We start from the raw sequence: 71,470 nt of genomic DNA on the forward strand, positions 1-71,470 counted from the left end.
TCTGGAGGGGCTGCACAGGTGAACGAGCCTGCAGCCGTCACCTCCTCAACTGTGTTAATCTGGCAGCGTAAGGAGGTTAGAGGGTGTGGCTCGGCTGATTAGCTCGTCTCCGATGGGAACGCTGGTGCCAACAGCAGGGCATTAGGGCAGATTAGGGTCGGCCAAGCACGTCTATTAAAGCACCCTGGCCTTTTCTGGAGCAGGCGTGACAAAGCACAACCAGGCCAACCAGCAGGACAGCTCGGACAGTCAAGACACGGCGACGGACGGCTCAGCAAGCCCCACGTGGCCGTTGCCTCCCAGCACTCTGGACAAACTCGTCTCTGTTGGGTGATTTGCTCCCAGTGCTCAGAAATTCACTGAATTCAGGCACAAAATATTAATTCCAAAGGCCCTTTGGTCGGCCCACAGGCAGGTTTCAGGTCTGGTGCGACTCTTCAGGCCTGAAAGTGCAAAGACGCTGTGAGATAGAATACAGAGCTGCATGAATTAATGTGAGTTGAAAAACCAAACCAGAGGGAAGCACTGATTTCACAGATGAGGACGTCTAGTGTTCGCTACACTTTCACATGGAGGTAGCACATTTTTCAAACCGGTGCAGAAACATGGTGGACTAACACGAAAGAAACTGCAGATTTTTTAGTTGCGTGTTTGGGGGATTTTGAGCGGCTTTGGATCTCTGCGCTGCTCCCTCACACCTGCCTCATGGAAGGATGAAATCATTGTCTCCATCCAGAATATTAAACTAAATGTTTTCAATATTGCCTCCCAAAAATGTTCCTTGGGACTGATAATCTGGCGTCTTCCTGAAGATATTATCCCCTCTGGATTATCTGGGCTGTTTTCTAACGCAGCCCATTGAAGAGGCGCTCCAACTGCCTCTGCGGTCAGAGTGTTGTCTAAAACGAAGGAAGCTGCATAATGATCAACTCTATGTGTTTGAAAGGCTCCCGGATCAAACCTGCACGGCCTCAGCCTGCAGACGTGATTAATTGAAAGAGCTCAGTGGCTCCGTGGACCGTGACCTGTATTTTACTACGACACAAAAACCTCATTGCAGCTACGACATGCAGGGGTCAAAGGAGGACCTTGCTCATTAAAACCCAAACTATATACACATGAAAAGACCTGAGGGCCCAAACAAATACACACACACACACACACACACACACACCAACACCAACACCAACACCAACACCCTCACACACTAACACCCTCCCCAAAGCAGCATAAGTAGAGATTATCCCTTCTTGGAGGGCTCTGATCTGATCTGGCACCTACCTCTCATCCCTGCTCACCCTATGGGTCAAACACACACACGCACACACACACAGTCTCTAGATCAGGGCAGTGTGTGTTTCTTGGCCAGCGAGGGGATCAATGACAGGTGGGGAAGGTGCTGGGGGTGGAGGAGGTGCAGCCCTCTGATCTGGGTGTGGCTCTGGCAAGACTCGGTGACCCTGCAGGCCTCCAGGCTGAGCAGGACATCAAGGCTGTCCGAGGGAGCGCTGACAGTAACTGGGCCACGTCGACTCTTTCAGGAGCAGTTCAAGAGAGAGCTTCATAGAATGTCTCTCTAACTGCTTCACAAACTTGTGACGTTCACCCCACATTTTAAAAAACAAAAGTAGACAGCAAAACTGCGATGCAGCTGAAGATGATCTTGCAGCTCTGGCCCAGGGGGAGCGGTGTCCCTCAGAGGCCTGGCGTGATGGACGATGAATCCAGCTCTCCTGTGACAAACGCCAATCACCTCCATCATTTTCTGTCCTCAGAATGAAGGTGTGCTTTTTACATTGGAAACATCATGGCTGAGACTTGTACTACTGGTTGTGCAGCACCTCCCCTCCTCCTCCCATCTGTTTATTCCAACTGGGCGAGTGTCTTACCACAAGAGGACCCTGGAAACTTACTGTTGCGATGGTGTGAGTCCCGCCCGAGTGAAGATGTCCCTCTCGGAGTCTTGATTTTCCAGCCTGGAACTTCAGCGACTTTTCAGAGTCTTTACCCAAGAAATCCATCACGATGTTTGTTGTCTTTTGTAATTTAAATCGCTTGGTTCTCCTGCAGCCAAGAGCTTCCATGCTGAGCCTCCCTGGGAGCAGCAAAGTGTAGCCGACCTGGACCCAGCAGATAAAAACCTCAGCAGCAGCCTCCTTCCCCAGTCCTGGATGGAGCTGCAGAACCCTTCCCCACCGGCCGAGGGGTGAAGACGACACGCGGAGGCTGATGGAGTGCAGCGTTACTGCTCTGAGCACTCAGCCCGCTAGCTCATGTGTAGCATGCTAACATGAGCTTGTTTATACGTGTCCCTGTCCAGGGTTTCCACCTGGGAATAAACAGACTTACAGGTCTCTTGGTGGGAAAGACCTGCTGGTCAGAGGTAAAAAGATGTTTCTGCAGAATTATGACTCATGATTATCATAGCGCTGGCAAAAAAAAGTGTTAATTGTCAATGATAATGATATAAATATGACCGTGGTATTGTTAAAATTTCTGAGAGGAGAAATAACTACTGCTCCACTGTAGGAGGAGGAGAAATCAACTAACAAAGAAATTATGGTGGCAGGCCTAAGAATTTATAATCATAACTAATTCTTCAAGCTCACGGTTACAAACACACAACACAAAAGAATACTAAAATAATACTTCCCTTTCAAGTATTTTTTGTCTTTCAAGTACTCACAAATAGATGTCTTGAGCTCACAAAGGCATTCTTTTCCCTCCTGTGCACTTTGGACCCTGACAGAGAACCAAATCAGTTTCCGACAAACTACTAAAGCCATGTTTTAATTTTATTTCATCCAATCAGAATTCTTCAGCATGGCAGCCCTGCCCCCTGTGGTCCTGGGCCTCAGGAAAGCAGCTCTGTACCCCCTTAATCTGGGGTCATCAGTGGCCTGGGAACTGAGCTCGAGTGGTCCAAGCTCACAGAGTTCAGTCTGAAAGATTCTGGTTCGTGGGGAAAGTTCCTGCAGTGGAAACACAGCTGATGACAACAGCACTGACATTGGAGCAGATAAGCTTCACTACCACAGGACAGCAGCAATGTAGCACGCTAACATTTGAAAAGTATAAGTAAACAAAGTTCAGCTACGCTTTTGTCCTTCAGGGGCTTCATAGTCTGGAGATTCCATGTATGGAAAATTGTATAAACCTGGGTCGTACAGCAGGTATTAAAATTCCGGGCAAACTGAGTTGTGAATGCCAAGCTAAGTTAAGCTAAGCTAGGCTTAGCTACCTTTTCCAAAAAAAACCCCAAAACAACACAAAACACTGCCTATTAAATATAAATAAACATAATATTAAATCTCTCTATATAAATTCACTTCAGCTTATCCAGCAGTTATTAAAATTGCTAAGCTAAGCTAAGGATAGCTAAATTAGCTAAATTAGCCAAAAAATCAAAATCCCACAAAACAAAAGGGAGGAAGCTGATTCTTCAAAACGATATTGAGTTGGTTCCCGATGATAAATTCTAATGTGTTTTTGTTGCTTCGGTCTCAAACACAGATTAGGAGCATTTCAAAGTAGGTCATGTCAAACTGAATTGATTTCATGAAAAATACCATGACACGTGGCGCCCAAGCCAAAACCGGTTTTAGAGGGTCAATTCCCCCAAATCACCAAAAATGTATTTCCTCTCTATCTTCTCATGGCTCGACGCCACCGAGGGATAAGCAGGGAAATATGTTTTCTCTGATTTGGTGCTTTGACCCTGCGGAGCACCACAAACCTCCCGTCACTCTGGCCTGTGGTGCTGATTGATGGAACGGGTGAGGAGGTCAGCGGTCAGCGAGTGCGGTTCATTAGTTTGCAACTGTGATTGGCTTGCACACGCGCCACCGTGTGACTTATGGTTGTAATTAAGTCTTGATTACGACCACCATTACTTTGAGTCTAATTGGAGTGTCACTCAGGGGAGGGATGAAGATGCAGGCTTGAACAAACATGACTTTACAGATCATGACGCAAGACAACAAAACGCACCTGAAATGGCGGCACCGTCCAGTCCCAACCTGACCACAGCTGAATCGCACAGCTGCCCCGAGAAGGGGGTCCACCCAGATGTGATCCCATTTAAGAAAAAAACGGAGCGCTTCCAGAACCTGAGAGGCAGAGGTGCATTAATCAGGTGGCTCTGTCGGTGTGTGGTATAATGAATCGCTGCCTGGGCTCCAGCCCTGACCCTGGGGTCACGCTTTTATAGACGACCACTTCATCACACAACAATCTGCTGGGCGGCTGCAGACAAAAGACACACGGCGTCACCTGATGACCTTGCTTCATGATCCATGGAGGGACGCTGACGACCAACACAAACAGGAAGTGAGAAGAAAGAGTTATCAGGTTAGTGCTGCTGCCAGCGCGGCGCGTGTGGCGGCCGCGTACGTGTTTACTTCAGGGGTGAAGAGCTTGGATGAAGTCTTACTGAATAAACGAGGCAGATTTGATGATTAATTCTCTCATCCAGGTCTTCCAGAACGATAAAGTGTCTGGGAACACAGCGGAACACATTCCCTTCATCCTGGCTCCTCCACGCATAAACAGAACAACATGGCCGAACATCTGTGACCTTCAGGGGGGAGGTCATGGTTCTGATGACGTTTGTCTTTTATTTTTTTTAAAACTGAATTATGCAAAAATTGCTGAACCTTTTTTTTTTTTTTTTTTTAAACCTAGGGGAGGCTGGTGCCTATGAGCCGGGGAGGAACCCTTCACTTGGGAGTGGATCGGAACGAAGAGGCGGGTCCAGGAGGTTTTTAATCTCCTCCTTTAAACATTTCAAAATAAAACAATTTAAGAAATACCATCCTGACACGGACTCAGAGTGACGTCCAGCTCACATCTGGAGGAATCACAGCTTTGGTTGATTGGAATGAGACGTTTCCATGAAGGAAGTGAAATCATGAACGGCTGTGGTTCGTCTGGATTACCAACGTTGAGGATCCGCTGACTCTATTTTGTGATTGATCCGGTTCTGATGACGTCATACCGTCTTGCTGGGGGAGGAACGCGTTCTCTGAGTTCTCCTCTCTAGTTCCTCCAGACCTACAGTGGGATACACATTTATTCCAAAACATTTGAATAAAAAACATTTTAATTTCGCAATTTATGAATATCACTTTATCAGGGCAAGAATGAATGAAATGGAAGGATAAATGACACCCATAGATGACGAATATGTTGCAGAAGTAAATAAATATTATTATTATTTCTCTTCAATCTAGAGACATTTGGTCAGCTTTAATAAGCTATACTTGGATTTATGTGTCATTATTTTTTCAGCAGCATCAGAAGCTCAATGGATCACGTTTTTCTATTTAATAAACCAAGAAATTTCTGGAAATTCATCCGAGTATTGCAGCAGAATGAGATATGATTCATCATATCGACAGCAACTTATTTTTGGACACTTTCGTATTCAGTTGCAACGTTGGAAAACCGCCCTTAGTGCAACAGTCGTTCCTGTAAATGTGAACCCATCGATCCACTCAGCAGCGTTAAAGAAGAACACAGAGTCTCCTGACTTCCTCCGGAGGAGTTGTTTACAACCGCTGGGGTCGACCAAAGAGCTCTAACGACATGCTAAACGATTACCTGCGTACACACAAACACACACACACAAACACACACTCACACACATACACTCACACACACTCACACAAGGGCAACTTCAGGCTTTGTAAGAGGTCAAGAAGTTCCAGAGCAGATCACAAAGTCAGGATAGTGAAATAAAACAAAGTTTCATCTTGTTGATGGCAGAGTTGTGTGCGCGTGTGCGTGTGTGTTTGTGTGTGTGTGCGTGCGTGTGGGTGGGTGAGGGGGCGTAGTCACTACAGGACAATGCAGTGGTTTTATAGCACGGGTCACATCTGCTGTGGGATAATGACAGGGGTAAGCCAAATGGAACATGAAGTATTTGTGTGTGTGTGTGAGTGTGTGTGTGTGTGAGTGTGTGTGTGTGTGTGTGTGTGTGTGTGTGTGTGTGTGTCTGTGTGTGTGTAGGTGGGGGTGGGGGTGGGGGTGGGGTTGTGCACGCGTCGTTGTTAGGGAGGGGGGACTAATGAGTCTCCTATGAGCTATTATTTGCAGCTCTGTACTCTGCAATAATAAAAGCCAACATTGCAGAGCTCCCTAACTATAACCCCCACCCCCCCCCCCCCACACACACACACACACACACACACCACCTCCGGCCCGCACCCCACCCCCACAACTTGTGATACTTTGAATCATGACTTTCATTCACATTCTTTGTCACGTGTCCCAGATCGCTCTCCTCCTGGAGGAATCCAGCTGACGCCTGGATGCGGGTTCGTCCTGCGGGTCGCGATCAGCCGCGCGCTGGCAGCTGCTCCGTCTACCGTCTGAGCCAATTATGTAATCAGTCTTAGAGCGCAGATCGAGGCAGATCCAAATAGCGCCAGTGACCCACATGTTCCCCTGCTGGTGGAGTCGTTGGTGCTGCCTGCACTGCTTCTGCCAGAAAGTTGCACCTGAGTCAGTGAGTCGCGCTGGATGAGCGTATCAATAAATACCGCTGGAATTAGACGCGTCTCGGAGCATCGTGACACTCCAATCAAAGGGAGAGAGAGAGAAAGAGAGAGAGAGAGAGAGAGAGAGAGAGAGAGAGAGAGAGAGAGAGAGAGAGAGAGAGAGAATCCCCTCGAGATAAGCCATGGCGCAGGACGCACAGTAATCCCGTGGAGTGGAAACAGACCCGCAGCTCGGCTTGGATGTGGAAGGTTTATCCCTCAGCCCGCCGGTGCCAGGGTGGGTGAGTAAGTGGGTTCATATCCTGGATGTCACGCAAAAAATTAAACCAAGTTGCTGTGATTTGGTTGGCTGTTTTTTTTTTTTTTTTTGAGGGGGGGGAATCAATGCGCACCAGACGCGCAACATGAGTGAGGACGAGGACAGCCGCGCGCACTGAGACTCCCGGAGTTAGTATGACGGGATGTGAGCTGAACTCGCGGTAGAATGGCCCCTTATCTCTCATGGACCTCTGAGGGATGGCAGCTTTTCACCACCACCACCACCACCACCACCACCACCACCAGCAGCAGCAGCAGCAGCCTCCGAGCGCGGACCTGCGGCGGCTCTTCCACCGGCTCACCCTCGCGTCCTCCCTCAGCATCCTCTGCTTCTCCTTAGTTTATCTCCTCACCGGGTGCTGCGAGTCGGTGCTGACGGACAACTCCGACATCAAGACTCCAACGCAGGAGGTCCTGGTGTCAGGATGGTCGCTGGAGAGGAACGGTACCCGGGTGGAGCCGGTTGGCGCGCTCAGCGCTCTCCCCGGGCTGGAGGCCAACAGCTCGGGGAAAGAATGGACAGCCACCCGGAGGTTACCCCAGGCTCTCATCATAGGGGTTAAAAAGGGAGGCACCAGGGCCCTGCTGGAGTTTCTCCGGCTCCACCCGGACATCCGGGCTCTGGGGTCCGAGCCGCACTTCTTTGACCGGCATTACGCGCGCGGGCTGGACTGGTACAGGTAGGAGCTTCATGAAATAACTTTCATTAACTTACACTGTGTGTATGTGTGTGTGTGTGTGTGTGTGTGTGTGTGTGTGTGTGTGTGTGTGTGTGTGTGTGTGTGTGTGTGTGTGTGTGTAGTTTTCTTTCATTCCCGTAGAGCCAATTAGGAGCCTCGAGCTTCCTCCTCCGCGTGTTGTTTGCATACCCAAACACGTCCGCAGCGATTCCGCCGTGGTTTAGGTGACACTCAAAGGCAGTCCGCCATCTGGCTCCGCCAATCTGTGTTATGTGTGCTTTGCTTGTTGTTATGCATGTGTGTCTGTGTGCGTGCGTGTGTGTACAGTGGGCCTCCCAGGATGAGTCCTCCCAGAGCTGCAGAGTAATCATCTCTGGAGCCGGAGCCAGATGTTACTGTTGTCATGTGGCTCTGTTCTCAGCCTGTTCCATAAAAACTTCAAATTCTCAGAAACATGTGAAGGAGATTCAGGGGTGGAGTCGCTCCACCTGGTTGGGGGCCAGGCTCTCCTCAGCTGAGAGGACTCATAGGTCTGTGCTGCTTCCTGCTTTATTTCTGCTTTGTGTTTTGTAAACTGATGCACCTACGGACCCACCAGCAGGCTCCTGATATGATGGATTAAAAATGCATCCAAATCTGGCCTACGCACCAGTTTACAGTCTATTACCAGGACTCAGAGGTGGCGCGGTGGGATGCTGGGTGCCTGTTTGGCATCACCGAAGCCTCTGACGGCGCTAACGTGCCATTGATAGGTACTGGGTGACGCTGATGTGACCACCAACCACAGCTCGGGGACGTAAACGGGGCCAGAAAATGATCTGGAGGCACTGACAAAGCCACTGCACCCTCTCCTGACAGGGTGTTAGTGTGTGAGGGTGTTGGTGTGTGTGTGTGTGTGTGTGTGTGTGTGTGTGTGTGTGCGTGTGTGTGTGTGTGTGTGTGCGTGCGTGTGCGTGTGCATGTGCGTGTGTGTGTGTGTGTGTCATACCAGGTGATGGGAGTGTGACACCAGATTGTCACGTCTCCCTCTCAGGCCAGATGGGGCTCCTGGCAAGTCGAGCTACTTGACATCACTGTCAGCTCTGTCAATTGACCTCTGACCCCAGGTCAGTTAACACGGGGAGTTAATGATGTGTTCACACCGCTTCATAGCAACCAGACGCACAAAGGAGAATCGCCCCCTTATTTACTGACTCATTGACAAAAGGAAGCAAAGTCTGCCGGTGTCACTGAGAGGATCTGCTGGTTCTCCCCTCAGATTAGGAAAATAAAGTTGCTCTTCTTGCTCCCACAGCTGAAAGTTGGAGCTTCACCGTGTCGTTGGTGGATGTGCAGCCTGAATGCTGTTGCCACGAGCGACGCACCATCACATCGGCGTACGCAGATATTTGTCCTTTTTTTAAACCTATCAGTTTCAGTCTGATATGAAGCAGAGAATCAGCATGGTTTTTGCTGATTGTGATTGTAATGGAACATTTGGTACAACATTGTTGTTCTGGTTTGAACTCTGCGGTTGAGTGCCCTTAAGTTGGAGACGCTGTTGGCGTCTGATGAACTTCTGGTGTTGGACTTCCTGCTTCTGCACCGAGGCAATAAGTTGCTATGTCTTCTGTTCAGAAGCGTTGGTGTCTGGCAGGTGTGAACGCTGGCGAGAGGTCACCTCCTGTTTCCTCTTATCCTATGACAGCAGACTCTGTTCTCATAACCTTAAAACGTCGGCGGATGTTAATCTGCCCGGCAACAAAGATAAAATCAAAGCTCAAGCGACTCTGTCCTCAGTGGACTTCCTCTGCACATGACCTGCTGCGTTCTGACCATCGTCCCTCCTCCCGAATGGAAGGAACGGCTCAGGCTCAGCAACGCTTGGTTCCAGTGGTTCTCTGGTCTCACCAGAACCCGGAGCCTCTGGGGACAAACCGACAGCGTCTGTCTTGACTCCTCCACCACATGATGAGGTTTCAATGAGCTTTTCTGAAGGTTTCAGAGATGAAGACAAATGTTTTCGACCCACTTTGTGTTCATGTGTGTTGCAGCAAGAGTGAAACGTAAATATCACGTCAGATAATATCAGAATATTGGATGTTGCTCCAGAGTTCAACAGACACAAACATGATGAGGAACCGTGAAGGTTTCAGGTCACAAACAGAAGAAATATTTGCATGTTCATTTATTCTGGAATTCTTCATGAGGGAGGCGGAGGCGCTCTCAAGCGTCTCAATGAGGAAGTTCGCTCTGAAAAGAAAGGAAGCAGGCGCCTCGTCATCTTTGTTGGCGTGCATTGGTGAGTTTGGTGGCATGTTGGTGCTACACGGTATTTTTAGTACATGGATGTTGGTGTGGCGCTGGTACTTATGAGGCCTGTTTTACTTCTGTCGTTATCTCTTCAATTTCATGTGCCCATAAAAAGAGGAGGAGGTCAGAGTGGACACACGTCAGTCTGGTTTTGTCATTATTATTATTATTATCATTATTATTATTAATGTCTTTAGGTATTTGAACATGTTCCATGTCAGCGTGACGACAGAGGACTGATGTTGCTGCTCCAACGTGGATTCACTGGTGACAGCATCGAGATCAAAAATTTAATTTGAAAATACAACTCAATCAGTAATGTGTGTCACCTTAGAGTCAGTGACTGTTGAAGGAAAAAGTGTGAGCGCTCAATCAGCTGTCCAGTATGTTTTACTGTGTTACCTTTGCACGAGACAGACGTAGTCGTGCTCAGGCAGAGACGTCGATGACGACAGAGGCGCATCACAAAGATGGCCGCCTCTCCCCTGTCCCTGGATGGATGTCGGAATCACCTCCGACCGCTCCTACGCTTTCATAACAGAAGGGCAAATGGAGGTCAGCCGTGGAGCCGACATCCCATTTCCTGTATAGGTGCTTCTTTCTGTCACGGAGAAGCAAATGGATGCTGAGATATCCTGTACCCCCCCCCCGGGTATGACAGTAAAATAACATTTAGCTTCAACAGGGCAATTGAGATCAGAGCCCCTGACAAAGATGCACTAATGGCGTTTGGAGAGGAGATTGGATCTGGAGTGGCGCTGCGATGAGCCCAGAGATGGACTGGAAGTTTCCTGCCCAGCGTGTTTTCAGGGATCAATACTTCTATCTCCTGGCTGTGACCTTGGGTTGACTCCAGCAGCAGAGTGGTTAGCGTTGGTCAGCCAGCTTCTGTTACAATTAGCAGGAAGCTTTATCCCACATTGGCATAATCTCTCCACCTCGGCACACTGGGGTCGAGTTACAGCTCTCTCGCTCTCTCTCTCTCTCTCTCTCTCGCTTACGCTTCGGAGGCGTCCGGTTAAATCGCTCCGCTGAAAATTCCCATCTTGCCCGTGATGCTCTCTGGCTGAAGGATGGTGGGACGTGAACGGTGAAAGAGAGGAAGGAGAGATAAATGGAGGGAGGAGCGATAAGGCTCGGCTGAGCTGGAGGTCAAAGGGTGAGCAGTGTTACTGCAACCTCGCACATCTCAGCTGACCTTTGCTTCACCCTGGGGAACGTCATCTGAGCTGGGCGTGCGTGTGCGTGCGTGTGTGTGTGTGTGAAGGCTGAGTTAAGATTCTGTCCGTCTGGAGACAGTTGTGTCCTCCAGACAGCGAGGCTGGATGTATTTTGTTCTCGAGGTACAATAAGATTTATCGATATGTTATTGACTGAGTTACTGGCAGAGCTCTCACTGCAGAGGTGAACACCTTCCTGTGTCTCAGCACACTTTTATTTTTTCTGGTTGTAACTTACCATACGGGTACATTACTGGTTGTTAGTTAATGCTGAGTTAACCGTTAGCTATGATTGGGTTTCTGCAGTGTTGAAAGATAGATGGAGAAATGGAGCCGAGCATTAACTAACTGTTGTTTCCGTCTCCTCCCTGTTTTTTTTTGGGGGGGGGGGGGGGATTGAAGATGGGAAACAGTTCCGTGTTCCTACCAGATTCTCTCTGAGCTCCTGATCCCTCGGCTAAACCCTGATTATTTTATCCAGATCATCTCAGCCCACTTGTCTGCGTTCCCACTGGAACTCATGAGGGAGGGTGGTTTGATATCCGTCAAGGGTCCCTTCTTTGGTTTTCGGTTCGTCAAACGAAGCGTGTGTAACGAGCCAAGGGAGAACCAGTTTTGAGATCAGTCAAAACGCCACCTGGTGGCAACAGGAAATTACATTCTTTTTGACCTCACTTTGAAGTCCTCCCCCTAGTGGGTCACCCAGGTCCATCTTAAATTTGGTCAGAACCCCCTTCAGAACTTGGCAACGGGTCACTGTGAAGACCGTGAGGTTTCATTAAACTAGGTTACTGTGGTGTGGCGGCCATGTTTGATACCTGACCAGAGAGGAGAAGGGTGTAGTAACATCACGTGGCCACGTCGCCGGCGAGAGTCCCTGTCGACATCCACAAGCTGAATTTTAGTCAAAGTCGTCACGCCAGCCAGCAGGAGGCGGAGCAGCAAAATGGCGGTGTGGTCATCGAGTGATGTACAGCGGCATCATAACATTACTGGGTTTTACCTCCTCCTCAATGTACAGAGCACACACACACACACACACACACACAGGAGCGTTGAAAGTCCGATGCTGCAGTTTGTCCCCAGCGACCAGAGCTCGTGTCCCTCTGAGGACGTCAGCGGCGAGATGGGAGGGAGGGAATGACTCCACCAGCAGCTGCAGTGGCGCAGGTTCATCTGCACCCGTCCTGAGCGCGTTAAGGGGGCCTTTATTCATACCCATACATCGGCGGCTTTGTCCCGCAGCCACGCAGCACATGGCACTGCTTGTGTTTGTGTGTTTGTGCAACGGTTTATAACTGCCATGCAAATAACAGAAGAATGGCTGCCAAAACATTTGATGCAGGGCAGGATTCAGTCGGAGGTAACGAGGGCGGAGTTACGGCGCATCAGATTTGTTGATCTGGGGGGGAGGGGGGGGGGGGGGTTGATTGATCAGGAGCATTTAAAATATGCTAGCAATTTTTAAAATGTTGCCAAAGTGTGTTTGCTGTGGTTGTGTTTGCGGCGTGGGGTTCAGGTGTCCCATCCCAGTACTGTACTGGAGGTGATCACCATACGGCCCAGACGGGTGGGGCCATCAGCCTCTCATTAAGGACGTCCCGTGGGACTTGAGAAGCTCAAACGGGGGAGTCCTGGGCACCTCCATGATGGATGTCTCCTGGAAGTGGACAGGGCACAACCATAATAGACCGACCCCTTAATGGTCCCCCATACAGAGGAAATGGATGAGCGGTCCCCCGATAACACACTTAAGCATGCAACCACACACACACACACACACACACACACACACACACACACACACACACACACACACACACACACACACACACACACACTCTCATCTTTGTATTTGACTCATAAATAAGCAGCCAGGTGTGTATAATGAACCCAGTCAATACCGGGCTCTTTGATGGTTTCTGTCTTGGATCAAACATCAAAGATAAACAGTCCAGATTTTACATATTTGATCCAGCACTCCTCAAATCCTCCTGATCCCTCGCTGCAGTTTTCCTGCTGTACATGTGATGAATGCTGCAATTGCTTCACATCACACTCTCTCTCTCTCTCTCACACACACACACACACACACAGACACACACACATGCTACATGACGCAGCATGCTACTGATGGGGCTCCAGAGGGTCCTGGCTCTCCCAGTCTCCACCTGCCACTCGTGGTTCCAGCTGAGGCCCAGTGCTGCTTCATTATTCTCCGGCCGTCCCCTCACATTCAGACCTGCTTGCATCACTCAGCTCAACCCGCCGCCGCTCCTCTGGACCATCCGGCCTGTGCACGGGTGCCCTGAGACCCCCACAGGATCAATAGCCAGTGGCCTGGGCCGGTCACCAGGGAGGCTGCATGAAATATTGGGAAATGGATGACAAAAGAGATGTTCCTCAAAGGCAAACAGAGGCTTATGATAATCTGCAGGATAATCCCGGTGTTCATCACGCTGGATGTTTGATCTCACTCTCAATGGCCAATGAGCAGCGTACGGATGTTGCTAAATCAGGACGTGTAAACTGCCAATTAATTCAGCTGTTTTTTTGTGAGGGCTTTCAGTGTCACCAGCTGGTTCTGCTGTGCCTCTGTCAGAGGTCAACGCTGCCGGGCCGCCACAGAGCCCCTCACTGGCCTCGTCCAGCCGTTCGTAGGAATTCACCTCAGGTGAGTCTCTGCTTTCAGAACTTCAGAAGAAAAGATGTCACAACCAGCCTGTTAGCATCGCTCGCTCCACTCACACCCGCGGGACTTGACCACGACGCAGCACTCCTGAGGCACCGCGACCCAGAAGACTGACAACCGTCACCAGCTGACTCATAGCAACCAAAACGAGGTGATGTCAGTTCCTGTACATCCCACAAGCCCCGAGCCACAGGAGGGAGTCGTTGGGACGATCGCAGACATTTTGTGTTGTTTTTTTTTTTTGTAAAATCTTACATTCCCAGTCTAGTTTCTGGTGACAAAATCAAGTGTTAGTTCCAAGACGTCGTGGCGTTCACGTGCAACTGTACTACCGGCAACAGAACCGGGTATTTTTAATGAAACATCTGCAGCCTTGTTCTTGGCCACAAATCTGGGTGCTTTCATCCAAATGTTGGCGCGTTCACAGCCGCGTTTCTGGCAACAAAACAAGGGTTTTTAATGATAAACTGTGAAATTTTCAGTAGCGGTTCTGGAGTTTGGAGACATTCATAGCTTCAGGCTAGGAAGGAGGGAATGGATTTTGAAAAAAGTAACATTTTTCTTTATTTCCCAAACTTTTCTAAAAGCTCACAAATCATATATGTCATGTGTTTTCCTGATGATGCGCACAGATGAAGCAACTGAGTGACTGAATGTGATTCATAAACGTCACGGCGGTGCAGGACGGGGCAGCACAGGAGCAGCTCAGCTGAACCTTTGGTATCAACCCAAAACAACCAAGCCACTGGGAACTAAACTTTGATGAGACTGAGGATTCTCAGGGGGAGGACAAGGAAGTTGAGGAGGAACAAAACACACTGGAAAAAAAGGAGGGAAGCAGAAAAAGGGGCTGAGGAGGGAGGTGAATTTAAGTCCATCACTCCAGGTCACAGCCTGCGTGGCGCAGGACTGATGGGTGGAGATGCGTCCTGCATCACGCATGCTCGTCACGCTAACATTGCTAAGCAGCCTGACACTGCGATTCACGGATTAAATGTCTTCATTTGAGTTTTTGCATTTCTCATTAGGTTTCCTGGATGAAAGTATCACGGGGGATTATTGAAACTCTACATCAAACCTGCAGTAGCTTCTTTTCTCTCTCCGAAGCTACAAATCTGCTCTCCAGTCAGCCGGTGATCAAGTGAAAGCCTGCCCCAGTATGACATCATGTTGCGAGCCACATGTGTTTAGTTATTAGAAAAGCATCGGTCCATTAGTGCGTCTGTGCAGATGTCACATGTTTAAAGGAGACCTTTCCTTTGACGAGGCTCTCAGGGGCTCTCGTTGGCTCTTTGTTCCAGGAGCTCTCGACTCTGGAGCTCCTCACGGACGGATCGCTAATGGAGGAGTGTTAGCATCCACTCCCATCACTCCTTCATCCGTCACCCAGGCTGGCAAATGCTCACACACACACACACACACACACACTCACACACACACACACACACAAAAGGAAAGTCTGCCACACCCAACTTTTATGGATGCAGAGAGGTGTTTTATGTGTCTTTTGGATTTCTTATAAAATGTGTGTGTGAGTGTGTGTGTGTGTGTGTGTGTGTGTGTGTGTGTGTTAGACTGGGAAAACATCTCCACTGGGAGGCCAGAGGCTTGATAGCAAAACGCTGGACTGACTGAATAATGAGTGTATGTTTGTGTTTTGCAGTGTGTGACTCTGTGGGTTTGTGTGTGTTTGTTGGTGTGCGAGTACTCCAGTGTGCATGCCTTGTGTGGAATATCTATATCTGTGTGTGTGTGTGTGTGTGTGTGTGTGTGTGTGTGTGTGTGTGTGTTACAGACTGTGTGGCTCCTCCTGCTCAGAGTATTGGAGTTACAAAGGAAGTCTGCAGGCTAAGTGGTGGTAAGCGCTGCCTCACACTGATCACATGGGAGAGGGTGTGTGTGTGTGTGTGTGTGTGTGTGTGTGTGTGTGAGATTCATAAAAGCGGACCGTTTTGGGGGGGTGGTGGTATTGACAGGATCTAGTGTTGCAAGTGCATCTGATACATCAGCCGATACGGAGGACAGACAGAGCGTCCCGTCCACTCCGTTCGTTTGGAACCTTTCTGATCGGCTCTTGCAGTTTTGCGATGAATTCATGAAAGAACAACAGAACCTCATTCATGATGGAACATCAGCACCGACAGAACCCACTGTGCTGAATGTGCTGGAGAGTTATGAACTGACCTTTTTGGGCAGTTGTGTTGTTGTGTTGCTGCAGCTTTTATTAGTGTTAGTACACATGGCTGCTCCTTCTGGAGTCACAAAGAACAAAGCAGGACTTGAACTCTCAACCTGCTCATCCAACGCCAAGTGTGTGTTTTTGCTTGTTCGCTGTCAGTCAACAGCATGACGGGACCCTGCAGACTTGCTGCTCAGTGGACGATTCGATGAATTCCAGCGGCGTCTCCTGCCTTCGCCTACAAGGTGAATGCAGCCAACGCAGCATTTAGTAAAAACGCTTCCCAGTTGGTTGTGGTTCAAACATGCGAGTTTATTAGTGTAACATCTCAAAGCTCCTACGACAAGGAGGGCTGATTCAGATTCAGTGGCTGTGCGTGCATGTGTGCGTTCTCGCTACACTGCGTGGAACAGAATACACATTTAACCAACAGAGTGAGGACATTTTGGTCAGGCCTCACATCGTCAAAGGGCTGTTTAAAGGTCAAGTCTTGGTTTCTGGGTTTGGTTTTAGGTTAGGGTTAAAAGGTGGTGCAGTGGATTTTCAACAGACCTTTTAAAGTGTGTGTGTGTGTGTTTGTTTGTGTGTGTGTTTGGTTGGTCAGTCAGGTGTGTGGCAGGTGTGTTGGCAGATGCCCCTGAGTCCCCAGCTGGTCCTGTGGGTCCTCTTAAGTCATTAATTTCTAAATGAGTCCCATCTGCCGGCCTCCTTGTGCAGAAGTAGAGGTAAGAAGAAAGACAGAGAGAGAGCGAGAGAGAAAGGAGAGCGCGTTCTGTTTATGTTGTCATCCATCTGTGTGTCTCTTGATAACGGCCAGCCTGTCAGAAACGGGTGCCAACATATCAGGAGAAACGGCTCTAGCAGGTCGACAAGTATGTTTACTCTCTCTGTTATTCGTCTGTTAAAGACAGAAGTGAAATGGCGTGAGCGTCTCCTCCACCTCACCATGTGTGATCTGTTCTTCCAGAAGTATGATGCCCAAAGCCCTGGACGGCCAGATCGTCATGGAGAAGACGCCTCGTTACTTCGTCACCGTAGAAACGCCAGCGCGGGTCCACGCTATGTCCCAGGACGTAAAGCTGATCGTGGTTGTCCGTGACCCGGTGACCCGAGCCATCTCTGACTACACACAGATCATCTCGAAGGCGCCCGACATCCCCCCCTTTGAGCGCCTCGCCTTCAAGAACCACACCTCAGGTACACGCCTGGGTTCCACACATGGAACAATAGGTTCTAAATGCTGAAGCTCTGGTTTCCTCATCTCTAAGATGAAATGCGACGTTAAAATCCTGCACCATTGCTGCAGTGTGCTAATAACCCAACGTTAGCTTCGGCTGCTAGCAGCTACGTTTACACTTCAGTGCCATTAAAGTGCTGCAGAACTTGTAGCTTTGAGTTGCCGCAGATCAAAATACAACATGACAATGCCACCTACTTTTGATGATGACCTGCAGAAATCCATCATCCTGAAGAACTCCATGATGCCTCATTAACCACACACACACACACACACACACACACACACACACTTTACCCTGTTTCCAGCCTTCGTCTCAGCTTATTCTTCGTCTCAGCGCCGGTAATCTACTGAAATAGTCACAGTTCTTGCAGTCTTCTTCTTGCAGAATGAATCCACATGGGGGAGCAGGGACAGAGGGGTTCTTAAACCTGGTCCAGGACCTGCTCCAAGCAGGAAGGAGGGCCTATATGAAGGCCTATGATCTGTTAGTCCCTAGGAAACAGGACTAGCTATCCCAGTGACCATGCTAACACTGAACACTGTACCCGTTCTTCATCTCCAGGTCAGATCGACTCTCTGTGGAGCCCACTGTGGATCGGCCTGTACGCCCAGCACCTGGAGCGCTGGCTGGCCTGGTTCCCAAGGAGTCAAGTCCACCTTGTGAGTGGGGAGAGGCTCATCTCCGACCCGGCAGGAGAACTGGGGAAAGTCCAGGACTTTCTGGGCCTCCAGAGGATTGTCACAGACAAGCACTTCTATTTCAATAAAACAAAAGGCTTCCCGTGCCTGAAGAAGCCGGAGGGCAGCAGTAAACCTCACTGCCTGGGGAAGACGAAAGGCAGGACGCACGCCTCGATCGACCCGCACGTGATGCAGAAACTGAGGGAATTCTACAAGCCCCACAACCAGCGCTTCTATCAGATGGCGGGCCAGGACTTTGGATGGCAGTGAGGACCGGGGAGCCTGCTAGCAACGTGTGGCTTCTGTTAGCAGCTTCAGGGCGCAAAAACTCATCAGACTGAGTCATCAGAGTTGATGATTCAACCCAGTGTTCACCTGTCAATCGTGATCGTGTTTGTGGCAGCAGCAAAGGTGCTGACAGTGTAATACAGCTCTCTTCTCTCTGATGGGGTGGGCGACATTCTCCCACCACAGGCGGTTGGTCACCAAGACGTGGTTGCCATCGGTTACACCTGTGAAAGTGGCGCTGTGACAGTGTAGCTTCTAGTGTCTCTGGTCTGCAGTTTAATCCTGACGCTGTAGTTGATAGGCTGTAGTGGCACCACGTACGCAGCACAGGTGCATTTTTACATTCCTCACTTTCCATAACCTCCATTTTTGTTTGTTCTTCACTCTCAGTGGTTAATAAATGCAGGGCATCAATGCACATCGTCCTCCACGTGCTGTCCCCGCCAAGCCTGGATGAATCTTTCCTGCTGAGCGAGAGACTCTTCATGTCAGCTCAGTTGTGACTGAGTGGTTTTGTATTCGTGAATAATGAATGTGGACGGACGGATGGAAGTGTGCGTCGCTTGCCTCTTCACCTACAGGCACATGCTGTATCTTTGCTAGGCTTGGGTTAGCATCCCACTGAGAAACGCCTCTACGCCGTGCAGTGAACGGAGCGACCAGGAAGAAGCGGTGAGCTCATCCTTGGGCGTTTGTGGGTGTTCCTTTGGATGAGACGCGGGCAGCGTCCCGGCGTTGGAACAGTGAGGCCTGCTTACAGCGTGGGCTGTTTTCAGTTTGCATGTATTTGCACTGGTTTGAAAGCATAAAAAATAAAACTATTTTCAAGCAAAGAAACGAAGCAGTTCATCGAGTGCTCCTCGCTCATCTTAGGGGTGTTGCTGGCTGCCATCAGGGACACGTCCCTCCTGAAAATGTTAGCATGCACTGTTTCAACAGGTACATTCAGGTGTGTTTCCTCCCATCCAATCACCATGTACTCAACTCAGGTCATCTATGAATGTGTTGTGTGCTGGAAATGAAGGTTTTACACAATGGGTCTGCCACAAGTATTTGAAAATAAGAATCACTTCGACCTACATTTATTTAAAGTGATAATTCACCCAAGAAGGCTTTTTGTCCTCCAAGTATCTGCAAATCTGTCTTTGGGTCACGTGTTTGTTTCCCCTCCTGCGTTACAACTGAGTCTAGGCTGCAGAAAGAGCCGGCCTCGTACAAGAGGGGCTGATGAGAAAGTCTGGATTTTACTAAATGACCTTGAGAGTTTCTAGACCGACATGCTGGGCTGTTGCTCTGGCGCAGTCGTTGTTGCTAGCTGTCAGTCGCTATTAGCTTCACCCTTCATATTCATGGATGGCTCACTCTGCATTCTGGAGAGACAAAGAAATATCTGTAAGCCAAATAAACCTTTTTTGGGTGAAGTGCCACATTAAAATTCATTCTCAGCTGTTGAGAATTGCAGTCACATGACCAAGTCTTCAACGCCACAGCTTCTCCGTAAACTTTCTGCTGCGTTTCGCCCGAGCTGAACGCAGCCCAGTGCCCGCTGAGCCTGTAAAGTTTGGATTCATGGATGTGAGTACAAACCACATTAGTGCAATTGAATAGCAAACGTAAATCTGTTGACATCAGAGATGCAAAGGCAGTAAACAGGGCTTAAGGGCCGACTCCCACTAATGCCAAAGGCAAATGGACGTTTTTTGAATCCGGCTCTTCTCTTGGATTTAATTTAAAAAGTTTAAAATGGTTGTAGAGCTATAGTTACTTATCGTGAGCCCTCCTGTCTGTCTGTGCTGTGTGAATGTGGACCGGAGCTCTCACTGCCAGTGACGCAACACCGCCATCTAGTGGACATTGCTGTCCTGTGGAAACATTCCAGCTGGAGCGCGGTAAAAAGAAGTTGCTTCTTTATTATGACGTGCCCCCTTCATTTACCTTTACATCGTCATAGAAATGTTGGATTCATATCAATACATCAGACTGATCCACAAAAACGTAACTAAAGGACGTCACTCTAACGATGTCTGACGCACACACGCACGCACGTAAAGACACAACGATCCATGCTTCACCCGACCCGGGCCGATGAGAGAATTCAGAACCGAACCAGAACAAATCAGAAAGTTCTCTACATTACATGTCACTTTGAACCGAACAAATCAATTACGTACACAAATATACATTTCTCAAGTGCTCTCCCAACAGTCCTGCTTTGTTCCTCTGTCTTCCGTGTCAACAACGCCACAGCCGGACACATGCACCTCATTTTCAAGTAAATGCTACATCTACAGCTTCACGAGAGGCGTTCTCCTCTCGCCTTTGGCAGTTCGCACCGACAGCTAAAAGTCTCCTCCACAGCAGTCGAAGAAACAGCGTTTCCCCGTCTAAACGTTGTGAGCACAGACGTGCTGTTTGAGGAGAGGCCTGCTGCTGCGAGTAAAGGCACTCAGCATGGCCTGAAGGCCTCCTCCATCCGTGTAGCCCTCGTCCCTCACACTTGGCTCCCTCGGGGGGGGGGGGGGTCAAGCGGCGATCCACAGGCCCACCCTCATCCTGGCCCTCAACTTCTGCTGAACAAGGCTCGTGTTTAGGGCTGTGGTTTGTTTGCTCCCATCCAAAACTGAGTTGGTAAATGTCTCGTGTTCCACTTCGGTTCGTTTTCTTGTCGGTCAGAAATCCAAGCTTTCCTAAACACTTTACTAAAAGCCAGGAACGTTCACGCAGTAATCGGTCAGATGAGATGGATGGAGCCAGAATACGTACAGGAAGAAGTTGCACCTTGATCCCTGCAAGCACACCTGACTGAGGTCAAAGCAAAACCTGAACGGCTGTTTGACGGAGCCGGACTGCAAAACCCAGGGGACCCTGCTGGAGAGAGCCAGCGGATCCCTCACTAAGGCTGAGGAGACAAGTTGCCTTCAGTTCTCCAGTCAGACGGAGGTAGAGACCCTCCGCTGCTCTGGCGCATCACGGTGCTCCACGCCTCCACTGCTACTTAGCTTTGCTGCCATGGATGCTAGCAGCAGGGCATGTTTCCTGATGAACAGTCCCAGCCTGCAGATGCCGGTCTGTCCAGCGTTGGTCCTCCTCACGCTCTCAGTCAGTCAGCCATGATTCGCAGCAGCAGACGCTCTGCTGGATGTCAACCAGCGTTTTGTTTTGTTAGCTGGCGTTTTGAGGCGCTGCGTCAAATCACTGTCAAGAAAGTCGCTCCAGGTACGAGTCGGACTCCGACACTGGTGAATAGCTGGAGCTGGTCACAGTTCTAGTTCTGATCCTGCAGGTGAAGACGGCACATTGCATCTGAGACGTCTTCCTCTACTGTCCCACTGCTCGTGTTCACTGCAGCTAAGCTAACGTCAGAGAGGACAGAGGGGTCTCTACCCGCTGGTCTGCTTCGTACTAAACGGTGGAATGTTCCTTTATGAGAGAGGCACAGACCAGCGTCACATTCAACTGGATGAAACTTCCCAGGTAAGAGAGAAAACCTCCAGCTCCTAGATGGCGTCTGAGCGTGTGTCGCTCCTCCGGAATGTACTCTCCTTGATCGGCGTGGGTGCTGCTGCTCCTGCTCACCACTGGACCTTCAGCACAGCTCAGCGACTTTGTACATTTTATTCAATAGCTGAGTCTGTGTGCTGGTATTGGACGGAGGAGTGTTGGATGCGAGTCGACCAGATGGCTTAGGGAAGGCCTCTGGCTCGGGGTCCGGCGAGGACCTGCTGCGTCCTCAGGTGTGCCTCGAACGCCTCGCTGGCTTCCCAGCAGTAGTGCTTGGACCGAGGTATCTGTGAACACCTACTACAGGAGCGAATGTAGCATTTGAACATGAAGACATCACCAGCACATCAATCTTCAGACACTGGTAAGCCTTTAGTTACTGTAAAAAACAAGAACACTGCTGAGGCATCGTCTTACTGAGACGCTACGGATGATTTAATCAAAGAAAGCACGCCCTGCCTGGTTGAGGGGCCTCGGCCCTTTGCTACAAGAAAGCTACAATTGTGACCTACGGAAGCCGAGAATCATGGTTTTTATCCTTTTAACGCCATAAACTGTTGTGTCATGTCCAGATAACGAAGCTGGTTTTCTCAAAATAAGAAGATATTGAAGTGTTGTCATGACAGCTCATCTTGGAACTACTCGAGAAAGCGGGCTTTTTAAATCTCAGGGTTAATTCATCTGATATCGCAAGAAAACGGGTGTTGTTTTTGGAACTTTTTGTTACCTCGCTTCTGCATGAGCTGACATGCGCCACACTGTGCAAAGAAGCTGAACTCCATTTTATTTCTGTCCATTAGAATCTGCAGCTTCCACGCCAGCGCCAACAGCAATGCTCACCGTGTGTGTGTTACTCCGGCTACTAGCTAGCTAACATGCATTAGTCACCAAGTTCAAAGAGGAACCTTTGTGTCAGTACACCCAAAGGCAAATTACACTCTTTGGGTGAAGTATTGCTTCAAAAGAGAAAAATACAAACTTCAGAAATAATTTTGTGTCAGCAATCGCTAGTAGTTTTGTGGCTGTGGCGTTTGTTTGCTAACATATTAGCTAAGTAAGAATTGTGTCTGTTTGCAGTCAAAACAAAGCTAAACTAATGTTCAGCGGCTCTCAACCTCGGTCTCATTTGGTTTACAGTAATGACCCCATCGTGAACCACAGTGGCGTGCTGATGTTTCACAATGCTACATGTCGCTCCTCTAGCAGTACTCCTCCCCCTGGGGGTCGGGTAAGTCGTTGAGGTCCAGGAAGATGGACGTGTTGGAGAGTTTCCGGCCGTTGGACGAGAGGTCCAGCAGCTCCTCGGCGGTGCTGGGCACCGAGCTGATGTACATGTCCCACACCTGCTCCGGAGAGTCCAGCTCCAACAGTTTCTGCTTGATCTTGAGGTTCTTCTCGATGTTCCGTCGCTTGTGCTTGAACTCCAGTATGGTTTTGGTGTAGCGGTTGATGGTGGTGACAGACGACGCCATGCAGGCCGTGAAGGAGCTCCACGCTAAACTAGAGGGACAGAAACAGGTGGGTGTCAAATCTAATTCAACAGAATCCTCCTCCACATGGGCCGGATGTCAGGTAATCTACAGTAATCTGAACCGCAGAAAAGACACTAACCAACAATTTTACTTGATTTAGTGTAAAGGTTAAGTTCAAAGAGTAACATTGGAAAAGAGAGAAATGAGTCCTTCTGCATAAAGACATCACGCCCATCCATGCTAATAACCTAAATAAGTGATATCCTATCAAAAGACCAGAGTAACGCTGTCCTGTACTGCTGTATTTGATGAGACTTCTCTTCCATGGATCATTCTAAATGACCACTTAAATCACAAACATATCCGTTATCAAAGGTTGCAGGCACTCTGAAGGAGCCAGCAGAGAGCCTGGAGGCATCCAGGTAGCAGCATGAACTTTGGGACCTCAAAGAACAATCACTTTGGGTGTAATTATCTGTGCTTGTCTGAGGTCAGACTCGGGTCCGGGAGCGTCTCGGCACCATCCCACTCCAGTAGGCGTCTTCACGAGTTAAAAAAAACTTTTGGCTGAACAAAACCAGGAACCAAACCAGTTCTGGCGGGTAGTTAGGAGCTGGGCCTGTGGAGACTGTTGACTTTTGGAGGATTAGTTGTTTAGGCTAGCTTGTTCAGGTGCGTACAGGTAACATCTCAGACTACACATCACAGGTAAAGTTGAGCACTTCCTGGATCGGGGCTCACATGTAGGACCAGCTGTAGTCCCACGTCTGAGGCTTCCAGTCCTCCGGGCCCAGGCTGACGGTCAGCTGGAAGGCTGTGGTGAACATCATGTGGGCCACCATCCCCAACAGACCTGCCACACAGAGACATGAAACCAGTGACTGCACTTCTCCTCTATCACCACCAGGCGGCAGTACTGCACAACATGAGTCACCCAGCAGCTCCTCTCTGGGATTCTGTACCAGGGTGAATGCAAATCTAGAAGAGGAGAATCAACAGATCATGCAGTCGTGCTCCAGCCTGCAGGAGGACGCTCAGAATACATTTCTGTACACGATGAGGATAACAAGAATAATTATAACAATAATTACAACACGCAGGTGATGCTGAGGCTCCAGGGGGAGTCGTACCTGTAGTTCTGGGCCCTCACGCAGCATCAGTCCTTCTGTGCATGCAGCAACAGAGTTTACATGTTATCATTTCTGCGTGTTCTCGCTCATCACATAAAGATCAAATCCTGCCCACTCATGTCCAGGACCGCCTGCTCGTCGTCTTCCTCCCCGTTGGACCGCTGCTCATTCGTTCACTGTTGTGATGGACTGACTGGCAGTTTAGCTGCAATGAGATTTTAAAGCCACCCGGAGAGTATTGTTTTTTTCCTGATGACGAGCACACCTGCCCTGCTCCTCACACCGGACTTCTCATCACTCGTAAACCAGAGCAGGAATGAAGAACAGCATGTGTAGCCCACCAATCGGATTACGACATAAGCTCCCCAAATGCCTGGATGGAACAAGAGCGCACCGGATTTAGCAGCAAACACCCAAATTCCCATCTCATCCCTATAAATGCTCATGTTTATTCCTAAAGATATCCCGCCCGCCGTATTATCCTGCTGCGGTGCTGATCAGAGAGGCGGTGGTGAGTCGGGGCGAGCAGAACAAATCGGAGGGTCTTAGAATGTTCTGCCATGCGGAAATTACGCTTGTTCTGCTCACACAAGGTCGAGTTCTGGTGTCCCGGCAGGTTGTTTATTTTTAGTCCCTTAACAAGGACACGCAGCTTCATGAATGAGACACACCTGATTACCAAGAACCGGGTCAGAACCATCCATGAGATCACGCCGCAGCGGCCGCGAGGGGGCAACGGCATGAATGAACGAGCAGGCTCCTGAATGAAAGCTCCGTTTTTTTACTGTTTCTAAGTTTGCTTGCCGCCACGTCGCTCGTTATCGTTGTGGGACAATGAAAAGACACAATGAGTGCACAGGAGACGGCTGACGACATGCAAGCAACGTCCTCACGACCAAACACAACCTTCAAGCTCTGTTCTCGCTCGCAGAAACGTCATTGACCGCTAATACATGCAAAACAAATCATTTATTAACCTTTCAAGTTATCGTTCTTGTTTCCATCCAGTAAGAGCAAAAACTGTCCTGTGTAGTTAAGAGCGAATGACTCAATAATATAATGAATACGCAAAACACATTCACCCTTGTGAATTATCTAACAGCCTGACGAAGGTTAAACTATTGTTTTAATTTGTCTTACAATCTAAAAATTAAATGTTTATGACATATTAACATTCATAAGGGCATTCTTGCCTATTGATGAATTCCTGTTAGGTCATATTGAGGTTTTCCTTTCACCAAATGCTCATTTCTCATTCCATCTCCAGGCACTGAAGAAGAAATAAATCCAGTGGACCAGTTGGGACCAGTGCAGCCAGTGACAGTCACAGGGTCACTGTGTGGTGAGGCTCTGGCAACTCCGGACCAGAATCATCACCCACAGAATGTCTTGATCTGATGGGGAACGTCACCTGTCACCTGTCACGATGGTTAAGAACCTGGCAGACACTTTGGTTTCACAAGTGAAAGTAGAAGATGACAAGGCTTCATACTCAGACGTGAGTCATGTGATCGCAGCTGTCCATCTATTTATAAACACACCCAATTCAAAATGTCTCGCAGATCCTGTCATCACATCAGCTGACGAGTCATCACATCAGCTGGCGAGTCATCACATCAGATGACGAGTCATCACATCAGCTGACGACGAGTCATCACATCAGCTGACGACGAGTCATCACATCAGCTGACGAGTCATCACATCAGTCATCACATCAGCTGACGAGTCATCACATCAGATCATCACATCAGCTGGCGAGTCATCACATCTAACAAGTCATCACATCAGCTAGCGTCATGTCAGCAAGCATCACATCAGCTGACGAGTCATCACATCAGATCATCACATCTGACCAGGCATCACATCAGATCATCACATCAGCTGACGAGTCATCTCATCAGATCATCACATCAGCTGACGAGTCATCACATCAGCTGGCGAGTCATCACATCAGCTGACGAGTCATCACATCAGCTGGCGAGTCATCACATCAGCTGACGAGTCATCACATCAGCTGGCGAGTCATCACATCAGCTAGCGTCACGTCAGCAAGCATCACATCAACTGGCAAGTCATCACATCAGCTGGCGAGTCATCACATCAGCTGGCGAGTCATCACATCTGACGGGCCATCACATCTGGCGAGTCATCACATCAGCTGACGAGTCATCACATCAACTGGCGAGTCATCACATCAGCTGGCGAGTCATCACATCAGCTGGCGAGACATCACATCTGACGGGCCATCACATCTGGCGAGTCATCACATCAGCTGACGAGTCATCACATCAGCTGACGAGTCATCACATCAACTGGCGAGTCATCACATCAGCTGGCGAGTCATCACATCAGCTGACCAGTCATCACATCAGCTGACGAGTCATCACATCAACTGGCGAGTCATCACATCAGCTGGCGAGTCATCACATCAGCTGGCGAGTCATCACATCTGACGGGCCATCACATCTGGCAAGTCATCACATCAGATGACGAGTCATCACATCTGACGGGCCATCACATCTGGCGAGTCATCACATCAGCTGGCGAGTCACCTGCAGGTATATTGACCATCACCTGGGTCTTTAATGCTTGTTGAGTTTTCTTCCAAGTTAGGAATCATAACTGGTTTCCCACTGTGACTCAGCAGGGTTCAGATTTCAAACTAGCGACCCAGACAAACTCCTCAGCGAGGCGGCGTTCCTTACCAGCATCTTCTTACTGAACTAAAACTGCTCCGTCCAAGCCAACAGTTTCCATGAGAAGTCAAAAATTCAGGTTTTGAGATGACACTTTTGCACACGTCCACCCACATCAGGAACACTGAAGATTTATGAAGTCTGAACTTGCAGTGGTAGTTTGTACTGAATCGTTTTGATGGCTGTAATTTTTGATGAGTCAAACATTCTTCCGGACCGTTTGTGGAGTTTGAAACTGAAGCCGAACAATTTCAGCTCAAACTGTGGGACAGCAGAAACCATGAGGGAGGGAAGTCATGATTCCTGCCAGTTTGAAGCGTCGCAACAACCGGTTTGTGCCTGTACTTTGATGGACGATGAATGAATTGTTGGTTTTCACAGGAACGTTCGCTGCCCCTGCTGATAGCATTCGTTAGCAAACGCTAATTCGCATCTGTTGACCCAAACACAGCAAAACAAAGCCACAGCATCAAGAAGAGTTCCCTGACATTCCACCTTTTCAGGTATGAAACTCCAGATCGTTGCTGTAGTTCCACCATCAGGATGATTGGCCCTCAGTCCCTGTTGGGGGTATTTGCCACTGGACTGAACCACCTGCCATGTTGCCATGGTTACTAAAGATCTTTCCATTGTGGCCTAATCAATAAGTCAGATGATAACATCTATTTTCTGATTACTAGCCAATCCACAAGTCCCAGCCAACTGTGGCGTGATGCTAACACGTGTAGCGCCATTCCTGGGAAGCTCCCCTGTCGCCTCCAACCTGCACAAGCACATTAGATTAATCCTTCCATATAATCCTTCATGGTCGGACACGGCTGCGCTGCTGTAAAGACTCAATACCACAACAAATCTCCACATGAAAACACTCAAAAACACACTCATGTCCTCTGTCTGCGTGTGGAACAAGATGATTGCATTTAACAGCCCTATTAAAGAAAGTCATTTATTGAACCCTTTCGATCTATCCGCTTTTTGTACCTTCATGCGTGCGGTACACTGCTCCATGAAAGTACGAATACTGTATTACTGTAAGTAGTATTTACATCTGAGATAGGCGGTTTGGTATAGGGCTGCAGCTCTTGGTAACTCATCTATTGATCCTGTGTTTTCCTTATTTTTGGAAAATCTAATTGATATTAAGTCAAATCTAAAACCCTCTTGTGCATTTGAGTAGCAACACTGTTGTTGCTCTACACGGGGAGCGGTGGAATGTGCTCCTCTGCCTATGCTACTCGGTTCATTTGACCCATGTAGGTAGAAGTGTTACACCAGCTCACTGCAGTCTGATGGACTGATGAATGAGCTGCACCTCAGCCTCTCCGTATGTTCAGCCGCTATCATGTACATTCAGAGGCAGGAAATACAGTGAGCCCCCCTTGGTGTCTGAGCCAGGGTGGGTTAGCGACATAGCTCTGCTAGCAAAACGCGGGAGCTTAGCTTGAGGAGTTCAAGATTGAATTCGCCAACAAATGTGCTATGAACTCACACATGTATCTGTTAAATTGTAAGTTGTTTCTGACCACAACGGAAAGCACCAGTATGCTTGAGCCTAGGCTAAAGTTACCATTAGCCTGCTAGCCAGAAGCTGAATAGCTTCACCACCAACAAGCTAGTTTTGATTCAGAAAACAGTGACGCTACAATACTGAAACATGTGATGTCATGGCTGATTTTACGCACACGTGGCCTCTCAAACACACACACGCACTCACAAAATGACTGTTGAACAGTGAGTCTGCTGCTTGTATGACACATTAAAGTGGGTCTCTTTGCTTTGTGCGGCTCTGTTTCCCGTCTTTCTCCATGTTGCATTCACTGACAGCAGGGATAGGACAGTCAACACCACTAAACAGCAAGAAGAGTTTTAAACCCAGTTACATAAGGAAGTGTAGCACCGAACAAATCCAATCTAAACTTTTCCCGTCACTGAAGCTGAAACACTGACATTTCTCTTTGGAACGAGCGAGGAAAGTCTGGTCCCTCTTCATAACCACAAGTCTGCAGTCGGTGTTATGTAACGAGTCCCTTGAAAATCGAGAGTGAAAGCAGCGCTACATTTAATGAAAAGACAGACTTGATTCCCTCAGTGGACCTGCTGGAGGTTGATAACCAGCTTGACCCCTCAGCTCCACGGGCAGCTCACTCGTAGAGGGAACCTGTTCACCTCCAGCGGTTGGTGTGTTGACAGTAAAAAGCTCCGTCACGTTTGGTTCCTAGTGCAACAGGTATGACCTGCACCGCGGCGGCGACACGCACCCCCCACCCAGCTGCCTGGGAGGCGACTGATTTGGGTCCACATGGAAGAGCGGAGCCCTCCCTCGTGGTAGTGAGTTGGCGCTGGCCGCCTTGCTTTGGTAGTTGAGGTGAAGTGCTCCATTCTTGCATGTCAGCGGGGGGCTTTCAGCTGGAAGGACCGTCTCAAAGGAAAACGTTGAAACTAGCATTCAGCGAAAGTGTTTGTTCTGAGCTGGAAACGCCAGGCCCAACCTGAAAGCGCCCAGCTGGGAGCGTTGGAGAGCTCTCTGGAGGCTTCAGCTGCGGTTGCTATGATACGGAACGTGAGAGGTATTAACATGTAGCGTGGAGCACTTCCTCTGGTGCCCACTGTGGGTGGAAGGCATGAGGAGGACAGGAGATGGACCTGCTGGTCTGGAGTGACGAGGCCAGTGTCATCGTCTGGTTCACGTGTACACTGAGGACGTTGCCCCGCCCCTCCTCCACTGTGATTGGATGGATGGGTTAAAAAAAAAAACCCGCCTTGACCAAATAGATTCTCTGTGAGCTGCTACGCGTGCTAATGCTAGCCGTCTCTGCTGCTCCTCTAAGGTAGCAGGACATCACGTGTTTTTTCTGGAGGAAGATTCTTGGAGCCTGACTCAAAGTTATTATTTGGCGTTTGTGGTGTCGCTTCATATCCCCGTGCCGGGTGCCTGATTCCACAGGTACGACGTGCCATGATATGAGATGGTTATTTCACAGCAAAGGCTATTCACAGGCCCAGTCCTGTCAGCCTGTTTGGGAGAAAAGTGAATTGATGACTTCCGACAGAGGCATGCTACCACTTCCCATCCGCTACCATTCGTGATGCTAAGCTAACTAGCCGTCAGGGGGTCCCTGCAGGTCTTAGCTCCCTCTAGCAGCCCAGAGGATGGAAGGGTCTCCATCTTGTCTGTTTCGGGGGATGATGGACAGTTGGCACACCTACCATTCAGCTGCTGTGTTCCTTTAAAGAGCAAATAAATGCTCCGAGACCACAAGTTCAATCCCCAGCAGCAAAGGAAGCATCTCTACCTGCTCTACTGTTGTGTCAGCCTGCGTCTCTTCCCTCTCCCCACTCTTGTCTCAGCCCGGATGATTGATGGCCTCTAAAAAGTGCGCTGCTCTCCTCTCTTGTTCCTCCAGAGCTGATTACCATTATAACCACCCTCCGTCTATTCACCTCATTACAGATGGAAACAACTTTGTCCTCAATTCCAACATTCTACGAGCTGACTAAACCTTTTGTGATAAGCTGGGGAAGTTACGAAGCCAGCACGCTGGAGATGGTGCTATTAAACAAATGGCTTCATTTAAGTTTTCTTTGAAGGTATGGAGCCTCAGCCTCAGTGTGAACCTCGTACGCTTCACCTTCCCATTTATAAATAAAACATGACACATGCAGGCTGGGTTGAGAAGTTCAGCTGCTGTTCCAGCGAGCTGCACCAGTTTGATAGGCAGCTGGAGGCCATGCTGGGGTCACCCCCCCGACCAGGCGACACAGCTTCACTGGGCTGGGATCTCCTGGATTTGTAGCCTGCATGAAGGCCCTGCTTCCTCCTCCACACGTGTAGACATGTTGCTGCTGCAGTACTAAAGCTCGGCTCTCAGGTGGTCACCTGCTCTCGGGTGGAGGTCACCTGCTCTCGGGTGGAGGTCACCTGCTCTCGGGTGGAGGTCACCTGCTCTCGGGTGGCGGTCACCTGCTCTCGGGTGGAGGTCACCTGCTCTCAGGTGCCTGTTGCAACAGTCTCTCTCACAGCTGAACCTGCTCAGTGGCTTTGAATCATCACAGGACATCTATCATCTATCTATCTATCTATCTATCTATCTATCTATCTATCATCTATCTATCTATCATCTATCTATCTATCTATCCATCTATCTATCTATCTATCTATCATCTATCTATCTATCTATCTATCTATCTATCTATCATCTATCTATCTATCATCTATCTATCTATCATCTATCTATCTATCTATCTCTCTATCATCTATCTATCTATCTATCTATCTATCTATCATCTATCTATCTATCTATCTATTATCTATCTATCTATCTATCTATCTATCTATCATCTATCTATCTATCATCTATCTATCTATCTATCATCTATCTATCTATCTATCTATCATCTATCTATCTATCTATCTATCATCTATCTATCTATCTATCTATCTATCATCTATCTATCTATCATCTATCTATCTATCTATCTATCTATCTATCTATCATCTATCTATCTATCTCTCTATCATCTATCTATCTATCTATCATCTATCTATCTATCTATCATCTATCTATCTATCATCTATCTATCTATCTATCTATCTATCTATCTATCTATCATCTATCTATCTATCTATCTATCATCTATCTATCTATCTATCTATCATCTATCTATCTATCTATCATCTATCTATCTATCTATCTATCATCTATCTATCTATCATCTATCATCTATCTATCTATCTATCATCTATCCATCCATCCGTCCATCCGTCTATCCGTCTATCTATCTATCTATCATCTATCTATCTATCTATCTATCATCTATCTATCTATCTATCATCTATCTATCTATCTATCTATCATCTATCTATCTATCATCTATCATCTATCTATCTATCTATCATCTATCCATCCATCCGTCCATCCGTCTATCTATCTATCTATCTATCTATCTATCTATCTATCTATCCATCTATCTAACCTGATGGCATGGGCATGATCTTTCCAGGTATTCGTCAGACCCTCCGGTTTACAGTTACATACAGAGTTACATTCTCGAAAAAATGTCAGATTTTAATAATAATAATAATAATAATAATAATAATAATAACGGGGCGGCGTGGCTCAGAGGTAGAGAGGTCGTCTAGCAACTGAAAGGTCGCTGGTTCGATCCCCACTTCCCCCGGTGACCATGTCCAAGTGTCCTTGACCAAGATACTGAACCTCTAATTGCTCCTGTGATGGACTGGTGACCCGTCCAGGGTGAACCCCGCCTCTCACCCAATGTCAGCTGGGATAGGCTCCACCCCCACCACCCTGCCAGTGACCCTTAATGGATAAGTGGCAGAAAATGGATGGGTAATCATAATAATCGTAATAATCATAAATGTTGGTGTTAAAACAAATGATAATATAAATTAATGGTCCTGTTGTTTTCCCTCCAGTAAGTGACCATGACAGCAGCAGCATAAAAGTCCTCTAGCCGTCCGTTAACGAGGCAGTGAAAGGAGGAGGTCACCTGAGCGAGACCCCGGGGAGGTCAGCTGTGGAAGCCAGCGGTGTGCCAGGGACCCGTGACCGATCCCAACTAGTTTCCTTTTTATCTCACACTATTTTATATTCTTTACTATATCTTTTAATTCATTTCTCCCCCCCCCCCCCCCCCAAAATAAAAAACTGAACCCCAATAATGAGAAAGTGGAAGGAAAACTTGACCACCGGCCATGAGGACGACTTGACTCGTCAGAGCTGACCATGTCGGTCTGGGACGCGCCTGGATTCAGGTTTGAATGATCATAAGCCTGCTTTTATTCATGAGCTAGATTCAGCCTGATGCCTCATACAACAACGACGGAACACATGAATCAGCGCCTGCAATGATGGGGGTCGCTAACATTGACAAACACACAAAAAATGATCCCAACTTGCAGCGTCCTGCAGGGTTTCAGCCTTGCTCAGCTCCTCGTGTCAGTTTTACGACCTGCAACTTTACTGCTCTCATCACCTCGTTTTCCAGACGCAGCAGGCAGCTGTTTTCCTCGGCACCGGCCGTGAGAGGACATTTAATGGAGCTTCTCACTCTCAAGTCAAAGGAGCTCAAATGAAGGTCAGTTTTTACTTCTGTTCAGCAGCACGTGACCACAAACTCCAGATGACTGCAGGACGTGAGAGGATCTGTTTGCCAATCAACACTTTTTAATATGATACTAAAGCACTTATGCTGCAAAAGCAGCTTGTGGTACTGCCCCCAAGTGGCCATAAAATGTAGAAATACAAGTTTAGGATCCATCAAACCACCGTGAAGCGACCAAAAGGCAAATCGGGTGAATGACACCTATCCTCACTGACGCTGAATTGAGGAGTGTGGATGATGACAGTGAACGATTTCGGAATGGGAACACGCGGCTCTCTCACAATGAGCTGCTAAATGACACATGGTAAATAGTTCTCTACAGAACATTAAGAGAGGAACACTGGCGCCTCACAACAGCCCGCCGCGCATTGCCACCCGTTATCGGCACACATCGAGTGTGTGGGCGAGCAGGTGCCTAATAAACCTGCAGGAGGGCTGCAGGTGAAGAGGCTGTTGTCTCCCATTTAGCAGCATTTCCTTTTCTGACTCGGTTCAGCCACGGCCGCCGAACAACTGCTCCATGATACGATCTTTGTACTTAACTCAATCAACTTGGGTGGAACGGCTTCATTTGTGAGGCTTCTGTGTCGTATTAGCGAGGACGGGCGTAACAAACAGAGGCTCTGAAGTCACCCCAGTTGCTATTCAGATACTAGCAGGCGTCTTCAGCTCACACATAGCGCCGTCTCCCTCCTGCACCACTACTTTGTAACTCCAGCATGCAGAGAGTCAGTCACATGTCTTTAGCTTGAAGCTGATGCCAGCTGATGGCAAACGACAGCGACAGCAACCACGGTTAAACTGTCAGAATAGTCAGTTAAAGGTCATCGTCATCATCATCATCATCATCATCGTCTAGTTCATCCAGTCATAAGCTCAGAAGTCCACAAACACTTTGAAGTATCACATTCTCCAACAAGCCAGCAGCATAAATGTGACGACCCCATAGAGAATAATGTCGTTTCTGCTGATCCCTCCATCCACCATCTTGGTCCAGGGGGTTCCTGCAGCGGATGCTGTTTCATGCGATGTGGAGAATAAAAGTCTTCAGGTGTGGTTTTCAATGTACTGGTGAGCCACGGACGTTTGTTTAACAGTCCACCATCAGGTAAAAGCCACGCCCACACGCTGGTCACAGCAACCTTGATATCTGATATCAAATCAGCTCAGTTCATCCTCGAGTCCCAGGGGACATTTGAGACAAAGTGGACGAAATTCCCTGGAGAGTGAGGAGTGAGAGTCCCAGGCGGACATCGATCTGATCAGTTGAACTTAGTCGATTCTTTAATGCTGTTCACCTCTGTTGTAGTCAGTCAGGTCAAAGGCAGCACTGACACCAAGCAGGATGAAGCGTCGTCCAGGTCGCTGTGTCGGGTAAACTGTGATGACATAAAGACACCCGGTACCTCAGGCCCCCGGTACCTCAGGCCCCCGGTACCTCCAGCTTATCACAAGATCATAGTTTTCTGCAGATGAAAACTATTTTTTCATGTCAATTTTACAAAGGACAACCAAGAACCCAGATCAGACTCAAGTAACAGTCCATCCACCCATCCATCCATCCATCAATCATCCATCCACCCATCCATCAATCATCCATCCGTCCACCCATCCATCCATCAATCATCCATCATCCACCCACCCATCCATCCATCCATCAATCATCCATCCACCCATCCATCAATCATCCATCCGTCCACCCATCCATCCATCAATCATCCACCCACCCATCCATCCATCCATCCACCCACCCATCATCCATTGATCATCCACCCACCCATCCATCCATCATCCATCCATCAATCATCCATCCATCCACCCATCCATCCATCAATCATCCATCCATCCATCCACCCACCCATCAATCATCCATCTATCATCAATCATTCATCCATTGATCATCCATCAATCATCCATCCATCCATCCATCCACCCACCCATCAATCATCCATCCATTCATCCACCCACCCATCAATCATCCATTCATCCACCCACCCACCCATCCATCAAATTCATCCATTCATCCACCCACCCATCAATCATCCATTCATCCACCCACCCATCAATCATCCATCTATCATCAATCATTCATCCATTGATCATCCATCAATCATCCATCCATCCATCCATCCACCCACCCATCAATCATCCATCCATTCATCCACCCACCCATCAATCATCCATTCATCCACCCACCCACCCATCCATCAAATTCATCCATTCATCCACCCACCCATCAATCATCCATTCATCCACCCACCCATCAATCATCCAATCATCCACCCACCCACCCACCCACCCATCAATCATCCATGCGTCCTCCATCCATCCATTCATCCATCACAACATAAACTGGAGGGCTGCCTCATCCTCAGAGGCTCCCCTCCTCAGAGAATCTTGTCTGAAAGCCTGACAGAAGAATGTTGGGCTGGTGATGCTTTGCACCCTGGCGTGGCGGCAGGAGGGAACTGGAGCCCCCGCTGAAACCCACACCAAAGGTGAGAAGATGCAGACTCTGTGCCGGACGGACCAGTTCACGCTGAAGCTGCTTCTTTTAGCTCTGCAATGACCCTCCTGGAGAAGCTCTTCAGCGTGTTCCCGGCCAGCTGCCAATCAGAGAACGTTGTGGGACTCAAACACCCAGTGAGAACTTTCCCTCCTCAAAAAAACACCTGGACGCCGACAATGACACGTTGTTACTTGTTAGTTCCTCGGCCTTGTCACAACTGCGACATCTCTCCTGGACACTCGTGTCATCCGAGTATCCGGCTCAAGCCGTTACGAGTGACACGTGAGATGTGACGCTGCTGGCGTCACTTAACTCTCAAGTCCTGGCTGTTCAGAGGAGTTTCAGCACTCAGCTACCAACTGTGTGTCACAACCATGCATGAGCAGCCCCGCGCTGAGCACAGGTGTCACTTGGGTTCCACAGAAGTTTTATTCCAGTCCAAACTGGAAGATTCCTCTGTGCACATGTTAATAGCCCCATCACACACACACACAGTCTCTCTTAACACACCGGCTAATGCTGCTGTGGTGAAACCGCGGCTGTCTGGATTCGTGTTTAATCTCCAGAGATCTGCAGGCTGTTGCTGCACCCACCACTGTCTCTCTGTCGCTCATGTCCCATATCTCAAGCACCTCACAATTATCACGACCCTTTCAGAGTTCAGGCATCGACGCGGTGCCGCCGCAGCAGTTCCTGTGACATCCCGTCCAGCAGCAGGAATGAGAAACCGTGTAATTGACATTTCAACAAATGTCTCTCTTTCTAATGACTTTAAAAACAGTTCAGATGGAGCCTGGTGGCCCAGGGGAAGAGGTTGTATCGAGACACGTTAATTGCAAAGTGGATTAATTATTGACGGTTGTACATTTTCATAGGACATGTTGACTATGAGACAAATACATGGTTCCTGAGGTTGCTGTGTAACACTCTGTAGTGTGTTACCATGGCAATCCCTGATATCAAAGACGAAGCAAGATGTTTCCTTGTTATCTGAACATCACGTAGCGACTGAAACAGAATAGAAAGTTTGAAGGATATTCATCCAGCGCTGAGCCTCTTCATTCCTTCACATGCCAACAAGATCAGAGAGGACTTAGTAGACTCTGTGCTCAGCCTAAAATCAAAGCCTGGGACTAGAATCCTCTATCTCTCTCCCAGCTCATCAGCATGCCAGCCTTGGGCTCATGGGGTATAAACACTGTTACCCAGGAGGAACTCTGCAGACCTTTGTTAATGAGGTGCTGCACACAAGATTACCGGTATTATGTGGCTGTTGTCGTGGTCACAGTGCAACCAATATGACAATGGCCCAAGAGAAAAGAGACTTAAAGTACGGTTAAAAAAACTTCCAATACAGAGCTGGACCCGCAGCGCAATCAGCCTAGCATAGCATCAAGACTTAGAACAAGAAAGAGCAAGCCTGGTCCTGTCCGTCAGCAAAGACAAAACCACATTTTTCTCACAAATACTTTTTTTTCTCTCCGATACGACTTCTTAGTGACCCCAGGATGCAGAAAGAGCCAGCCACGTATATTTAGCTTGAAGCTAATGGCACCAGCTAACAGCTACAGCAACGTAACAACAACCAAACATCCGCCTATGAACTCTCAAGCATGTCTGGTGTAATCTGCGTCTTCCTCATCCAGCCGTTGGCTCAGTGAGTCAAGAACAAACACTTGCAGCTCATCACAACCCCGAGGAAGCAGGGAGGAGCTGCTCCTGCACCCACAGGGTTATAGTTTGGTTCTGGCTACATGGGACAATGTTGCCTAACAAATCACAGTAAAATCCCATAACTCCTCCTAAAAGCATTGGTAATTCAACGAGAAAGACAAACTCATAATGTTAATGAAGGAGTTTTATTTTACTTTGACCTTTAAAGATAGATGGGCTAGCCAGGGTCTCCCTATGACTGGACGGACCAAACAGGTTTATTACGCAAAATATGTCAAAAATATGTTTGAGCTCAGCGTTTTGATTGGATGTTGTATCTGCCTGGGAGCCTGAAACCACCCACCAGCTGGTGGACAGTCTCACTTCTCCCTCACACGCTCGTTCTGCTATCGGCGAGACGCAGTCGGGACACGGATACTCACCCTGGCACTATTTTCTCCTCCCCTTTTTCAAACAATGTGCCCCAGTTGCCAGTTCATTTGACCCTTTTTACAGCGGCCATTTTCACTTGCTGTTGCAGGGTAAGCACAGGTGTAATTTACAACATTAATGATGGTGGGGCTCCATTTAGGGGGGCCAGGCATCTCCTAATGTGCAGCCTCTCTCACTGGAAGGCATCATTCATTTTATCCCTGCTTAGCATGCAATGACATGTCAAAAAAGGGTCTATTGTTTACTGGTGACTGGCCTGCAGGCTACCATTAAACCCAAAGTAAAGGCCGACAGCACACTCTGTACCGAGAGAGAGAGACCTGGTTGTGAGAAGATGTGTGGATATTTACAACAGCAGTACATTGATTTTTTTCATCCCCTCGATGCCCTGCTGCTCCCACCTGGCAGCTGAAACACTGCTAGCTGTTAACTCCCTTTATGCTACGCTAGGCTAATTTACTCTTGGCTTAAGCCCACGCAAACAAAACTTTAAGAAAGCAAGAGGTTTATAGTAAATCTCTCGGTAATAAACTGTTTCCTTCACGGTGACTCAGCGCAAGCTAACACCCAGGTGAAGACAATTCAGCACATAATAATGAGGCCTCTAACACCTGGCTAATTTATGCTAACGTATCAGCTTGAAATGTGTCTTTGATTTAGCGTATAAGTGTCGATTGTTTCACGGTCAACGACTGCTCTGTTCAGCCTAATCTGACCTTTAACTTAATTGCTCAGGACATAACCAAGAACCAATCAGGCAGCTTGGCAGGGATATCCATAAAAGGGACACGTCCCTCAACAGTGTATTTTGCCTCTCAAGTACTCACACAGCCACTTTTACCCTCCTGCCTTACTTCTTTGTGATGCTAGAATGCAGGAAGAGCCAGCCACACATTTGTTAGCTTGAAGCTAACAACAGCTACAGTAACAAAAATGAGTCAAAATGTGTCAGAGATGATAATTTCCTGTTGTGTATTTAATTGTATTTTCCTAATCCTGAAGCCACGACTCACAAAACTCAGCACAAGGGATTTCAATGCTTAAAATGAAGTAAAGATTTATGATAAAATTTGGGAAAAATGAAACTGCTCCTCTCCTCCTTTCTTTCTCCACAGTCTTTTGCATCTCTTTGACTTTTTCCTGTCCCTCCCTCTGAAAGCTCGTTCCAGAGCTGTAGTTAACTACAAAAACAAAAATCAATCAGTCGAATGCTAAGAGCTTTTCCTCTCAAAAACACTAAAAACAAAAAGGCAAATTAATTTTAAAAGAGCATTCATGAAACTAATGAGCTGACGGAGAGAACAGTTTAGACTCCCGTTGTCTGAGAGGAGCAAGCAGCTGGTCTGGGTGGATCCAGAACTCGCTCACACTTTCTGAAAGGCGTTGGATGGTGGCGGATGCAGTTTTCATTTTCGTGTGTTTATTAGGACACAACACATCACTGTTAGCGCAACAATCACACTGTGGTTGTGCAACCATGTCGGGAGACGGCGGGTGGAGAAGGTAGAAATACAGTGTTTCTGCGCGCGTTTGATGAACTGGTGGTTGGATACTGAAATGCTTTTGGTCAACTCACCATGGCTCTGATCTGTGTGTGTGTGTGTGTGTGTGTGTGTGTGTGTGTGTGTGTAGACACTCGCCCTGCCCTCAGAGAAACAGCAGAGACGCTGCAGTGCAACCTGATGAGACGACTCCTTAGTACTGAAAGTTTGCACTGAACATTTTATCAGATTTTGGTGCTCAGCAGTGCCAACACGTCTCCACTGGTAACCTATTTTCAGTACCAAGCCCTGTTGTTCTGTCCCCACCCCCGACAGAAATAATGGATTCATCCGTGACGACTGTTGATGTCGCACTGTAACACGGTGACGGTTCAATCAATGAAGTTTTGCCCAACTGAGTGCAAAATGACCAAATGGACTACAGCCCTACGACCGTTACTGATAAACATCTTTTATTGGCCAAATAAACAGGATGTCTCAGCTAATCAGTGCTTAACGCTAGCTAGGACCAACGATAGCACATCCAGTTTGCTTCGCTGACTGAGCGATGAACCGGAGAGGTTACAGTTAGCCGGCTTAATCTCAGATGTAAGTGTTGGTGGATTACTGAGCGTACCGCTGGATTAAGACGTGGATTATATCAGATGATGTGCTTGAGTTTGTTGGGACAGTTTAGCTGCTGTTAGTCGTCATTAGCTTCAAGCTAATTTACACGCGTGGTTCTGTCTGCATTCTGGAGTCATGACAAAGTGACTGCAGGACGGAAACAACATCGTTGTGAGGTCAAGACACCGATTCGTGAGCACTTGATAGGGAAAACACACTTTTTTCAGGGGGGGGGGGGGGGCGAAGTGACGCTTAAATGTGTAAGATTTAGCACACCTGATAAAAGTGATGCTGACCTTGGCGGAGTCTCCTCTCTCCAAACATCCTTCCCGTGAGTTGTAAAGCTGGAACAGACACTGAGATTCATTCCCAGCAACTCACTGAAACAAGTCCCTCAAGAGTTCAGGCTATTCTGGGGTGAAATGCAGCCTTCATGGCACAGGGAAGTTAATTCTCCTCAAACAGAGCCCCTGCATGTGCAGACTTCAAAGAAGAGGAAGAGAGCCGGACCGGGCCGTCTTTAAGTCATTTCCTCAATCTGAACAGGGAAGTCACTAAAATGCTGCAAGTCATGGCTACTGAGCCGAGTGTCTCGCTCCGCTGATTATCTGGTGGTCCAGATCATTTTCTCGGAGTGCATTAGAGGTCAATGTTAATTCCTCCGCTGAGATGGAGGCGAACAGCGAGCTGGCTGGCAATCTTCTCAGTGGCTGCAACTGGCCTGAATAGAACACTAATTCCAGCTTGGAAACAGAGGGAGACACCGGGGTCTGGGAGTCAAGCTGCATCCTGGTGTTTTGACTGGCTCTCACACGGCTGTGGCCTGAGGGGAGAAGGTGACAACACAAGACAGCGGCGAGGCTCTGACACGAAGCTCACGTTTAAGAGCCTGACCAGCTGCAACCACCCGCTCACACATTTCAATTGGATTTACGTTACAGATTCTCAGTCTGATACTGGCGACAGTGATGCAACTCACCTGAGAGAACAGTGAATATGGCAGCGAAGGCATTGAGCTTGAGGCCGTCGATGACGTTGCCGAAGTGACACACCTCTATGGACATGAGGAGGCCTCCGGTGGCCAGCAGGAGGATGTACAGGCACTCGGCGACGATGCACAGCCACAGCACTCCTACGCAGGGATCACACGGGACGGAAATAGAAGTCATACTCATGTGGAGGGGCGAGGGTTGACAAGGGTGAGTGAATGATGGCGGAGTTGAAGGAAGTGAGGTGGGGGTGAGAAAGATGGCTACACAAGGGTGAGAGGAGGCCAGGGATGACAGAGGAGGGAGGGAGTCGAGGAGAGGGAATAATAGCTAAACACGCACCAGTGAGCCTGTCACTCTCGTGATTAACCTTCCCAGTCAGAGAGGATATATGATCCGCCAGAGATGTTCAACATCCTGACCTCAGGGCGCCGGGCAGGGCGGCCGATGCTGGGCCTGAAACACTCTGGAGACGTGGGAGTGAGTTCCCTTAGCACTCTCGGAGCGTCGCTGTCTCACGTCACTCTGCTATGGACATGCAGTCCACGTGTGGGAGGGTCTCAGCCGCTTCTACGTAGATTCTTCATTTGAAATGGCTGAAGGACTGAGATGCAGCCTGGCAGCCGCAGAACTGGAGGCATTTGTTCCAGGTGTGGCTTTCGCTGCGTTTCACCAGTGAGCTGAGGGCCAGAATCTTCACAGCGTCACACACGTGACCGGCCTCACTGCGAGAGTCCGATTTCATTTGTTCGTTCGAGGAGTGGGTGTGGTCTCAACTCAGGTTTTGGAGGTCACTGTGCAGTTTTACTGCTCTGTTTTCTTTGTCACTTCATTGATAAATAATCCGATCTCAACTTCCAGGTCAACAATTTTGCCAGAGACGAGGAAGGTCGAAATAAGATTTTCACATAGATAAAGGAGTGAAGAGGAAAAGAGGAAGGAGCGAGTCTGGTGACCAGGTGACAGGTGGAAGCAGAGGAGGTGGAGGAGGGAGCTGATGAGGGGGCGAGGGGGCAGAGCTGGTTGCTTTTTGAGGAGAACACGTTCCCCTGCTGATCCACCGGTCTAGACTAAAAGTACGTAACGTAGATATAAGATTTTTGCGTAACTTCATCACACTCTTGTTGAGAGGAAGACGTGTATGAAAAGCTGAATACGCGCAGAGGCCAGTAGACCCATCAACTGTCTGACTGGTATAGGAAAACCAGTGGGCTGGAGACCTTTGCTATGGTATCAGTGGCGTCCCTGGAGGACGGCTGTACTCTATTAGGTAGATTACTCAAGGAGAAAGTGTCCTCTCCTTTCTGTTTCAATTACTTTTAAGCTACAGTATTGACAGAAACATACACACCCTGAATCATCCGCATCCACCCTCTACAGCGCCGTCATCACAGCGAGAGAAGAATTTAATTTTCTCTTCCAAAATGTCCAATTCAGTCAAAGTGGTCCCTGCAGAGCGACAGATTTCGGGCCTGGTGATAAGAATCGTGGGAGCAGGGTTTGTGTCTCTCTGCTGTGTCTCTGTCTCCGACTGGTAAAGCATGGAAGCAGCACAGTCACTCTTTGTCACTGAGACGTCGGCCGCGGCTCCTCCATGTCCTGCCAACCTTCACGTTTCACCTGCAGAACAGGCGATTCAGTCGTCCTTGGACGTTGCTTTTCCGTCTCCCTGCAGTTCAGCTTGCGGCTGAGCAGCATCCTGACGTCACGCGGCTGAACATTTGAACTCTTCCTGCAAATTCTAAGGATAAATAGCTCTGGTAGCTGATGTCACGCAATCCCAGCATGCAACAGTCCATATCAAAACACCACCATACTCGCAGGAAGGCGTGTTGTTCAAATACCCGGAGGCACACGATCCCAGCAGCTAACTCGTCTCATCACCTGCTGCACTCACAGAAGCGGAGTATGACGGATGGCTGCTGCACCCTGACACCCCGGAGGAGGCGGACATGCATCTCGACAGATTCCTGAAAGACGACGGAACTGGATTACTGCCATGAAACCTGCTGCGAGTGAGCGGATAAGACGGAGCCCACAGGAGCTCCATGTCAGGCGGAGAACTGAAGGCTTCCTAACCGCCATGTCTTACATGGCGCCGCCGTCATGCTAACGTTGCACGTGCCCTTCCAGTGACGACCTTGCTCTTATTAGACGCCAAGGTGAATTATAACCACAAAGCCAGAAGGCGTCCACTTCTGCCCCTCCAAGCTTTGAAGGGTCAGTGACACACAACAGCTGATGACAAAGGGAGGAACACACACAAGCAGGTTCTCCATTCTGTCTGCTACGTTTAAAATATCATTCATGGCCATGCTCATAAACACAAGTTCATCCATCTTGAAGAACCTTCAATGCGGAACGTGTGGGGATGATGAATATTTGAATGCATGAGGGATGCCAAGTAAAAAGAGAAATGAAGCCAAAAAGACTTGACAAATCCATGGAGACGACACGCTGTCCCTCCTCCCACACCCTTGACCAACTGCGTGGTACTAGTTAGGCTAGTTAAGCTGCAGCTGATGACGGCCGAGCCAGCAGCTCTCTCAAGTAACGCTGATGAAAAAGTGAAGCCAGAGCCCGTCGGTCGTGGCTGAAAGACGCCAGCGAGAAGGAAAGCGAGAGGCTGATGACAAGGATGCAGCTCTCCAAGGACAGGGTGGGAGTCCTGAAACACCGACTCAGATCCACCACCAGAGGACCGGACTCAAGGTTTTTCTGTCCGCAGTGAAAATACATCAGAAAAGCTGACATCCCAAATTGAATGCAAAAAACAAAACAAAAAAAAAACAGAAGCTGGGAGCTTCAGCGGTGTGACGTCTGTAGATGTGCCTGACCCATTTCCACCCTCCATGACCGACACCAGCCAGTTTAGAGGCGCGCTGGAGACCTTGAGCCAACAGGCGCCCCCCCCCCCCCCCCCCCCCCCCGCTGACGGCTGGACACGTCGCTGAATCCTCACAGTTTCACAACATTTAGTAGACATTCACACATTTACAGAATGAAGTAGGAAGTGCCAGCTGTCCAGGTTACCGTGGAGCGTTGATCAAACATGGGTTTGTGGGTCAACACTGCGCACCTTGAATGGCCCACGTGAGCCTCTGGCTTCAAAACATCCGGCAGCACGTCTGTGTGGCGGCTAGCGAACCTGGGGTGATGACATCATCCGTCCATTCTACCACTGTCAACTTCCCTCCTCCCACCTGAATGGTGGGATTTTCCTGTTAGCCACCAAAGTTTAGCATGTTTACAGCCAGACTCATGACGGTGTTTCATCAATGAACTTCACGTTTCAGCCTTTGGTGAAGCCTACTTGATCACCTGATGTCCAGCCCGCCATCTAAAGGCTCGCACAAGATTAGCTCGAGTCCTCAGCTAGTGGCCGACCCTGCTGTGGGACCTTTACCGCACTACGCCACCGCGACGATGACCTCTGCTTGCCAGTGACAGTTTAGCAACACACACACACACACACACACACACACACACACACACACGCGCTTACCTCGTTCATTTGAAGGTGCAACATAAATGAAATTTCTGCAGTTTTCACCTGCAAAAGATGAGACAAGAAGAAATCAGTCAGTGACAGGAGAGCCGTGAGTGTGCGTGTGCAGGCCAGGTGGTGTGTGCGTGCGTGTGTGTGTGCGTGCGTGTGTGTGTGTGCGTGTGTGGAGAATGTGCCCCTCTTGTTCCTGAGCTCCCACAGTGTTCCAGTCACTGGACTGTATTTGTTCTCTCAGCACCTCAGAGCGCTGCCCCACTGGGAGGCCCTACCCTCAGGGGAGCCGCCTCCCAAGGAGCCACGCCACTCTTCAGGATCGGCTGAGCTCCGGGACATCTCCAGGGGTCACTAGGTGGTGACCCTAGTTCCGAGCCCCGGCGCCCCAAAACTGTGATTTAGAACGACTTCATCTGGTAAGAAGGGGCCCCTGCTTCGCTGGATGTCTTCCTACCTGATGACCAGGCTCACAGGCTCCACCCACACTACGCTCCTGGGAGTTCACGTTGGACCGTCTTGATTTCCTACATTCGCTTGGATTTGCTGAGTTTCTTTGCTGTCCTTGTTTGTGTTGGTGTGCCCTGCCACGCCTCCCTGCTCGTGCCATCTAATTTGAGGGTTTTCATTGCTTTCACAACATGGAATTGTTTGGTGCTTTGGAGGCTCCCAGATCCACCGTCCAGGGACCCTGCAGCTCCCAGGCGGCTGATCTGGAACGGACTGGTGAATCCATCCAAGCAGCCTCCACACGCAACGTGTGTGATGGAGGTAGAGCGGAACACGGGTTTTAACCTGGATACAATAATCCCTTAATCCTGCTTCTTCCCTGTTACTTGCAGACTATGAAACAGAGCTGAAGCATGACTCAATCTGTCAGAACACAAAACGAACCGTTTAGTTAGCAGTTCCATATACTGGTACCAGTAACCTCTGGATATGGGCCGTTTCGCTCCGACAGAAAAGGAGATTTGAAAATTGGAGTTTGTGACTTGTGACTGAAACCATTTGAGGCGTTCAATGAGCCAAAATGATTCGTCGTGAGCCGTCAGATGCTGGATCAGTGACGAATGAGGGTGACATTTCGGCTGGTAAATATGAAGTTACACAGGAACGGAAACTGGGATGTTGGTGTTCGCTGTTTCTGTTCAACAGGAGCAGCAACCGATGGCTCTCTAACTTTCAGGTGGAACGTCCTGACTCTCCGTGCTGGGTATCCGGTGCTGGTACCGGATTGAATCACTACCTACAGGCTGAACTCGGCTCCGTCCGCCCGTCCGCGCGCGCGCGCCGCTCCCGTCCCAAACTTACCGGTCATGTTGATGTTCTGCTCGCAGGAGAACCAGATGCCGGTGTGGAACTTCCTCATCACGTACTTGTCCTCCCCGGTCTCCCAGATGTACTGCACCAGCCGCGTGTCGTTGATGTTGGAGCTGTTGAACCTGATGCAGAACGACTGCTTGCCGGTCACCGGGCCGGTGCACAGCGGCTTCACCACTTTCCTGGTGCCCTCGCACCAGTAGCTGGTGGTGAGCGCCGACACGGCCAGGAACAAGGCGACCAAGTTCAAGGTGAGAGCCAGCGACGCTCTCCGCCGCCGGTCTATCCCCATAACGGCGACCGGACGAGTGACGGCGCGGAACTTTAATCCGTCGCCTTGTATGACACCGGATTTTAGCGATTTCTCCTCCTCAAATCCTCATAATCCGGTTATTCACGTTAATATATCCGCGGCTAATTACGCTGTGGCCCCGACTGAGCGCGACTCTCATCTGCTCCTCCAGCGCAGCTCACTCTCATTTTGTAGCTGCGCTCCCGTCACCCCCCCCCCCCCCCAACACACGCACACACGCACGCACACACACACGTCCGCGCGCCTTCTCTCAGCGAGGGGAGCAGCGGTGGGCCGGGATCGATCCTTGTTCTCACACCGCACAGCAAACCTGTTTATTGGCTGATGACACCGAGCCTGTGACCGACCCCCCTCCCGGCGGACCCCAGCCTCTAAATCACACACGCACACACACACACACTGACCCGCCCCACTCCACCCCCCCTTCCCGGCGGACCCCAGCCTCTAAATCATACACACACACGTCACCCCCCCCCCCCCCCCGCCCCACGGACCCCAGCCTCTCAATCACACACACACACACACACACACACACACACACACACACACACACACTGACCCACCCCAGCCTCTAAATCAGATTAATTCCAATGCAGGTATCAGTTTTTATTAGAAGCTTTTATCAGAACCCCCCCCCCAAAAAAAAAACCGTTTGAATTTCGGTGTGATTTGTGATTCTCAACTATTTATTTAAATGAAATGCAAAACTGAATAAATTGAACCCCATTTCTGATATTTGATAAAGAGGAAACTTCAGCAACATGGGGGCTTTATTCCTCCCAGATGTCTGTCAGGAGTTGACCTTGACCTTTGACCACCAACATTTTGAAAGTTCATTCTGAAGTCCCAGTGGAGGTTTAGGGCAAATTTTGAGAAATTCCCACTAAAGGTTAAAGCGCGAACACATTCAGTATAAACTGGATATTAAAACAGACAAAAACAATAAAACGGAAGGATATATATATAGTGTGTGTGTGTGTGTGTGTGTGTGTGTGTGTGTGTGTGTGTGTGTGTGTGTGTGTTGGAGGGTCAAGCTAACTGCCCTGTCTACTTCTCTTATTATGTCTTCTGCCCATGTTTTTGTCTTTTGTGTGTGAAAACAACAGTTTAAATTTATTTTTAAAATGCATGTTTGAGTATTTGTGTTAAAATATAGGAAGTACTGAAAGTCATCTGTTAGCTGAGATCGCTAGCTGAGACTGCTAGCTGCTAGCTAAGACTGCGAGTTAAGACCACTAGCTGAGACTGCTAACTTGGACTGCTAGCTTAGTCTGTTAGCTGAGACGGTTAGCTTAGACCACTTGCTGAGACTGCTAGCTAGGACTGCTAGCTGAGTCTGTTAGCTGTGACAGTTAGCTTAGACCACTAGCTGAGCTGCTAGCTAGGACTGCTTGCTGAGTCTGTTAGCTGAGACTGTTAGCCTAGAACACAAGCTGAGATTGCTAGCTAGGACTGCTAGCTGAGTCTGCTTGCTGAGACTGCTAGCTGGGACTGCTACCTGAGTCTGCTAGCGTTAGCTTTCCTTAGCTCTTTACATGTTAGGACGGTTTGGTTAGGTAAAGCGTGACAGCAGTGTGGACACAGGAAGATTTGAATTGTTCCTTCCATCATTCTTCTGGATGAATACTATTCAAGATACATTTCCAGAAGTATTCAGACTGCAACGAGTATCTGGACCCTCAGGGCCCTCAAGGCTCCAGGTCTCTCCTTGGTAATTAAGTGGTGCTTATTTAATGAATTGCAAATTTGCATATAACAAATTACACTAATGTGTAATATAGCCTGGAACCAGGGGGCCCGACAGGCAACAGTTGTAACCGTGAGGGGCCCCGGGCTGCCATCAACCTTTATACGTTTGTGGTTTGTGTGTTTAATGCTGAATTTATTCACACGATGTTGAGCGAGTGAGAGAAACAGGAAGGTCTTCAGGCCCATGAGGAGTCTGGGTTAGAAATGGCACAGATTATAACCTGTCCATGTTTTATGAACTATGTCATTGCTGTTTAAGCATACACAACGTATGAGGTTCCTGGGTCCTGGCGCAACACCTGGAACCTTCCAGCAAAGCTTTCCTTGAGAGGGGAGGAAAAAAATAGCTGCAGAGAGAAAAAGATGATGGAACGGACGGAGACCACAGCCATGAATCAGCTGGGGGGTCCAGTATTTACATGCAAGTCAATATTTACTTACATGTAACGACAGCGGAAAACTGTGTGTGTATGTGTGTGTGTGTCTGTCTGTCAGAAGCAGGCTGTCAAAGAACTGCAAACATTTGTCCCACGTGACTGAAAATCATCATTCTTGCCTTCTCCTTTATTCTGCCCTACACCACCCCATTTTATACACGCGCACACACACACACACACACACACAGTATCAGTGCAGCCATTTCATGCTGTTGTATCCCTGAGGCAATACAATAGTCGTTCAATTTCAGCCTCCTTGACACTTTCCACAGAATCAAAGCCTAATCATCATAATTATTATCAGTGATGAATGCACGGCTTCATCCAACATGTCTACCTTGAGTGTGTGTGTGTGTGTGTGTGTGTGTGTGTGTGAAATCAATAGAGGGCTGCAGTGTCCACGCTCCATGGGTGTGACACACACCCGGTCTGATCCTGTTATCCCGAGTCCAGACAGGCGCTCTGTCACCTCCACACGGCAGCTGAGGAGGAGCTGGACTCACTGAGAGGACAGAGTCCTGCCGTGGGCCGGCGCTGCTGCTCGTCTCATCTCCTGCCCTGAAGCCAGGGGGGCAGAAAGTCCAAGGACACGCTGGATTCCAGTCGCATGTTGTGACCTTGCTGTTGAGCTCTCAGGTGGCTGCATGAAGGAATGTGAAAGCAGGAGGATCAGAGGCGGGGGGATGGAGGGTGGAGGGCTGGCGTGTGATGACAGGCTGTCTGAGGAAAGGCGGCCGCTCCTCGGCGAGGATATTGTAATATGTGATTTATTTGCATTAAATATGTATGTGCCAGCAGGGGGGGTGATGGAGCGGTGCCTTATTTCCCAGCAACACCCTGCTTTACATGAAACACTGAGGCTGAATACTGCACTCGGTAACGGGCTCCGTTCTCACGCTCACAAGCATGAATGTTTGAGGGTTGAATGAGGGTTGTGAGTGAGGGACAGGAGGAACCCCGCAGAGGCCCAAGAGAGACACTTCATAGTGACGGCCGAGTGACAGACAATATGTACTTGGAGGCCATGAGATAGAGCTTGTTCCCTCAACTTATTTTGAAGTTACAAGAATGAACTTGTTTCTAGCGTGTGTGTGTGTGTGTGTGTGTGTGTGTGTGTGAGAGAGAGAGAGAGAGAGTGAGAGAAACACCAATGCTTTAACATCTAAAACCGTAGGAGTGTTGGGAGCCCCGGTCGATGGTGGATCATGGTGGATGGGCGCTACATCATGAGAACCATGGTACCCCGGCAGCCCGAGTATCTGGTGAAGCATAAATCACAGCCTGCATGCAGGTCAGCTGTTTAATGAGGCGTTGCAGTGAAACTCCCAAACTCATTAAACTGGGCAAAAAGCATGCGGGCATGTGAAATGTGTGTCATCAGTCACACGGCTTAAAACCTGAACGACATACCAGACCAGTGAAGAGGCCACTCGCTGCTGAGCGGGAACAACGAAGCAGGTCCAAGTCTCTGACTGCTTGTGTTGGTGTTCAGATACATTTTATCATTAAACGACTGATTGGTCATCATTCATATACTTTTTTTCTCATGGTGTTTTTGTTTTGTTTTTAACAATCCAAGGGTTCTGACTTTAATCGCTGACTTTCATCTTGAGGATCTGACTCTAATCTTTGGACTGAATTCCCAGGGTTTTTGGCTACAATGTCTGACTTTGATCTTAAGGTTCTGACTGGAATGTCTGGCTTTGATCTCAAGGTTCTTGACTCGAATCTTTTGACTACAATCTACGGGTTTTGACTGGAATGTCTGCCTTTAATCCCTAATCTCAGCATTCTGGTGTTCTCTGACTTTGATCTCTGTTTATACACGTGCGTTGTGTCACTGACCCAACGCCGACAAAACCTTAACTTTTAAAATACACTCAAACACACCAGTCTGATTTAAACTAGCATGCATAATGCAGTTGAGAACCAAATGACTCCAGGATGTACGTGCGCCAGTTGGCCTCGATCAGCCTGGCGTTTCTCCACGTGCTCAGTAGGATTCACTGCTGCACTGGTCTGCACCGCTAGCTGCTAGTTAGCCTGCATCGCTATATTGTGTCATAGTACGTACAGCCTGTGCAGCAGGGGTGGGCAGCACTCTAAGAGAGGGTCTTACTGACGAAGGTGATGTAAGCGAAGGGCCACCCATTAAATAACTGAATTCAAACATGAAACACAGTTCTATCAGATTAAACTGCATGACTTAAACAGACATGACAAACTGACTTTTTTTCAACGGTGCGGTGAAAAGATCCAAGTTTGAGAGCATAGACTTTGCTTATGTGTGCTGTCAAATCTATAAAAGTAAGATGTCACGGCAGCGTGTCTGGTTTAACAGTACCGTCATGGGCAGGTGTGCAGGCAGCAGGTGTCACCTCAGTGTCAAAGTTCAATCCCTGCCTGTTGGAGCAGAGGCTGACGACGACCTGAGACACCGAGGTGTTTGAATTCTGCTCTGTGTGTCACGAGAGATGACGGGCGGCCATGCCAGTTGGGACTAGCAGCCATCAGCTTCCACAGCCCAAAGGAAGGGCCGCCATGGTTGGCCCCAAGGCATCACATCACCCTGGAGTCTCCCGCTGGCTCAGACGTCCCTGCTGCGGTAAAAATCCGGCCAACTCTTCACCGAGGAAGCACCTCCAGGCAGCACAGATGAGTGTCCAGTGACAGAGGCACAAATCAGCACTAAACTACTTAAATGACATATGTATGCACAATGTCTACAGGTTATATCTGAGGCTCCATCTGTCTTACAGTCCTTGCATCATGATTGCACATTTCTGCATCTTTCAGTGGGTTTAAGCAGGAAGTAACGTACTGTACGTCAGTCTGTCAGTCCCACTCATGTGAGGAGCCTTCAGACGCCGCAGCCATCAGTCAGAGGAACCGACCTCAGCTTGAAAATTTGTGCATTAATGATTCACTTCTCCACTCCCGGACTGATGACGGGTTTACTGAAATGCCACATCTCATCCTATAAACTCAGAGCATCATTAAAAACCACGCGGGCGACGTCCTCCTGACGCACTTGAAATGCTCGGGTTTCACGGTCGCTGAGTTTTGCGGCAGGACTCGCATCTGGAGAAAAGCTGAGGCTGGTCCACCTTCGTCGGGACAACACTTACAGAAATGGGAGAGAAAAAAAATGAAATGAACGGTTCCATTTTATTTTTGCTTCATCATAATTAGACCATCCAAGTCTCATCAGAACTACACAGATCCACATAATGACAGTGAGATGATGGTGTTTTATAGTCACAGTCGTATTCTGGACACATTTCCCTTTAATTACCTAACAGTCTCATTTTAATAACGACGCGCTCTTTATGTGATGTAAAGTTCTTTAGCTGATTGAATTTATATTAATTATTCACTTATCTGCCCGCTGCAGCCTGATTTGCAAAACAGATTTGCACTATCAATATAAATAAGTCTGTTGTGTTGTTTTTGTTGGATTAAAACAGGCACTGATGTGTGTGTGTGGAAGCAGGTGAGTCACTCCCTCTCTCCCTCTCCCTCCCTCCCTCCCTCCCTCTCTCTCTCTGTCTCTGTTGATTCATGAATCTGCTGAATGAGTGTGAGCTGTAACTAACAGACGCACCGTGACAGATGCTGGAAGCCGCCTCATCCCTCTCACTCCTCAAACGCATTCATTTACATAATTACTCTCTCGCCACCAGGAATGGCCACGTGTGAAGTGTATGTACACACACACACACACACACACACACACACACACACACACACACACACACACACACACACACACACACACACACACACAACACAGACCATAGTTCCTACATACAACTCAATTAAGTACAGGGTGTATGAAGGATTGTACAGTCGAGGTCTGAATGACAGCAACAATCACTGAGGCTGATGTGTTTAGGAGGTGCTCTGACCTGGTGCCCGCTCCGACCCGGCGCTCGCTCCGACCCCTCCTCCTGCATGGTACCTGGAGGCCCCTCACCATGGATGCAGCGCTGAACTGCTTGTTTTTACACGAGCAGCACTCAGTTAAAAGTAATTGCACCAGATTGAGCCAACAGCTAATTTAGATCTATTGTTCCTGAGCAGGCGGAGAAAAACACACAGCATCGAGAACAACATCTAAAACAGCAGCGCGTGCAAGAGTCCATCCATGGGGACACGAACCACACTACAGACGACCATGAAGATCCATAAACTGAGCACATAAACTGCACCCCACCACGTCACTCGTTATAAAACAGATCAGATGGATGAACGTACGGAGGGCAGCCATCGGAGATGTGTGCTGATGTCAGCCAAGACCGTCTTTGTTTTAAACACCGTTAAACCTTCTGAGTCTCCGGTGTTTGTCAGTTCCCCCTGCGGTGCTCCTGCAGGTTGACCAGCCTACAGCCTGTACCAACTCTCCTGCTGTGGCGGTCTTGCACCAGCCATCGTCGTCCTGCTCAGGTGTGAAAAAAAAGTCTTAAGGATGCAGAAACGGTGCCCTTGCACAATAAGGTCAGGACGGCAATTCATCTGAGGCGGGGCCGTCAGGGACCTCCCACATTTATGTCACCTGTTCTCTGTTCAGTCACTTTTTATCTTTCCAACGACCCAGAGAAATAATCCAGCAGGCCCGCCTTGTTTTATGATTCTCTATATTTTCAGGGTGAATTTGTCGCTTCAAGTGGGGGACTTTGACCCACGCAGCAGTCGAAGCTAAAAACAAGTTTATCCCTGAAACCTTCTTCTGGTAACCCTGATTAACGGAGCTTTAACTGAATTCTCATTTTGGCTTATTTATAATTTCTACAGATGTAGCCACTTAAAATTTCCCTCCCTGCCAAAAGCCAGCCGGCTAACTGCCTCCCTCCAGCCAGTTTCCAGCCACCAGGTGTCAATTCCAGGTGAACCAAGTCACTCCTGCTGCAGCACCTTCACTAGCATCTGACTGGATGTTGGTGCCCCCTAATGGACGTCCCAACACGTCTCCTGCCCACCACAATCACGACTGTGCCGGCGTCAGGGCCCCTCATCAGTTGGCATCCATGGTCGCAGTAGAAATACACACTGCTGAGTGTGTTAGCTCCCCTCTGCTTTTAATCTTCCGCTAATAAACAAGAGGAAAGTATGAACGGCTGCACCACTCGCTCTCTTATCAAAGAGGGAATGTACCTCTCCCTAAAACATCAGATATGATCAAAAACCAGACGGCGATGCCTATAGTATTGAAAATGATTGGCGTGATCCACGTCAGCTGCAGGTTCTGAGCAATTAGCAACTTATCCAGTTGGTCCGGGTCGGGGGGGCAGCAGCCTCAGCAAGGAAGCCCAGACGGTCCTCTCCCCAGCCACTTCCACCAGCTCTTCTGGGGGAATCCTGAGGCGTTCCCAGGCCAGCCGAGGGATATAATTCCTCCAGCGTGTCCTGGGTCGGCTTCCTCCCGGTCGGACATGCGTGGAAGACCTCCCAAGGGAGGCGTCCTCACCAGATGCCTGAACCACCTCCACTGACTCCTCTTCATGGAGGAGCAGCAGCTCTACTCTGAGTCCCTCCTGAAGGACTGAGCTTCTCACCCTGTCTCTCAGGGAGAGCCCAGCCTCCCTGAGGAGGAAACTCATTTCAGCCACTTGTATTCACCATCTTGTTCTTTCAGTCATGACCCAAAGCTCATGACCACAGGTGAGGGTTGGAACGTAGATTGACCGGTAAATCAAGAGCCTCGCCTTTTGGCTAAGCTCCCTCTTCACCACAATGGACTGGTTTAGCACCCGCATCACTGCAGACGCCACCCCAATCCGCCTGTCAGTCTCCCATTCCATCCTACCCTCACTCATAAACAAGACCCTGAGATACTTAAGCACCTCCACCTGAGGCACCTGGGGTGGACAGACCACCCTTTTCCGACTGAGGACCAGGGCCTCAGACTTGGAGGTGCTGATTCTCATCCCAGCCGCTTCACATTCGGCTGTGAGCTGTCCCAGCAAGAGCAGGAGGTCGTGGCCTGATGGCGCTAAGAGGACTACGTCATCTGCAAAAAGCAGAGACAACATCCTCCCACTACCAAACTCGACCCCTCCAACACCTGGCTGCACCTAGAAATTCTGTCCATAAAGGTTATGAACAGAACCGGTGACAAAGGGCAGCCTTGGTGGAGTCCAACCCTCACTGGGAACAAGTCAGACTTACTGCCAGCAGCACGAACCAGACTCTCACTCCTCCGGTAGAAAGACTGAATGGCCCTTGGTAAGGGGCCGTCCACCCATACTCCTAGAGTACCCCCCACAGGGTGCTCCTGGGAACACGGACAGAAGTCTTCTCCAGATCAACAAAACACATGTGGACTGGTTGGGCAAACTCCCATGCCCCCTCCAGCACCCAAGCAAGGGTGAAGAGCTGATCCACTGTTCAACAGCCGGGACAAAAACCACACTTTTCCTCCTCGATCTGAGGTTCGCCCTGCCCCTCCTCTCCAGTACCCTGGTGTAGACCTTTCCAGGGAGGCTGAGGAGTGTGATCCCCCGATAGTTGGAACACACCCTCTGGTCCCCTTTCTTAAAGATGGGGACCACCACCCCGGTCTGCCACTCCAAAGGCACCGCCCCCGATGTCCACACAATGTTGCAGAGATGTCTTGCTTGATTTGAATGTTACTTTGTAGTTGTTGTTTTTTTCAAAATAAAACACAGTTAAAAACTTCTGTGGTTTAGGATTTTAAAATCCCGGAGCGGTGGATAGAATTCTAATAAAACAGTCAGATGTCTGAGAACAAACTAAAAGCTGCTGATTCCTTTAAAAACAGACTGTGTCGCCACGGTAACCTGATGAATACAAGAAAGAAAATTGTGCACTTTGGGGCTTTCAAACTTTTTCTTCTCTCGCCGGAGAGTTTAGCCATATGTTGAATTTCATGCTCGCGTGACTCCAAATACGCTTTGTGAGATGAAAGCGTGGGAGGAAATTCATTACTGTATGGCTATAAAAGGCGGCGCTGCTCTCAGTGTTGCTCCACCGCCATGGAACATGCACAGGCCCAGCAAACAGGGAGACAGTGGTGAAAATTAGAGAGTTGGAAAACTTAAGGTACTTTAATTACATTTACTTCAATTACCTCTACCATGTCCAAGATATTTGTCATGACTTTTGCAGATAAATGCGTAAATCTCAGGGAAAACACAGACAGGACATGAGTGATGAGTCGCATTTATGCCAGAAAGCATAAATATTTATATCTTGGTGATGTACTGTAGTAGTGCAGTTGGTACATGTAGTAGTCGCAGCTCACAATGCAGTACTATCATTGCCTGTGGTAGTATCACAATACAATGATTCTGCAGTATATTAAAAGATATTTTAACTAATGTTCAAATTAAAGTTAAAACGCTGCACCACTAGTGCTACTGGATGCAAATGGCCTTCAAAATAAAAGCACAGGATCAGAAACAGTGATGTTTTTTCCCCTCTCGGGTTTGCTTCCTCCACAACTTCCTCACTTGTGGGTTCTGATCCACCAGTTGAGAACCACTACAATAAACGACATCAACTTGTCAATACGGCAGTCGGGCTCTACATCGATGTAGCATCACCCACGTATCGCTGCATTGAAGCGCTCCACCTCCGACTTTGGGGCTTTTAAACTGTCGTCTGTGCTTCCTTGTGATTCTTCCCTCTCTTGCGGTTTGTGTTCTGTTCTGCTTCTCTGGTTCACTTCCTGTCAACCATTTTAGTTTGTAGTTTTTGTGTTTCCATCCATGTTTTCCCATCTTCCCCGACTGTTCCCAGGGGTGTTTCATCGTCTCTCATATTTTTATCCCTGCGTTTCTCCATAATTTGCCCTTCTTGTATTTAAATTTTGTCTCCCAGTTGCTCGTCCATCATGAGCTCTTTCTCAGATTCCTCTCCGCCTCAGACGTCATCGTGTGTGTAGCTGCTGCATGTGGGTCCCGTCTGTATGGAGCAGGTAAAAGGACTTTTAGTGTACATTTACTTCATCCGTCCTCTTCTTCATCTGCAGAAGACACACACACACACACACACACACACACACACACACACACACACACATGTTCATCTTTGTATATTATTTGTGAGGACTTTTATTGACATAATGCATCCCCTGGTTCCTTTACCCTAACCTTGACCATCACAACTAAATTCCTGACCACACCCTGATTCTAACCCCAACCCTGAAACCAGTTTTTGACAACTACCAGGTCTTTGAGGTTGTGAGGACCAGTTCAGATGTCCTCCCTCTGTCCAGCGCGCGTCCCGGTCCTCACTTTGTAGCAAATACACTGAACACTCACAGACGACCTCTGTGTGGGTCCATGAGGACCCCATCCGTCCCGTCCAGCCCTCCACCGTGCGCTTCGTTGGGTGGCCACTGAGGTCGTCGTCTCATCATCGTCTATCCGCAGACCCTCGTCATCTCATCTCCTCCTCGCCATCTCCGATGATGTCTGCTCGCTCAGGCTGGTTATGAGCACCTGTAATGGCTCGCGCCTGTAATGTGTCTCATTTGAGGGAGCGGACGGTTGAGATGAAGGTTGAGGAAGTGCATTTCCAGTGAAGGCTCGCTTGTGAGTGTCTCTGCTGCGAGCGAGCGTGTGTGTGTGTGTGTGTGTGTGTGTGTCTACGCGCCATAAATGTCAACAACAGAGTACAAATGGTAACAGGCTGCCTGCACGGTGGCGTGACAGTCCGTCACTCTGTCATTTCTGAATGTCACAGCTTCTCCTCCTAATAAACTAATCTCCCCTGAGGTAGAGACTCATCACACCTTAAATGTGATTTACAGCCCACAATAATGTTGAAAGTGCATCACTGACTCGTTACCTCCTCTGTTAATGGAGACGCTCACTGCAGTCCTCCTCACAGCCAGTTTATGGGAGTCATCACTCCGTTTGCCCCAGCTCGTGTTCTCACAGCTCAGGTTCAACACAAATCATTAATCAATTCTAAACACGCTGCTCCTGCGGGTTCTCACACAGCCAGAGAACTGCTGGAGGAATCAGCTGCATGTGATGAGTTTATTGGCTTCAGAAATCGCACCTGTAATTGCTGCTGTGAGGCGAACGCAGTAAAGCAGCAGCCGTTACTTACAGGACGGACAAAAACACGTCTCCTCCAAATCACGTCCATATTGAGCTCATTTGTCCTGAGGAAAACATCGTTTCTGCCTTGATTACCATTTTAAACAAAGTTGTGTGGTTCTGTGGTGAGAATGTGGTGCTTAGCAGAACCAAAACAAAGAATGTGATTGAGGGCCGGCCTGGGGGACACAGAGGAGGATGAGAAGCATCTTGGGATGGACATCGATGTAGAAGATTGTTTTAACATCGATAAAACCCGTGCTGACATGTCGTCCTTGTCCTTTGTGGTGCGGTTTGGTTACCTGCCCCTGCAGGACGCTCGGCCAAACCATCGAGAGGGCTGGAAGCCTCAGAAGAGTCTCAACTCTGCTGCTTTACCCTCCGGCGCAGTTCAACAGTGATTCCTGTGAGGTGCTGTTTTTATTCTGCATAACAGATTTATCTTCAGGTAACAATGAAAACACTTTCACCTTGACAACACGGCACCTACAGGACACACGACACACTTCCATCCTCATAAGCAGAAGAGAAGTGTGATTGAGCGCCGTCCCTGGAGCCTCGCAATCCTGAATCCACATCAGCAGAGGAAATGGAGGATTTTCTATTAAAATGCTGCTGACTCTCCTTGGTGTCAACTGCCGTTTGGGGGTTTTCAGGATGTCTATGGACTCAGGATGAGGTATTTCTGTATCCTGCTTTTGGGAAAAGGTGCTCAGTAACACTGACACCATCTTACTTTGCCTCACAAGCACGACTGTGCATGACCTCGTTTCCAGTGACTACTAGATTGGAAAATATCCATCCATTCATCCACCCATCCATCATCCATTCATCCATCCATCCCTCCATCTTCTCCCTCTTCTCCTGTTGAGGGTGGTGGGGGTGGAGCCTATCCCAGCAGCCTTCCCCCTGGACAGGTCACCAGTCCATGGCAGGACCAACACATAGAGACAGACAACCATTGGCTCTCCCAGCCACGCCTACGGTCAATTTAGAGTCTGGATTAACCTGGTCCCTCTTGATGTCTTTGGACTGTGGAGGAAGCTGGAGTACCAGAGAGAACCCAGCAGGAACAGGGAGAACATGGAGACTCACCCAGAAAGACCCCGTGCTCCAGCCGGAGCTCCACCTGGAACCTTCTTGATGGGGGGCCACAGTGAGGACCACTGCTCCCCCGTGCCGTCCTGGTTGGAAAATATGTTTCACTGAATTTAATGGAATATTACTGTTGATTTATCTTCATTTCATATCACACAGTTACTCTAAAAATACTTCCAGATCTCAGGTCCTGGTCTGGACCTGCCACAAGTACAGACGGGGGTGCTAAAGTCCACCACTCCACTTATGTGTCACATTAGTTTTACCGTGAAAGTAATTATTTAGTTACAAATGATGCTGACCTTCTGGGTGAAAGAAAGAACATCACATCAAGACACAAATACACCTGCGAGCCAATCAGGAACACGGAAGAAGAGGACAATGCCACCGCCGCCGCCGCTTTTCACTTCTGACGATTTAGAGCTTTGTCTCTATCCAGTGTTGGACGTGTTTCTTTCTACTGAAACTTGTTCAATTACAAGATGAGACTCAATGTACACACCAGCTTAGCAGGATTTTAGGCCAGCTAGCAGGAGCATTAGCAGCTCATGCTAACTATTCTGGCTTCTTGTTGGCCGCCTCTGTTGTGAATCACACCGTTCACACCCAAACAACAGAATGCAGCATTTTACCAGGAAGCCTCGGGTCCATCAGCATAAAACAAAGCAGACTAACTTCATTAGCATGAGCAGCCAGACAAAGCTTTTAATTTAGCGGTGAATCAAAGCTGCAGCCCTCATCTGAGGTCTCAGCTCCTGGAAGCATGCAGCTGTGGATTCAAGCTGCCGAAACGAGTTCACTCCATTTAGAACAGATCGGAACAACAAGCAACTCTGACCCAGGACTCACAGGGCTGCCATCAAATATGCAGAGACGAGATGAACAATTTTCAGTTAGAGTTCTTTTGCAATTGTATTTGTACTGATTCGAATTCTATGATCACAAACAGTGTGATGTTCTGTTCGCTGTAAAAACGATTTACTGACATTAACCTCCGATTCCTGTCCCTTTCCTCTTCGTTGTCACAAATATTCACGTCATATGAATGTCGATGGCTCACTTTAATGCCCTGAGCGTTGAAATGCTGCTCTTCCTCTTTGCAGCACCGCGTTGTTCCCACATTACAACTTAAAGCCTCTTGAAAAGTAAGAAGAAGAAGAAGTTCCCATCTGAAACTCTGTCCGGCTCAGAGCCTGGTGGAGGAGCACCAACCAGCACCGTCATGCTTGGACTCCTGCATGTGGTGTCCTTAAAGACTCCAAACATGAATAAAAGATTTCATGGGGAGTTGTGTGGGATATGAGGAGCAAGTCAACAGAAGAGCGTGTTAGTCGGAGTCAGCATTGCCTGATGGGAAACAAAGCCACCAGAGGCTTTAAATGATTGTGTTTTGTGGAAAACTGTCATGTTGGAACAAAGAGAATAAAGAAGAAATCCTGAAAAGAAGAGGATCTGTGGGAAAACGTCACAACAAGGATGGTTGGCTGGAAAGACAGCATGAGTTCACACAGTTTGCACACTTAAAAGTTACACACTTGCTTGGGTTAGTTAGGAAAAGCTTCACAAAAACACTCACCAAATATCCCGAAGTGTTAGCGTTTAGCAGGCTGGAGGTTCAGCAGCCTTCAGCCTCAGAGTTCCTCAGAACCGACGCTGGTTTATTCATGTCTTTGAGGCTGGAAGGACGTCCCAGGAAAACAGATACTTAAGGAGATGTAGGCTCGTGACTTCACAACCCTAACAGTGATGGGAAATCCGTGGTTCAGAGGACAAAACTACATAAATGTTGGAATCAGAATTTCTGGCAGATTTTCAGTAGGATTTTACAGAGGAATTCACCGGGGCATCGCTTTACACATCCACAACCGACCTGTGAGGGGATTCTAATGAAAAACCCATCAATAAAAGGAAACTATTTTCATATGAAGACCTTCTATCCTGGAATCAGAGGAGCCGACAGCAGCGGGCAGGACGATCAGCCTTCTCTCTCACAGTTTAATTACAGTGAGCATCTGTTCATCACAATATCAACACAGTCACTGTTCATTAAACTTCCTCATGTAAATTAAGGCGTGTGTGTATTCAAAACTCCTGCAGTATTAATCTTATATATGTTAGTATATGTTATTAAACACCATGAGTTCATTTTCCATCCAGCTTAAATCCTGGTTGTAACATCAAAAGCCTGTCCCTTTCCTCCTCAGATTCATTAATAACATGCAATGTCTTTGTGTTTCCTTAAGTTGCTTTTCAAAAACGGCCGTAAATAACAAGTCGCGTATAAAACTGTTGCATGAGGCTCCAGCTGTCCTCTCAAAAACACCAGGCAGCTCCGTGACCTACTTCTCAACGAGCTTATTTGGTGGAGAAAGAATCCCCCCCCCCCACCCATCCACCCTTCTCCTGTTGTTTTTTTGGACAGTTAAAGGAGGTCTCAGGTGGCGGTGCACACTCACCAATTACACAGCAGATAGGAGAGTGGGACTGGGAGGAAAAATCCAAACCGAGCTGTTAAGAGAGGAGCCAGGCCAAAGACAGATGGGACAGGCAGGGATTATACCTCCCAGACCTTGTTTGTATCAGGAATATACATTTGCAACATATCTGAGAGCAGAGCGACAGCCAGCGAGGAGGTGAATGCTGATGTGCCGTCTCAGCCCGGGCCTCTATGACGGGACTGGAAACCTGTTTGGATGCTTAATGAAAGTGGCAGTGGAGTTACTCAGAGTCAGGTGTCAGGCAGCGTGATAAATGGTTGTGTCTGGGGCTGTTACAGCGGCGAACCTTCAGTTCCGAATTTACATCAAACACACTAGAACTTTGAGACACGAGCGGCTAACAGAAGTAGCGACGCACCGTCGTCCTGACACGCTGGGATCAGTACAAACATTCAGGGTCAAGTCATGTTATTGTTGAAGCAATGCCTCGACGAGTCCTCGCACCTGGGTGTCTGACAAAGACATTTTCCCTCGCTACATCATGGGCTGTGACTCCAGAGTGCAGAAAGAACCAGCCACGTATACTTAGCTTGAAGCTAATAAAGACTAGAGTTGGGTATCGATCAGGATTTTTTCCAGGACCGGTGCCTACTCAGTATTTTTTAAATGGTTCCTGTTCTCAAAATGTTACCTAAAAAAAGCACTAATACTGATGTAAAACTTAGTTACCACATTTTGCATACATGCAAGACTTGTTACATAAGCAGAAGTCAGCGGACACAGAGTGGAATTATAAGACCTAGCACTCGTTGCTACACATGCTGTGGAATGGCAACGATGTTTGCTCGCCTCGCTACTTGACATGCAACGTTTGAGGTTGGCATTAAATTCCCGGACCTCCTGAGAGGAAAGGCTGCTGTCATCGGCACTGGTTGCTGCTGATAAAGTGCTTGGCCGAGTATCTCGTAAGTTAATGGCAGGCACCGAAATGGTTGTTGTTCAGTCTGGTTACTACTGTTAGTGTTGGAACTGGCACCGTTTTGGTACCGGGTGTCAGTACCCAACCCTAATGGAGACTGAAACAGCACACATGTTTATGACCTCTCCAGGTCATCGTCCAGTATAATCCCCGTCTTTATCCAGCCGCGTGATCAGTAATGCACCAACACTTTAATTTGAGCAAAAACCCAACAATGAATGAGGCTGTGTGAACTCGCTGGGGCCGCTAGCTCAGTGTAGCGCTGAGCTGGAGGGGCTGCTGTTTGTTAGCTTGTTGCCCCAGTTGAAGTGGCTGTGGATTCCTGAGCGTACGGCTGGATCCGAAGGACATGATTGGACCGGTACCCCCGTGTGTCAGGAGTTTAAAAAAAAAAAAAAAGGAACAGAACCCTTAACGCAGATCGACAGCGAGAGTGTTTTATTCAGGCTCTAGGTTCAAAAAAGAAAGGAGAACAGAGGCAGATGGCCGACAGGGCTGGGCGAGGCAGGATAGAGGGCAGGCAAACAGCAGGGCTGGAGGAAGGAATAACAAACCAGGTAAGTTGGGGCAAAAGTTTGAGAAACAGTCCATGAACTGTTGAGCAATCTTCAAAGTAGCAGCCCAGCGTTACCACAGAGGTTGGAACAACGAACTGGCGGTGAGTGGGGGAAGAGACCGGCTTATGACTGCTGTTGGTGTGGAGTGGAATCAGGCTAATGAGCCGCAGGTGTGCAGAGAAGGGTGGATGGCGACGACACCGGAAGGCCCCGCCCAGCCCTGGGGAAAACAAAAAACATGGACACGGAGCAGGAGTGCACCGGATCTAGGCAGGATCCTGACACCGTGACTGACGGCCATAACAGCTATGAGCTCGCTGGCGGTGAGACGAGCTGACGAGCTACTAATGAAGCACAGTGAATCCACTAAAGAGACATCTGAGCTGGCAGTGACTCGGACGATGTGGTGACGTGGGGTCACATGGGGACGCAACGTTGAGGCCCGTGGCGGTTCTGTCACAATGTGGGTAACATTGGCTGGGCCTCGCCGCTCGTGCTGATGCTGCTGATGAAAGCCTGACACGGGCGAATGACGCTCACAATGAAATCTCAGAGAGGTGGGGTCCAGCAAGTGAGAACCGCTAACCTTGCACGCCCTGACGCTCGCCAGATCACGGTCCACAGACACAACGGCAGCAAGTCTGAGCTCAAACTGAGGAATTTCCGTTGACGGAGGGACTCCTGACGGAGGACTCACTCCATCGATTTTCAGCGGGCAGCTGAATTTGGACAGAGTCAAATGCCGCACATCCATCATCCTACACAGTGAAGCTCAAAGATGCGACTGGTGGAACCAGAAGAAAAACGCCGTTGTGACCAGTAACTTGTATGAATGATAAAAGAAGAAATAGTCTCTGCAGTGCTGCGGGGATTATACCGGCAGCTGCAGAACCATTCCAGCTCCAGTATGTAATCTGTAGTGTGGCTTGCTGTTATGGAGCTCCTTTCATCCCTGGTCACGTGATCTTTTCATACGCGCCGCACAGCACAGCTCTAGTTACCTCTTTGAGATGACATATTAGCCAATGTAGCAGCTCGGGGGGGTCAATATGCTCTTAGTTACGGTTCACTTAGACCTTGGCACTGACTTGAGATGTATGAGCAAGTAGCAGGACGACTGCCGTATCAATCTAAGTGCCGGTCGGCGCTCAGATAATTCAATTAAAGGGAGCCTGCTGTATCTCTCCTACGGGAATCACGGAGCAGTGACAATTATGAAGGCTTTACCTTTGAATTGCAAATAGTTTTTTTTCCCTGTTTGAAAGGGTGACACTCGGCTTCATTGTGTGATTGTTTCTGTTTTTTTCTTCTAGTGGAAATGCAACAAGATTCAATCAGCCTCAAAGGACACAGGAACAGGGCTGATGAATGTCTCTCTGTGCTGCCAGATAATTAACCGAAGAGGCTCTGATTTGAATGTTTGTGATGTGAAAAGGATCATTTCCTCCGCACTGAGAGGGGAACAGTGTGCTTCAGATGCAGGGTTACGCTGCACACGTCAGAGGCTGCAGGTACGACGTCGCAGAAACATTTGAATACATCAAGTCTGACGGACAGTTACGCCGAATCATCGTTTACAGGAGGAATTAAAGCTCCAGCCATTAAAGGAGCAGTGTGCAGGATTTTGTGTCTCCCTTTCCAAGTGTGGGAAAAACTACAGCGGCCATCAGGTGGTTAATAATAAAACACCTGCTCCAACCCAACTGAGGTCGAAGTAAAGCTGAGACGCCTGGCGGGTGCTTGTTAGTGGGCACACGGCGTCATGCTAACACGTCGTCTGTTATCAGAACGTCACATCTCCACATGTTTGACTCGAGAATTGTGAGAGCAGAAGGTTTTATTGTTGCTATGAGAACCCAGAGGTTGAGGCGTGTGCTTCTATCACATCAGTGATTAACTGCGATTACGTTACGTTTGCTGACTGTATTTGAGACTTCCATTTGATATCTTTTACCGTGACGTCGTAGTATTTATTTATTTATTTTTTTAATCAATGAATGAGTTTAATGTTTAGCAGGTTGCCCAACGCCGAACCTCCACAGGGGGTCACCAGGAACGCTCCAAACGTCCCAGCCCCACTCGGCGTCATCTTTGAGGAGCAGGAAGGTTCACGCTAATCTGGCTAATGTGGTTCTCTTGACCTAATAGCAGAAATTAGCATCCTGCCTGTTAGAAGCACTCAGAACTAAGATTTGCTCTCCTCCTCTGTCAACGGTGTCCTATAGGAGAGAGACAGTAGATTCTGGATAACGATTTAATGTTTAGGTGTTAGCTCAGCATGTGACAGGCGTATCGGTGCCTCTCCACGCAAGCGGCGGCAGCTGTGAGGCGGCCGACACTTCGCTGGCTCCCAACAATAAAAAGCAGACGTCAGCTCATTAAGTCACAGCAGCCCTGAAGTGAGTGCTGCTGCTAGAATACTGCAGCTCCTGTGGCAGCAATTCAGCACCGCTGCTGTCTGGGAGATCATTTCAGTGTTTGGACTGTCAGTGAAATGTGCAGCGTCGTCAGCTGCTGCCTTTTACCGTCACCAAGGACAGAGAACATCCAGGGGCCAACCTGCACCCAGTGTTAAAGCTTCCATCCTCCATTCATTTTCTATACCGCTTATCAGTGAAGGGTCAGAGGGTTGGAGCCTATCTCAGCTGACATCGGGTGAGAGGGGGGGGGTTCACCCTGGACGGGTCACCAGTGCATCACAGGAGCAATCAGGGGTTCAGTGTCTTGCTCAAGGACACTTGGACTTCAGTCACCAGGGGGAGGGGGGATCGAACCAGCGACCCTTCGGTTGCTAGACGACCTCTCTACCTCTGAGCCGTGCTGCCATCGAAGTGTGAGAGCGATATTTTCAAAATATACAGAGACTGCACTCACATTAACACTAAACTCTCCAAAATAAGGTCTTGCAATTGATTAATTGCTGAAGTAGTCCCAGGTGCATTTACACCTGTGCTGTCATGTGATCAAGCGCCAGTGGCTTCCAGAATATTCTGATAACTTGCTTTTGCCCAACAGTCAGCAGGTCCCTGGAGGGAGTCGAGCCCCACCCTGGTGCTTCAGAAGCACCGGTGCTGGTGCCTTATGCTTTTGGTGCCTGGAGGGTAAAGCTGCAGTAGCAGGAGATCAATGTGGTGCGGCCCGGCTCCTCCTCCTGCCGTCTCCATTAACAAATCCACTTTATTAGTACCTGGAATACAAGTATCTGAAAAGGATCCAATTAGCTAATTGAAAAGGTCCCAGTCAAACATTTGGAGGCTAAGAAATCCAAATGCCAGCCTAGTTCAGTTCACATGGCCCCGTCACCTTCGGGCCTGGAGTCAGTCGAATGACAAAGGAAATATCGTCAATACTATTGAACACATTGAGCTGCAGCCAAGGTCCGTGGTGTGAGTTTGAAGGCCTGAACGATTCTCATGCTGCGCCAGGGACCGACACACTCACAGGCACACCGAGAATCCTCGCCTCCTTAGAGGGAGTGTTGATATGTAATAAATGGTGAACTTACTATTATTGGGGCGGCGTGGCTCAGAGGTAGAGGGGTCGTCTAGCAACCGAAGGGTCGCTGGTTCGATCCCCACTTCCCCCAGTGACCATGTCCAAGTGTCCTTGAGCAAGATACTGAACCCCTAACTGCTCCTGATGGCCCTTTGATGGACTGGCGACCAGGGTGAACCCCGCCTCTCGTCCAATGACAGCTGGAATAGGCTCCACCCCCCATGACCCTGAACAGGTAAGCAGCAGAGTAAAATGTACGGATGGATGGATTTATTATCATCAACAGGTCTGTGTGGAATAGTGAAGCTAGCTAGCAAATGGATGTTGTTTAAAGAGTCAGTGCACGTAGAGATGAGCAGGACTGACAGCGCAGTAGTCAGGAGGAGGAGGAGGAAGGGGGGCGGCCCTGCACCCAGACCTCAGTCTAGAGGGACAGGAGCTGTTTTTAGTCTGGCCCCTCCTCTGCCCAGTGTGATTGGACCTGCTGGGGTCCCCCCACCGGAACGGCCTTCAGAGACACAGAGGACCACAAGCCCCCCCATCACAATACATAGGGGAGGAAAAGAGGCTGAGCAGGGCACCAGACTTGTCCTCCATCCTGTCAAGACACACACACACACACATACACACACATGCTTACTCACATACACATGCACACACACATAAATTCGCATTAAAAAGCTCACACACACTCATATACACACATGAACAGCCACACTCACTCACACACACACAGTCACATGCTCAAGAACATGCACATACACACTCATATACACAAACGCGCGCGCGCGCGCACACACACACACACACACACACCAAGGTCAGGAGCAGCCATGTTGTCTCTCTCGTCAGCCTCCCAAAAGTCATGGAAACATGAAAAGCAGATCATTTTTCAGGTTACAGCCTTCTGTCATAGTTGTCAATCACGTGCCTGGAGAAGCCGATGAAGGTCGTTGTCCTTGTCCTCGTGTCCCTGCTCTGTCCCACGGTGACGCCCTCACGACCTGCTGAGATCAGAGTGTGTCAGTGCTGGTCCGGTTACACGGCCATCACCTCGCCATCGCGCGTTTGGAGCAGTTTCCCCTCAATATTGGTGCACAATGAACATTGACTCCTAGCTGCTTCTTCTATCATCAATGCGTCTGATACTGCATTAGCAGCACTTCCAGGTATTTATACTCCTGTAGCCTGCTTAAGCCAGCATGCTAATATGCAGGACACTGAAAGCTGTTGTGCCTTCCAGCCTGTCAGACTGCTGTTCTTTTCTTCCAGCCCAGGTCAGGAGGCTCGTTGTCAGCCTGCAGTGATCAGCACCAACATCTGCGTGTGAGTGACACACAGGTGGTTAAATATTCCCTGCTGGGAGTTGCTGGTGCCAGAAGATGTTTGGATCATGCATGATTGGACCTGCAGGCTACCGTAGGTTTTCCTCAGGCAGAGCGTTTTAATCTCCAACTGGAACACCAAATGCCTCTGGTGAAAGTTAAGGACGCGCCTGATAACGTATGTGACAAGTTACGCAGTTCGTTGATTTTCATGTATCTGATCGAGGCGTAAATACTTCCCTGGCGTAAGAGGATAAATTCGAGGGATTGCTGGGGAAACCGCGACCGGTTCTTTGTCTGGAATCTTGTGGTTCATGAATGTCTTGGTTGGACTCTTTAACTTTAGATCCACACAGGAGACGCCCAGTGAGTCACATGGTAGCAGGTCGGCTGCTGGCGCTTGTTGGGATAAATCTGATGCGAAAGCAACTTTATGGTAATGAGCGATGATGCAGACCAGCAGCAGCCAATCGGAGTGAACCACAGGCCACAGAAACTTGTCCCGGTGTCTTCCATCTACTTCAAGGTTCAGTGTGGTCGCTGCTCCTTGTGTGATTGCCCCTGTCACAAGAACTTGTTTGTTAGGGTCTTCACTCTGTGGAACTCCTGATGCTGCTGGCTGTCAGTCCCTAGTAGCTCTAAGCTAAATACACGTGGCTGAGAGAGTCCCTGAAAGGCCAAAGTCCACTTTTTTGGATGAAGAATTGCTTTGATCATAGTTATTTTTGTTATAGTGAGGTAGATGTGTCTAATGTTTATTTTCATAATATGAAAAATAATCAGGTACAGTACCTTGAAATCCTACTGAGCAAATGTACATTATACTACTGCCCTCTCAGGTGGAGGAGAATGTGTATTTGTACTCGACGCTGGAACAGAATCATGAACACTCTCCTTTTTGCTGACTCGTGTCTAAATATATCTACGAGTGTCTCTTCTAAACGCCGTGTCAGGTGAGGACAGGTGTGCCTCCTGTCACACTGGCATCACGTCTCACCCGGGTGGCGAGAGGCTGCGGCAGCTCTCACCGAGGATGATAACAGAGGTTAGAGGTCACCTTGAATCAGAGCGGTGGCTGAGAGATTTGTGATGCGCGGAGCGAGCGAGCCACGTCGGCGTGATGGCGTCTGACAGTGTGAGGTGGGGGAATAACAGGCCTTTGTAAATACACAGGCTGGACTGTAAGTGAGAGAAGTGAATAAAATATGTAAAGTAAAGGAGACACTTGAGTGATGAAGTGGTGGATTTAGAGACTGCAGGTGTGACAGGAGGGGACACCTTGTTGGACTGTGACGGGACGACTCGTCTTCATCACGGAGGGGGAGGCGTCAATGGAGCAGCTGATGTGAATGTGGTGCATGAGCGCTCTTCTGACTGGAGGCAGAATCACAGTGTTTCTGACACTGATAAGACGGAGCAGGCAACCTGCAGCACAGGTGCTGTCAGTTCACCAGCTAACGGAGGAACGCCGTCTGCCGGGCGAGCAGACGTGTGGCTCACCTGATTAAAGGGGATTTATCTGCGTTTTGACCTCGTCCTCTCGCTGGCTGGCACATCGATCCGCCACCGGGCCCTGCCCTTGACCAGCCTCCGTCCCTGATGTGGGATTACATAAATTAGTGTAATGGACTGAGGACATGAGGAGGTTCTTCCTGGAGGAGAATCACAGCATCGGAGGTCTTCAGTGGTCACCAGGGAGTGACAGGTATCATTGGTATCCCCTCTTAACGCGAGTAACTCCTCTGACTTGATTCCATTGCAGGATCGTATCCCGTACCTTCCCATCCTTCATCTCTTGTTTTTAAATGTGTAATATCTGATTATCTCACATGTTCTGATTTGGCCCAGTATGTCATTTACTGGATGTTAATTCAAGCCCAGTGCTTGTTATATAACTAAATACAAAAGTTGGCTTGATGCTAGTGGGTTTAGCAACAGGCTCCTGCTGTTGCCATGTTGTTTATGAGTAACCTGCAGTAGCTTGGTTTGGACTGCAGTCAAACTGCTGATATTTGTGGTGTTTTGAATATGTCAGTATCAGTCTGATGGCCGCTTAGATATCGAGTCAATTATGAGGAAACACCATTGAATTAATGATTTACAGGCCTTTCCTTGTCCTCAGGAAAGAAAGACCTTCAGATTCCCAGTGTTTCCATGTGTTTGCAGTATGTTCAAGTATAATGACTACGACATCAACATACCCTTAAACATACCGTGCGTCCCAGCTCTACAGTGTCCTCATCTTGTCTTGAGCTGTTGCTCTGACACCCCACCCGGGCTGCTATGAGTCCACAGGTGCAGATAAAGGAGGCCTGTTGCCTACAGACAGCAGTCCCAAACACAGTGAACCATCAAACCCGAACAGACATTGGCGATGACCCAAGCGCGCTCAGGGAGGGGGACAGTTGTGCTTCAGCGTGGTACAAACCAACCTAGCAGAGGAACCGCGCTCCACAGTTCCATCTTGTCCTCCTGTCTGACATGTATGTGTCCTTGTGTTTGTCTCCTTGTTTTACAATCATTTTACTGCACAGTAAAAAGAGCATTCGCAGTAAATGGTTTATGGTTCATGTAGGGTCTGACTGGGAACAAATTGGGCCATGGCAACTTTTCTCCAGTGCGCACGCATACACACACACACACACACACACACACACACACACACACACACACACACGCTCTCTTTTTCATTCTTTTGTTGAATGCTGAGAAGCTTTTGCATCAACTTTAGCTCTGGATGCACTATAGAACTTGTACATGGTGATGAATCGTGACATTACATACGACTGCTGAGGTAGCGACGTGGGCTGATGCTACGTAGGCTAATTCTACAGTCTGTGGGCTAATGCTAGGTAGATGACAGCGACATGGACTAACAGGGACCTCCAACTTTCAGAGTTGCTCTGGTTCTGACAGTAAAAGTTCCACTCAATTCCTCCACTGATGTTTCAGTCAACTTTAAGCAGCAGGAACCAAGATGACCAGCGAGCAGATGAATCATGGCCATAAAATATTTTATTAGGCAGAAAAGGGCATCAACAAACGGAGAAAAAGGAGCAAGACTGTGTAGATGGAGGAGAGTTCAGGAACTTTATAAACACTACAATTAAATTAACAAAACCCAACACTAAACCAGGGTGGGAGAAAACAAAGATTCAGGAGTCCTGCTGTCCACCTGCAGCAGGAGTGACACCCCCCCCCCCCCCCCACAGCACGAGCAGAGCCCAGGGGCATAGGGCCCCTCCAGTCCAAAATCCAGCCAGAGCCCCCTAAGGCGCCCGCCAGCAGCGAGGCCGAAACACGCCCACACCCCACGCCCAGGCAGGGCAACCACAGCCCACCACAACGACCAGGCCCACCGCCCCCGTACAGAGCTACCCCCCAACCGTCCACCTCCATCTTCTCCACCCATCCCCTGTTCTCACCCTCCCCCCAGAGCTTCAGGCCATAAGGCACCACCAGCCTGCCTGCCAGGACCCCCCACTCACCCGAGAGGCCCAGCCCACCTGCTGGGGTGAGCCGAAGGACCGCCACCCCCGGACAAAACAATGCTGGAGTTGTTTATTGGGAAGAATTTGTGAAGAACTTCAGCCTGACCTCTCTGGCAAACATTTTTTTTCTCATGCGCACCCAGCGTTGTTTTTGTGGCGATGGTCCTGATGTGGCCCCCCCCCCCCCCCGGGGAGGCCGTCCTCCTTCTACCTGAAAGCACCTCCAGCCACAAATGCATCTCTTAACTCTCATTGATGATTTTTAATTGTCTGCAGCCGCTGGAGACGGCCCAGCGCTCCTCTCACTGCCTGCTAACGCAGCAACGGCTTCATCACTGGGAGTGTTAAATAATGGGAGTGGAATTTTTCTCACAGTTTGATGACTCAAAAGCTATTTTCAAGAACATAGAGAGGAACACTGCGATTCTCGGCTGAGAACGATGGAAGTGTCTTATCTGACCTCAGAAAGCCACATCAGGCCATCTTAATTCAGAAGCTGCGGAGCTGGGCTGGCACAGTGAACCTGAGCGCGAGTATCGGGGCTGAGATCTGGGGGTTAATGAAACGTGCTACAGTCGCGCCTCGCCACGGGATCCAGGTTCCTGATAAGAGTGTTTTGGTGAAAAGAGAAAAGCAGATCAAGTGAGAGGGATTAAGACTTTGTGTGTCAGTCTGGGACGCACAGCGCTGATTGACAAGAGTTATGTAATAAGGAAAGGGTCGCTGACAAATGACTCCGCGCGCGCGTGTGTGTGTGTGTGTGTAAACAGCATCAGTCACATGAGGATTGTAGATGTAGGTCAAGGCGGCCGGAGCCTTCACTCTCCCTCTGCCCAGCGCATCATCCCACTGGCCCTCCAGCTCAAACCCACTGAGTTTGTTTTAAACTGGTTAAATGTTGAAGTTCATCCCTTTTTAGTACAAACACAGCTGCTTTTTTTTTAGCCTGATCATTTCTGACAAGCGACAAA

General features: G+C 48.8%; 2 protein-coding genes and 1 long non-coding RNA gene across 9 annotated transcripts; 2 read left to right on the plus strand and 1 right to left on the minus strand.

Moving 5' to 3' along the window:
* The first annotated feature begins 6,463 nt into the window (after positions 1-6,463).
* On the plus strand, positions 6,464-18,937 carry hs3st3l (heparan sulfate (glucosamine) 3-O-sulfotransferase 3-like). Of its 2 annotated transcripts, none has more exons than XM_086196260.1 (4): positions 6,464-6,781; positions 6,873-7,498; positions 16,849-17,078; positions 17,684-18,937. In XM_086196260.1, the coding sequence occupies exons 2-4, from the start codon at positions 7,017-7,019 to the stop codon at positions 18,070-18,072; spliced, it is 1,101 nt and encodes a 366-aa protein (XP_086052386.1). In that variant the 5' UTR covers positions 6,464-6,781; positions 6,873-7,016; the 3' UTR covers positions 18,073-18,937. The 2 variants fall into 2 exon arrangements, with proteins under 2 accessions (XP_086052386.1, XP_086052387.1); XM_086196261.1 differs by having other exon boundaries at positions 6,464-6,777.
* A 533-nt stretch (positions 18,938-19,470) lies between these two features.
* On the minus strand, positions 19,471-46,014 carry gsg1l2b (gsg1-like 2b). Of its 2 annotated transcripts, XM_086196262.1 has the most exons (5): positions 45,538-46,014; positions 44,233-44,280; positions 40,718-40,870; positions 23,805-23,916; positions 19,471-23,091 (listed from the first exon to the last, which is right to left on the minus strand). In XM_086196262.1, exons 1-5 carry the CDS (start codon positions 45,836-45,838, stop codon positions 22,791-22,793), a joined length of 915 nt encoding a protein of 304 aa, XP_086052388.1. In that variant the 5' UTR covers positions 45,839-46,014; the 3' UTR covers positions 19,471-22,790. The 2 variants fall into 2 exon arrangements, with proteins under 2 accessions (XP_086052388.1, XP_086052389.1); XM_086196263.1 differs by lacking the exons at positions 19,471-23,091; positions 23,805-23,916 and adding an exon at positions 40,097-40,561.
* On the plus strand, positions 20,101-28,620 carry LOC147239242 (uncharacterized). Of its 5 annotated transcripts, XR_015111655.1 has the most exons (5): positions 20,101-21,955; positions 22,729-23,109; positions 25,461-25,691; positions 25,756-26,751; positions 26,838-28,620. It is a non-coding gene; the product is annotated as an uncharacterized LOC147239242 (long non-coding RNA). The 5 variants fall into 5 exon arrangements; XR_015111653.1 differs by having other exon boundaries at positions 25,461-26,751; XR_015111654.1 differs by having other exon boundaries at positions 25,461-26,751; positions 26,841-28,620.
* Positions 46,015-71,470: the final 25,456 nt, after the last annotated feature.

The sequence above is a fragment of the Aulostomus chinensis genome, chromosome 23 (assembly GCF_037954235.1).
Source record: "Aulostomus chinensis isolate RoL2024-O1b breed Wild chromosome 23, RoL_Achi_v1.0, whole genome shotgun sequence".
Lineage (NCBI taxonomy): Eukaryota > Metazoa > Chordata > Actinopteri > Syngnathiformes > Aulostomidae > Aulostomus > Aulostomus chinensis.

Excerpts from the sequence above, each read along its gene's own strand:
- hs3st3l (XM_086196260.1), top strand. The coding sequence starts at position 7,017 with ATGGCAGCTTTTCACCACCACCACCACCACCACCACCACCACCACCAG. Across the intron at positions 7,499-16,848 it reads CGCGGGCTGGACTGGTACAG|AAGTATGATGCCCAAAGCCC; the intron begins GTAGGAGCTTCA and ends CTGTTCTTCCAG. Across the intron at positions 17,079-17,683 it reads CTTCAAGAACCACACCTCAG|GTCAGATCGACTCTCTGTGG; the intron begins GTACACGCCTGG and ends CTTCATCTCCAG.
- gsg1l2b (XM_086196262.1), bottom strand. The coding sequence starts at position 45,838 with ATGGGGATAGACCGGCGGCGGAGAGCGTCGCTGGCTCTCACCTTGAAC. Across the intron at positions 44,281-45,537 it reads GCAGAACATCAACATGACCG|GTGAAAACTGCAGAAATTTC; the intron begins GTAAGTTTGGGA and ends CATCTTTTGCAG. Across the intron at positions 23,092-23,804 it reads GACTACAGCTGGTCCTACAT|TTTAGCGTGGAGCTCCTTCA; the intron begins GTGAGCCCCGAT and ends CTGTCCCTCTAG.